The 62903-nt window shown below is 39.1% G+C and overlaps 1 non-coding gene and 1 pseudogene across 1 annotated transcript; both read left to right on the top strand.

Annotated features, from left to right (window-relative positions):
• The first annotated feature begins 6442 nt into the window (after nt 1-6442).
• On the top strand, nt 6443-20947 carry LOC144245805 (mesoderm-specific transcript homolog protein-like; annotated as a pseudogene).
• Nucleotides 20948-41462: 20515 nt separating this feature from the next.
• Nucleotides 41463-41597, top strand: LOC144245832 (small nucleolar RNA SNORA48). The gene has a single exon (XR_013339435.1). It is a non-coding gene; the product is annotated as a small nucleolar RNA SNORA48 (small nucleolar RNA).
• The last annotated feature ends 21306 nt before the right edge of the window (nt 41598-62903 follow it).

The following is a 62903-nucleotide window of genomic DNA, read 5'->3' as shown; positions in this document are numbered from 1 at the left end:
CCCAGTCCGCGCGCCCCGCTGAAGTTGCCTTAGACACAGCTTCCCAGGCAACCCCCTCGGGCAATTCCAGGCTCCCTGCCGAGCTCTGGGGGCGGAGTCAGAATCGCTGCTTCCTTCTCTGGGTCAGGCTGGCGCGCATGCGCGGTGGCTTGCCTGCCAGGTGCTCTGAGCCCGCGTCCGCTGGAGTGAGGAAAACCGGGTCCTTCTATGGCTCATCACCTGAAACACGAACTCACAGGCTAATATCCCAGTTTTTAGTTCTCTGCCTTCCCTCTGGAGTTCTAGCCCACCAGGAGCGCAGACGCCCGGTGTCCGCGTGGCTCTTTCAGGGGCCCCAGCCGCCCAGGAGCTACAATGGCGGCAGGCGCGCCACCACTCTGAAGTCCTGCCTCAAGGAACCAGCACAAAGAAGCAGTTTGTGTGCTCAGCCCCCCCCAGGACCAGTTGGCGTGAGGGGACCTGGTGTGCAGGTATTTGGCAAGTACGGTCTTTCTATGCACCGAGGGGAGGTTTTTCTCCCCCGAGCGGAGGTTTTTCTGTTTCGGACTCTCTCCTTTTCCCCTCTCACTCCCCGTAGAGGGTAGAGGGGGATCGTCTCCCACCCTGGAGTCTCCGATCCCGGCCCGATTTTATCTTCCCCGGTTCGCACTCACGTTAGAAGGCTCTCTCAGTGGATTCTGCGTCCTTTGTCTCCCAATCTCTCAGGTTTTGTAAGGTTTCCAATGGCTTCAGATCTTTTCTGTGTGATGTATGGGCGCGAGTGCAAGTACGGAGCTCCTTACTTCTCCGCCATCTTGCCCCCTTCCCAATTCTTTAAAATTTGTATGGAACCACAATAGTCCCCAAATAACCAAAGGAATCTTGGAAAAAACAAAGCTGAAGGGATCGTATTTCATGATTTTTAACTACAATACAAGCTATAGTATTCAAAATAGTAGGATACTGGCATAAAAACATTCATATGGACCAATGGACCAGAATCAAGAACCCATAAATAAGCCCAAGCCTATATAGTCAATTAATATTTGGCAAGAGAGCCAAGAATACTCACTGGGAATGGATAGTCTCTTTGATAAATGCTGCTTGGGAAACTAGATATTTACGTGGAAAATAATGAAATTGAACCCATATCTTATGCCACTTCCAAAAGTTACCTCAAAAAGAATTACAGGCTTAAATGTAAAACCTTAAACTGTAAAGCTCCTAGAAGAAAACATAGGGAAAATTCTTGATATTAATCTTGACAATGATATTTCTGGACATGACACCAAAAGCACAAACAAGAAAAGCAAAAATAAAGAAGTGGGACTAAGGGGCACTTGGGTGGCTCAGTCAGTTAAGCGTCCAACTTTGGCTCAGGTCATGATCTCAACAGTCCGTGGGTTCGAGCCCCACACTGGGCTCTGTGCTGACAGATCAGAGCCTGGAGCCTGTTTCGGATTCTGTGTCTCCCTCTCTCTGTGGCCCTCCCCCATCATGCTCTGTCTCTGTCTCTGTTAAGAATAAATAAAAAACATTTAAAATAACTAAACATTAAAAATTTAAAATAAAAATTTAAAAATTAAAAAAAAAAGAAGTGGGACTTTACATCAAACTGAAAAGCTTCTGAATAGCAAAATAAATGACCAACAAAATTGAAAAAGCAAACTATGGAATGGGAGAAAATATTTGCAAACCATATATGTGATATGGGGTTGATATCCAAAACATAAGTGACTGATGTGACTCACTGGGGGAATAAATCATCCATTTTAAAAAATGGACAAAGGACCTGAATAGGTTTTTTTTCCCCAAGAAAATGTACAGATCACACCACCAAGTATAGGAGGAGATGCTAAATATCAGTATTCATCAGGGAAACACAAAACAAAACCAGATTGTGATATCATCTCAACTTGTCAGCATAGCTATTACCAAGACGACAAGGGATAAAGAGTATTGGTGAAGATGTAGAGGGAAGGGATCCCATGTGCACTCTTTGGGGGAATGTAAAATGATACAGTCACTATGGAAAACTTGGTGGAGATTCATTAAAGAACTGAAAATAGGGGTGCCTGGGTGGCACAGTCATTTAAGCGTCCAATCCTTTATTTGAACTCAAGTCTTGATCTCAGTGTCATAGGATCAACCCCTACATCAGGATCTGCACTGACAGGGCCTGCTTAGGATTCTCTGTCTCCTTCTCTCTCTGCCCTTTCCCTGCTAATAGGTACCCGCACGCATGCTTTCTCTCTCTCTCCCCCTGCCCCACACACAGAAAATAGAACTACCGTGTGATCCAGCAGTTCCTCATATAGGTATATATTGGAAAAAAATGAAATCAGTATCTCAAAAAGATATCGTTATCCCCACTTTGCAGCATTATTCACATTTTCCAAGACACAGTAATGCGTTAAGTGTCTGTGGGCAGATGAATGCATAGAGCAAATATGGTATATATGTACAATGGAATATTATCTGTCCTTAGAAAAAGGAAATCCTGCCATTTGAGACAGCATAGATGAAACTTGCGGACATTATGCTAAGTGAAATAAATCAGACAGAGAAATACTATACGATCTCATTTATATGTGGAATCTAAAAAAAAATCAAAATCAAAGAAACAGAGTAGATTGGTTTTTGCCAGGTGCTGAAGGTCAGTGGAAATGGGGAGATGCTGGCCAGAGGGTAAAAATTCAGTTGTATTATGAATTTCTTGGGATCTAACATATAGTGTGGTTAACACAGCCAATAATACTCTATTGTATACTTGAAATTTGGTATGAAAGTAAATCTCGAATGTTTGTTCTCTGTCTCACACTCTAACTAACCTTATGTGACAATCATTTCAGAATATATATGTATATGAAATTATTGTGTTGTGCACCTTAAACCTACACAATGTTATTTGCTCATTTATATCTCAATAGAATGGGGAAGGAAAATAACGTTATAATAAGATTACTAGCTTATCTACAAAAGCAGTAAATATCCCTACACAGCAATGACACAATGCTATGAGGGTTGTCTTTTCAACTGGACAAAAGCACTACATACCTGGTGTCTGGGCTCTAATAAAAGAGTAAATAACAAAGCTAAACATAGGCGAATTCCCCTGGAAAGCAGAACAACTAGTGTGATTATATAAATAAGTCTCCATGACTAACATGACTGAGTAACTTTCTTTGGGTTTTCAAGTAATGGAAAACTTTTAGTAACAGGTATCTCAGACATGCTTAGATAAAAATTTCCATGTGGCATCATTTCCCTTCAGCCTGAAGAAGGTCCTTTATAAGTTTCCTGAAGCTTGGATCCACTGGGAACCGATTATCTTTTCTTTGTTTCCTTCTGAAGCAGGTTCTACGATGTATAGAATTCTGGATCTTTTTTAAGTTGTCCTCGTTCTTCTTCTCTTTCTTCTCGTTCTCCTTCTTCCATTTCCTCTTCTCCTCCTCCTCCTTCTCCTCTTCTTCTTTCTCGTCTGTTTATTTATTTACTTATTGAAATTTAAATTCAGGGTAGTTAATATACAGTGTATTCTTGGTTTCAGGGGTAGAACCCAGTGATTCATCTCTTACATATAACACCCAGTGTTCATCCCGAAAAGTGTCCTCCGTGATGCCCATCCCCCATTTAGACCATCCCCCCACCATCTCCTTTCCAAGAACCTTCAGTTGGTTCTCTGTATTTAAGAGTCTCATGGTTTGCCCTCTGCCATGTTTTTATTGTTTTTTCTTCGCTTCCCCTATGTTCATCTGTTGTGTTTCTTAATTTCCACATATGAATAAAAATTCTTCTTTTTAAATTTTAAGTTTTTCTTTTAAGTTTAAGGCTGTTCTTGGATACACATGGCGACATTGTACATGGCAGACCAAAAACTGCAGACATAAGTTCTTTTAAGTGGTCATAACGTCTAAAACTTAGGGAAATATCTCATCTTTGCATTTGAATTTAGGTATTTATGTATATTTACAGTTTTAATTTACTAGGAAAATGAAGACATTGGTTATCATATAAATCATCTAATGAAAAATTAGAAAATAATGCATACAATATGCCATGTGTATTTTTACCTTTCTGAAAATCTGAGAACTCGCATTTTAATTATTACCTCCTACTCTTTTATGGGAATTGAAGACTATATATACAAATTTCAAAGCAATCTTTTTATTCTGGGAATAATCTACAACAGGTGTCACGATAAGAGTTAAACAAACAAATGTCAGTTTTGGTTCTAAAGAGACTTGATGGAAAATCTCAGGTGTCTCTGTGCCTCTACTTAAAAAGATTTATCAGATGGCAATTGCTCATAAAATTTAGTATGAGGATGTTTCATTTCAAGGGATTGAAATTTGTCAGAATATAGTATATCATACAACAAAATGCTAGTTATATTATATGAGCCAGTGGTAGACATAATTTAATGAAGCATAATTTGAATAGCAGAATCTTATCAACTCTTACTTGAGCTGATTATTTAAAATAAATTTAGAGGGGTGCCTGGGTAGCTCAGTCGGTTAGGCATACGACTTCGGCTCAGGTCATGATCTCACAGTTCATGGGTTTGAGCACTGCATCGGGTCGGGTTCTGTGCTGGCAGCTCAGAGCCTAGAGCCTGTTTCGGATTCTGTGTCTCCCTCTCTCTTTGTCCCTCCCCTGCTCATGCTCTGTCTCTCTCTGTCTCAAAAATAAATAAACCATAAAAAATAAAAAATAAATTTAGAAATACTTAGAAAGATAGCTATGTGGGATAAAATATTTCTCCTGCATATTTACCAGTAATATATGAGAGCAAATAACTTTAAATACTTCAGACAGAGAAGTTAGTGTCTGTTTGAGAAATAAGCTTATGCCTCATTGCCAGGTCAAGGATAGATAGATAATAATTATAAAGAGAAATGTATCCACACTATCTAGGTGTTTGAGATTGAATGTTTGTCATCAAAAACACATATATTCTTGGAGTTATTTACAGAGCACTGCCATGCCCAAAGAACTAGATACATATATTTTCTTTGCCTTAAAACAGCTCACAGTTTAATTAGGGAGATTGACAAGGAAAGCAGAAATCACAGCACAATGTGACAAGTTCTGTCAGCTGGACAACTGGGAAGCCATGCAAGTTAATGCAACTACTAGAGAGAAGTCACTCTGACTGGCAACCACGTGCAGCTGAAGGAAGAAAAACATTCTCAATCAGGCAGATATTTCTGCTACACATTTACAGCCATGGAGGTGAAGGGTCGTCAGTTAATTTCATTCGTGGGGACTTTCTACTTCCATCAAAACATTTCCACCATAGACACCTAATGCACAGCACATCCCTCCCAAATTCACAGAAAAATGTGGTTATGTGGTCAGGAGGCACACCTCAATTGGGTATCTCTTCAGACCCACCTACCTCAAATCCCTCATTTCTCCTTAATAAACAAATAAGAATTTGGTAGTTGTAATAAGGTCCTAGTTTGTCAAGTAAATGAAGTTCAAGTATTGGCCTATGAGCTCATGTCCTTGGGCAAACAGTTCACTGACCATGTTCTCACGTCAAACCAATATTATTCACTACTGCATGGACTGGAAGGTGTGTGTGTAGGTGCGTGTGGATGCATGTTTGTGTGTATGTGGGTGTGTGTTTGAGGGGTAGATTTTGATAATGTTCCTGGGACTCTATTTTGTAAAAGGTAAATTTTATATTAACTTGAGTTTCCTCCAGAAGATCACTGTGGACTGAATTTGAAGAAGTCTAAACACAAATTTTCTTCTTCTTCTTTTTTTAATAGTTTATTGTCAAGTTGGTTTCCATGTAACACCCAGTGTTCATCCTGACAAGTACCCTCCTCCATGCCCATCACCCCCCTTCCCCTCTCCCCGACCCCCATCAGCCCTCAGTTTGTTCCCAGCATTCAGGAGTCTCTCATGGTTTGCCTCCCTCCCTCTCCCCCACTATTTCCCTTTCTTCTCCCCCGCCATGGTCCTCTGCCAAGTTCCTCCTAATCTTCCTATACATAAACACAAATTTTCTAATTTCAAGTGTTTCTCCCCACCAGAATGTCGACAAAGGCTGAAATTTTGTGTACAGTCTGTCTATATCCCTTTTCCTAAAACAATCAAGATTCTCTAGGATATTCTGGGGCGCCTAGGTGGCTCAGTCTGCTAAGCATCCGGCTTCAGCTCAGGTCATGATCTCGCAGTTTGTGAGTTCGAGCCTCGCATCGGGCTCTGTGCTGACAGCTCAGAGCCTGGAGCTGCTTCCGATTCTGTGTCTCCCTCTCTCTCTGCTCCTCACCAACTCACGCTCTGCCTCTCTCTCTCTCTCTCTCTCATAAATAATCACTTAGAAAAAGTGTTTTCTATTAATAAAAAAATGATTCTCTAGGATATTCTGATCCTTGATAATTGCTGTTGCAGAATTGCCTGATTCAAGCTGTGTTCATCTGTTACTTACACTGTCATACATATTGTAATGCCTCCTCCAGAGGAGGAGGCCCTCCAGAGGTAATGATGAGATTAGTGTCCTTAAGAGAAGGTGAAGTGCCCAAGCTTGCTCTCTCTCTCTGTGTGTGCTATGTGAGGACACAGCAAGTAAAAATCTGTCCACAAACCAGAAAGAACACTCTCACTGGAATATGACCATGCAGACTTCCTGATCTAGGACTTCCCAGCTTTCATAACTGTTTTTGCTATTTAAGCTACATGGTATATAGTGTTTTGTTAACTCAGTCCAAACTGACCAACACCTGGGCCCCTTTAAAAACTTCGTTAGGCGCTCCTGGATGGCTCAGTCAGCTGAACATCTGGCTCTTGATTTTGGATCAGGTCATGATTTTACGGTTCCTAGGATCAAGCCCCGTGTTGGGCTCTGTGCTGAGAGCATGCAGTAGGCTGCGATTTTCTTTCTCTATCTCTCCACCCCTTCCTAACTTGCATGCATGCATGCACTCATGCTTTCTCTCTCTGTGTCTCTTAAAATAAATAAATAAACATTAAAAAAAAAACCCAACAACTTCTCTCTTCTGCACAGAAAATGACACTCCTCTACTCGAAGCCTTCAGATGACTCGTCGTGGGTTATTAATCCCTCTATCTGCATTTATTTCTACGGCTGGCCCTGGAAAAACACAGATTTGAGCTACATGCATCCACTTAAATATGATTTGTCTTGAAAAGGTACAAAACTGTAAACACTCTTACTTACTATTTTCTAAATTACATATTCTCTTCTCTAGCTTATTTTGTTGGAAGTACACAATAGTAATACATATCACATACAAAATTCTTATTCATCACCTGTGTTATCAGTAAGGCTTCTGGTCAACAGTATAGGCTCTTCGTATTTAAATTTGAGTTATATGGGCAGTTTTCACTGTGCAGGGGGTCAGTGCCCCTAACCCCTGTGTTGTTCAAGGTCAATGGTACAAACCTGCCTCAGTTCCATTCTGTTTCTGCTACACGAATTTGCATGCAGATTCCCAAATACATTTGGCTTTCACAATGCAATTGAAATTTGCTCTTTTCTCCCCTGGAACACTGTCTCTATCAATATCCAAATGGTTCTTTCTTGCTTCATCACAATTGAACTCTTAGCAAAGAATCTATCCTTAATCACCCTTTATAAAAAGGCGTTTCTAATTAGTTTCTTATCCGGCTCTATTCATCTGACATGTCATGAAAATGTGTTTATTTTCTGTTTCTCCTTAGTAGTTTACTATAAGTTTATTCTTTAGGGTCAGAGACCTTGTCTTGCGTTCACTGCTGCAGCATTATCTAGAACAAATTGTCGTGAATAAATGAATGGTTAAATTTACACCCATAGTTATTATTTGAAGGTCATTCTCTCTGTGACTCTTGTGATACCTGATGTGATGATAGGATTGTGAGGTCCAGGAGTGAGATTTTAAGCTCAATCATTACATTACATTAAATAGAGCACAGGGCTTGAGTCACGGACTCTTTAATCTGACTTTGCTCTTTGCTAACAAAGAAAGGTATCTGTTTTTTCAGCATCACACTTCTCATATGTAAAATGGAGCCTTGACCTACCTCACCGATGGTCAGGCAGATTACATCAACATAGATTAAAATAAGCAAGTGACTGTACGCAGTGTGTAGCACATAATAAAAGCTCAGTGAAAGGCCATTAGTATTTAGCATGGGTAGGGACATGTGTCATCTTTCCGTTAGAGAGCTCAGGGATGCCCTGCTCCTTCTAAATCCAACATGGAAGTAATCTGAATGACTTGGAATGTTTTGACTAATTTAAGGCGACTTTACATATTATTACATCATTCTCAAGTGCAACACAATGGAAGCTCCATTTCTGTCATTAAATTAATTCCCAAACATGCCACCATCCCACCCACACTTCTTCTGGACTCGACCACCTGATTCTAAACTTCACCACATCATTTCCCTTTGCATCAGGGTTATGCTAATTCTTCCTCCTACCTGACTTCCATCTGCAGGTTGTGACCTCTGGAGCCATTGTAACTGCAAATCTTGTGTTTCCTCACTCTTGAGCTCTGGTGATGGACAGGCTAGGGGCAGATCTATGTTTTCCACACCTGTTCCCTTCCTTCAGAAACAACTGAGAGTATTACAAGTTTGCCTTGATCCTTTTGAATTAGACAGAGAGGAGATGATACAATACCTGGGCCATCAAGTGGAAGCCCGAGGTCTTGGGTAAGTGCTAGAAGCTAGCAGCTTTCCACTCTCCTGAAAGCAAAATCATTGTCTTCAACCAATTGTTCTGTTTTAGGTGAGACACACAAAGCCCTGAGAGAGAAGGGCTGCAACCAACAGATAAATCAACAAAGACAGTGTTGTGAGTAACAGGGAGTGAGTTGTACAATCAGACCATATTTTATGTTTCGCATGGATTGTTGCGGCCCAGAGACTAAGGCCTGCATGTGGAAGCAGCTGTGGCACTAGAATGGGGCATATTTGATGTATCCAAGAAGTATCATGGGATCCAATAGTTTTATATATTTTGCTGTCTGTCATACAATTGGGAAAATATAAATAGATATAGAGCTTACATCAAGTATTCCATGAAATTCGATAGAGCTGGTTATGCTGTTTCTGAGCAGTAGGGAGCAAGTGCTTTTGAACATATTCAAAAAAAGACTCATACAGGGGCACCTGGGTGGCTTAGTCAGTTGAGTGTCGTCTCTTCATTTAGGCTCAAGTCATGATCTCATGGTTCCTGAGATTGAGGCCTGCTTGGGATTCTCTCTCCCACCCTCTCTCTGCCCCTCCCCCAATCACATTCTGTCTCTCTTTCAAAATAAATAAACATTAAACAAATAGACTCATACAGGAGCATCTGTGTGGCTCAGTCGGTTAAGCGTCTTTTTTTGTTTGTTTGTTTGTTTGTTTTTTAAATATTTTTATTTATTTATAGGAGAGAGAGAGAGAGAGAGAGACAGCGTGAGCGAGAGAGGGTCAGAGAGAGAGGGAGACACAGACTCCGAAATAGGCTTCAGGCTCTGAGCTGGCAGTCAGCACAGAGCCCGAGGCGGGGCTCGAACCCACGAACGCAAGATCATGAACTAAGCGAAAGTCGGACGCTTAACCGACTGAGCCACCCAGGCGCCCCTAAGCATCTGACTTTGACTCAGGTCCTGATCCCACAGTTCTTGGGTTTGAGCCCCGCGTTGGGCTCTGTGCTGACAGCTCAGAGCCTGGAGGCTGCTTCAGATGCTGTCTTTCCCTCTCTTTCTGCCTCTCCCCCACTTGCAGTCTGTTTCTATCTCTCTCTCAAAATTAAATAAATATTAAAAAAAAAGTTTAGAAAGACTCGTATACAACTACATTTGAAAAAGATTTTCTTTTTTTAAATTCAAGATGGAGTGAGCAATGGTAATCCAAATGAGAAGAAACTTCTAGTTAGTAATAAGGGTCTTATAAGAAAAACCATAGCCTTTTCATTGATGTATGGGGAGTTTTGGATAATATACTTGACCGAAGATAGGAATGAAAAATAGAGGTTTTTATTGGTCTCAATGTTGTTGATTTTGCCAACAATAGGGCCTTGTTTCACTGAGGTGTGGCTGTGTTAGAAGTTAATACCAGAGTCTTACTACATGCTACGTGGTGTTGTGTTTGGTAGTTGTGTTTCCTGATAGATTTCTGAGGTGTTTTGTGTTTAATACAATTATGTGAATTGTATATGGTTCCATTAATTCCCTAAGTCCAGTTATTCCCTAATTTTCCATTTGTTTTCTATGCAAAATCCAAAACTACTGAAATATTGTGGGACTTTTCACAGAGAAACACTGGGTCAGTCACTTAGTTACCATTTAGAAGCTGCACTGAGATCAGATTTTTTTTCTCCAAGAAGAATGACTGACCAAATGCAAAAACATTTTCTAAAATTATGTGTTCATTTAGTGTGAGCTTCCTATCCGTTTTCCTAATAAGTTTTTCTGTACATGATAAGTATACAGGTATTATCGTTCAACTTACAGTCTAAAAGAAGGTCTGTGAGAAAAGAAAGAAGTATTTTTCTCTTTCCTTTCTTATAGAACCTCTACATGAGTCTCATGAACTGGAAAAAAAATTATACTGGATTGCTGTTTGAGTTCAACCAAATTCATTTTATAACTAAGGCTTATAAAATAAGAATAAAGGTTCATTTAAATAATTTTATCTAGCAATTACTTTTTATGCTATATCAATTGCAATATTTCATTTTAAGGATGTTTGGTTTGGCCCGTCTTTGGAATTTGAAATCCAAATTATATACTCCTATAATTATATATGACTGAATAAAATTCTGAGTACAAGTTTACTTTTATAGAAAATTAAAATAATACATTTATTTAGTTAAGACTCTAGTTTCTTTCTAATGTACTATTTTTCTAGTTATTCATATCTTTGTCCAGCCAAGATAAACTTAAAGCAATAACATATATGAAAGCATATGACAATTTTCAAGTCAAGAGTATCAAGTATTTTCTACCACATAACAAAGGAATTGAAATAATTTCATCAGAAATAGTGACTCCTTATAGTAATAACTTTCATTTGCCCAGATTCATTTCAGAATAGGAAGGGTCCACATAGTTGGAAAAACATAAACCCTTCAAAGTCACCTAATTACGGAAAAAAATGTAAAATATAATTTTGTTTTATTATTTTTATTATTATCACTTGCAAATTCAGACCCAACTTTCTTTATATCTACATTAGGGAATAAATTCCTTTTTACTTTTGAGTTTTCTATTGTGATACTTCCATCATTTCATAGTAAAAATAAACATACTTTAAGACTTTATTAAGATACTGTTTCTCAACTTAAAACTTGTGTTTGATCCAGCAGTCATAAAACGATATTGACAGATTTTCATCATATACCCAGTTTGTCTGGAGATGTGACAAGTCACCTCAAAAGTTATCAGTTGTCTCTATGTAAAACAAATATGATTTAGTTTTAAAAGTTTAAAAACCAACAAACTCACACGGAGAAAGTTATAGTTTATTGCATTTTTCCCAGTAAAGGGAAGATTGATTTTACCCTACTAGGATGTAAAAGCATGATTTCAGGGAATTTAAGTCTTATCTGCCAGATGTTGATTCCACTAAGCTATCTTTTTAGCTTATGTTAGGGGCTTTTGATCACAGTTGGCTTGAAGTAAACAAATGGCAAGCTTACCCGGTGCCTCTAATACCAACAGACGAGCCCCAGTCTCAGGAAAGCCAGGAAGCAGTGGGAGATCTTAGGAAAGACACACTCAGAGGTCTTCAGCAGAATCATGGCACATCAACTCAACCACAATTAAAGGACTGTGGTTGTGGGTTTCTTCCATGCTGGAAGACCAGGGCAAATCTTCCAACATTTGCTTTTAGCCACAAGGAGAGACTTTAATGATCTTCACGAGTTTGTCGATCTAGCACTAGGGTGAGTTATTTAGTAATCTAAAAGCTGTTCTGGAAATAGACACATTGTGTCCAGGTAGGAGCTATGAAACTCCATGCCATCCCTTGACTTTCTGTTATAAACTCAATCCCAACTGGATTTGACACTGCGTCGTCATATCAGAAAGGATAAGATTGAACAGAAGAGTTAAGTTTAAGCAAAGATGGAAAATGGAAATGTATGTCATCAGAGAATTTTATAAATAACTTTAAAATATAATTGGGTGAGGAGTGCCGGGTGGCTGAGTCCGTTGGGTGTCCAACTTTGGCTCAGGTCATGACCTTGTAGTTCATGGGTTCAAGCCCCTCTTCGGGCTCTGTGCTGACAGCTCAGAGCCTGGAGCCTGCTTTGGATTCTGTGTCTCCCTCTCTGTCTGCCTCTCCCCCTCTCACACTCTGTCTCTCTCTCTCACAAATAAGTAAGCATTAAAAAATAGTAAGATATGTATACACAATTGGATGAATTTATTACTCATTCTACACAGATCCTCACCTCAAGTATTGGGCAACAGCCTAGCAGAGCGATTGAGCACATTACATCTAGATCGTCTGGATTTTCATTCCAGCTCTTACTTCTTTGAATTTAGGCAAATTACATACACACTTTATTTCTTTTGTCTTCTGTAATATGGAGATAATAGTCCCTATTTTATGCCCTCATTATGTGGATTAAATGAGTTAATATTTTTAAAGCTCTTGACAGATGCCTGGTGAAAATTAAGCTTTGCTAATTATTACCTAATTATCAATAAGGGGTCGGGACTGCAGAGATGTAGGGAATTGTTGCCAATCATTACCCATTTGGTGGGTTGAAGAGGCACAGAAGTAGATGCTCTGAGGTTGAGAACACAGGGTGATAAAGCTATTGATGGATCCCTATCTACCTGTTGGAGAAGTCTGCACTGGAAATCACTATCGACAGACTTTCCAAGGGGAGAGCCTATTTCACACATGATAGAATTCATTTCTTATGTTGCCCTTAGCAACAATACTAGTCCTTCCTTTGTTAGATCTCAAGTAGATGAGTTCAAAAGAAACTGTGAAAAATAAGTCTGAATAGAAGATAATCAGGTTTCATCACATTATTAAAAAAATAAAAATAAAAAAGAGAGAGGCACCTAGAGACTCCAGCAATTACAACCACTGGAAAAGCAGAACAAATAGAATGTGCTTGGAAAGAATTGTGTATAGCTTTTGCATATGAAAATGGCATCGTTGATCTTTGCTGGCCAATTCCATACTTATGTGTTGTTTCTACAACACAGGGAATAGATTTCAAAACATACGTAGATGGTTTAGCTCCTGGTTTGCTGTCTTAACACATTGCTCCCATGGATGACCCCATTCAGAAAATGAGTGTTCACACGCATTGAAATTCATTTGCCACACCCGCTCTGAGCACAGTACCAGTGGATACCCCTGTGTGTATTTGCCCATTCTTTTTGATTAGACACTTTAGTTAACATGTTGTCTCTGAGAGGTAGATTAAGGTTACCTTTACAGAAAGGGAAATGGAGGGGTGTTGATTTACACACAAGACATCTGGAACCAGAATTCATACCTGTTGCTACCCAAGGCAGTGCTGTTTCCACAAGACATATGCGTATATACTAAAGACAAGTGTCTCCCTCCTCTTATCTTGGCCTCACATCATGCTTCTGAAACCTTCAGGATTCTGAGGCATTGCTTTAGAACGGTGCTCCTTGTGTCTGCCTGTGATCTAGATGACATAATTGAGACACCATCTCTTCCTGATTCCTAATAAACACTAGGGGATTCTTTGTTCCCAGGCTTTCCCAACTCCAGGACGCTAGTACATTTCCCACCTAAGCTATACATCCCTAAGCTATATAATATCCTATCTCCTCACTTCTCTGTCTTGCTATTTCTTCCCAGGTCTCATTCCAGCCATAGGGTTGTAATTAATATGAAATGTGAGCTCTCCCCCAAACGTGGAATCTTGTAGCCCAGAACTTACCTGAACCAGGTTCAGGAGGGGCTATGGGCTATGCCCCTGCTTGTGGCCTATCTGCATATCCCACGCCTCTCTACCCTCATTGTTTTCCCCCTCTTCACTCAAGGCGGTTGTCATGCAAACTTTTTACCCACAGGGGACTAAGCATCTTCCACCACGACTCTGTGGGTGTTGTTTGAAGTCCTGAGATAGTTGCGCTTTTACAGGGCTTCTCAGCATCCAGCTACGATTGGTACAAGATTCGGGATGGTTTGACTCTGAGGTTTCATCGAGTGATTGCCCTTGATGTCCTGGGCTTTGGCTTCAGTGACAAACCAAGGCCACATCACTGTTCCGTATTTGAACAGGCTGGTATTATGGAGGCGCTTCTGCAGTATCTGGGGCTCCAAACCCACGAGGTCCACCTTTTGTTTCATGATTATGAGATATCGTTCCTGAGGGGCTGCTCTATAGGTTTAAGCAGAATTGATCTGGTCGGCTTGCCATAAAAACTCTCTGTCGAATGGAGGTATACTTCCCAAGACTTGACATCCTCACCTTCTCTAAAAGTTTCTCAAAGATGAAGGCATACTGTCCTCTATCTTTACATGATTGATGAACCTTCTCCTGAGGTCTCACCCCAGTCTTTGGGCCATGCCCCTGACTCTCTGAGAGTGAGATGTGGGGCATGCAGGCAGGAATACAGAACAATGATGGGAATTCAGTTACTGACAGTCTCTTACAGGACTTCAACCAGAGAAAGAAGTTTAGAAGATGCTGGGTGGAAGCTCTTGCTTCTGTAACTATTCCCATTCCTTTTTCTTTCTTTCTTTTTTTTTAAATTTTTATGTTTTATTTATTTCTGAGAGAGAGAAAGAGAAAGAGAGAGAGAGAGAGAGAGAGAGAGAGAGGGAGAGAGAATGAACAGAGGAGGGTCAGAGAGAGAGGGAGATACAGAATCTGAAACAGGCTCCAGGCTCTGAGCTGTCAGCACAGAGCCTGACACAGGGCTCAAACCCATGAACCATGAATCACAAGATCATGACCTGAGCTGAAGTCGGATGCTTAATCGACTGAGCCACCCAGGCGCCCCTCCATTCCTTTTTCTCTACTGACCATTGGATCCTGTGAATCGATATCAACGCTGATTATGGATTACCACATTAACCACTCTCCACAGCTGGGGGTCCCATGGGCTTCTTGAATGCATCCCTGGCTTTCATAAATTCCTTTTGAACTGAAAAGAGTGTCTTCCCTGTGTTATCTCTCCTACTCCCTGATCTGCTGTGTATTCCACTTAGGAAGCAACACCCAAGAGATCCTGGCCACCAAACACTACCTTCTCACAGGAGTCGTCTTGACTCACACTGGTGATCCACATTTGGGAAAAAGCCCACAGAGGAACATGCTAAGGATGTCCCACCAATGCATCTTCCGTTCTAACATTTGAGTAAGCATACGAACTTACCTTGGTCTTTGCACAACTAGGAAATTCTGAGGACCACCACCACTCACAGAAACAGAAAGACAGAGAGACATTGGTTTTTTTTTAAATGTTTACTTATTTTTGAGAGAAAGAGACACAACACTGCGAAGGGGGCAGGAGGGGCAGAGAGAGGGGGACACAGAATCTGAAGCAGTCTCCAGGCTCAGAGCTGACAGCACAGAGCCTGAGGTGGGGCTCAAACTCAAAAACTCAAAAACTGTGAGATCATGACCTGAGCTGAAGCCGGCCTTTTAACTCACAGAGCCGCCCAGATGCCCTGACTGAGTGACATTTGTAAAGTTTTTAACACTTCTATGGGCTTCTCTGAAATATTTAGAAATGCTAACTTCTGACCCATTCTCAACTGGAATCCTATGGCAGAGAATGAGGAGAGGGTGTCTCCTTATCAGTCCTCAAATGGCTTTAAGGACAGATGCTTTCTTTAAGTTCTCTAAACAACACAGTTTAGTGAGAGTGAGCCTCCCTTGTCATAACTTGGATTTAGCTTCGTCAGCTGCTTTTAATTACAGACATTTTGTTAAAAATCGGTTTGGGTTTGAATAGTGCAGTAGTCCAAGTATTCTTTAAGACTGTGATTTACCTACACATATTATACATGAATATTTAAACCAGCTGATATTCTAGCATGGTAGTGAACCTTTCTAAACAGGTTTAATTTCTGAATAAATTGAATTAAATCCAAACTATTTACAGAACTTCCTAAAAATCACAGGATATTAAGGCCCAGTAGCAACCATGCCAGAGACGTACTGTTAAATCAACAATCTGACTCTTCATCCCTTAGCTTAAGTCCCTCCTGAACTGGAGAGGAGGGGATTGTTGTGTCGTCCAGATTCCTCTGCTGAATGTACGTGGGTCCCTTTCATGACAATTGCTTCACTTCTCATTGGTTGCCTCCTGAGGCGCTTCCTAGTGTATCTCAGTGATTCCTGTACTTTACAGCTAGGAAATTTCCAGAAACTTTAAGAACAAATTCTGAAAACCCTCTGTGCAAATGGTGTTGAATACATTTTGTTAAGCCAGAGTTTCATTGTCTTAGTCAAAACAGGATGATGGATAATTTAAAATTTTTATTAGCGATTTCAAGTATAACAACTTTATATTTTCAAAATAAAAATGAATATTGCCCAAGACATAAAGAAAAAGAAAGGAAAATGTGAGCCTTGTTAAAATCATTTCATTGCCATGCTTTTATTTTATACAGTAGTCCCCCTTAACTGTGGGTCTGGAAGTAGATGGTCCTCCTGATGCAGTTGTCAGAAGGTCAAAGGCGGCCTAATGCTACATCACAATGTCTATACCATTTGCCTCTCTGAATCTCATCACGTAGGCATTTCATCATTCACATCATTATAAGAAGAAGGAGTGTACAGAATAATAAAATATTTTGAGAAAGAGAGAGATGACTTTTACATAACTTATATTACAATGTATTGTTATAATTATCCTATTAGTTATTGTTGCTTATCTCTTACTGTGTCTACTTTATAAATTGAACTTTATTACATGCATATATGTGTAGGGAAAAAACAGTATATATAGTGTTTGGAACATACTCCTTACAGATATGGGAGGCCCATTGAATTGGATTACTTATTTTGTTTCATGATACACTATGCATATATTGAATATATGTTACCCTCATATACGCATAAGTCTAGAATGTCTTGCTTCTTGCTTATCAATAAAGCTGTCACTTCTTGGCTTAGATATAGACATTTGACACATACTAGAAATTTAACAAATATTTGTTGAGTAAATAGATATCCAAATAGCTGGATGTCTGATATGTTCAAAATATAATATCCAGGTATGGAATTGCTTTTTGGAGCAGAATTTGGTGTTCCAGTTGAGTCTTTGTGGCCTAAAAAATAATTCTTCCCTTAACCACTCCTGTTCTACAGAGACATCAACTTGTATTCATGGGAAAATTAGAAAAATCGAGACAATGTAGTGAAATTTTCATAAGGCTAGATTATACATGGTAATATCAGTGTGGATGCAGTATGATGATTGGTGGATCATGGGTGCATGTGGGTGTATATGTATTTTTGTGTTCTTACTAGGAAATAAAATAGTAACAATTTCATATTACTCCTCAGATATTTTATTGATATTTTATTGGTTGTAAATCCCTAACTCTGGAAACCATTGTGCTACAGAAAATTAGGATCCCAACTACCCCAATGGGGCTGGGCAGCTGGTGTTTAGCCATTGTCTCTGTTCACCTATTCTCTAATGCACTTGGATTCTTTCTAATCAAGAAAAAAGTCTACTTTCCTCTAAGTTTGTACCTTGCACAGCCTGGAGGAATGATTTTTTTTTTCAATTAAGCTGCAAGTGGTTTGCTGAAGAGCATCTGAAAATCAATCACAGTACAAGGCACACAGTATGAGCCTGTTATCTTCCATGATTGCAATTCAGGTACTGAGAATTCCATTTGGTGTCAGCCAGAAAGTTTGGATGAACTAAGTATCTTTTAAACTTTATAGGTACAAATGAAATTGGCACTTTGAAAACGACCCCAGAACATAAAGAATGATGTAGCAGCCCTTTCTGCCTTCAGCTTCTGTAACTATTTTGACAAAGTGAATCTCCCCCACTTTTAAAGAGAGTGGCTTTGGAGGAGTTCGATAACTTTAAAAAAAAGGAATTGATGAAAAATTTTGATAAATCTCTAAGGTAAACAACACCTATATTTGATAGGAGAAAACAAAGCAGCAGGTAGCATAAACCTGGGATTCTATGACTTGCTGCTAACAATAGTTGAGCCAAGACCCAAGAAGTATAGAGGGATATAAACAGATCAAAAATGATGTTTCAGCTGTAAGCATGTAATATTCTGTTTCTTCGGGGAAAGAGCATCTGACTATAAAGAGTAAAATAAAGAGATTGTTTTCTAGAAATCAAAACCTGGGGAGGGGGTGTTCCTGGGTGGCTCAGTCACTTAAGTGTCTGACTTCAGCTCAGGTCATGATATCATAGTTTGTGAGTTTGAGCCCCATGTCGGGCTCTGTGCTGACAGCTCAGAGTCTGGAGCCTGCTTCATATTCTGTTTCTCTCTCTCTCTCTCAAAAATAAACATTAAAATAAATTAAAAAGAAAGACAATGTATCCGATTTTTAACTACGTACCCACAAGCCACGCTGTGGATTTCAATCTGGTCCTTATTTTACTACCTCCTTGATGCTAAGCAAGTTTTATTTAACATTTTACACCTGATTTCTCCTTCTCTATGAAATAGGAAAAGTATAAAACATAGCATTGTTAGGATTAAGGAAATTTATATTGGAAAGGTGGCTAAAAGAATGCACCCCATGTAAGTGCACAAGTACTAACTCCATTATTGCCGCCATGTTAAAGGCTTAGTTTCACTTTCCCACCATCACAATGCAGTGGTTTCAAAGCACTATGGTTTAGAAAAAGAAAGAAAAAAGAGAAAGGAAGGAAGGAAGTCTCAGTACAATGTTTGTTTCACCAGAACCACCAAACAGGTTGGGGAGTATTTTATAAAAAGACACCCCAAAGTTTATAGCAGCACTATCAACAATAGCCAAATTATGGAGAGAGCCCAAATGTCCATCAATTGATGAATGGATTAAGAAGATGTGGTATACAGTATATATACAATGGAACTACTCAATGATGACAAAGAATGAAATCTTGCCATTTGCAACAATATGGATGGAACTGGAGGGTATTATGTGAATCACAATAAGTCAGTCAAAGAAAGACAGATATCATATGATTTCACTCATATGTGAAATTTGAGAACCATAATAGAAGACCATAGCATAAGGGAAGGAAAAATAAGATAAAAAACAGAGAGGGAGGCAAACAATAAGAAGCTCTTAAATACAGAGAACAAACTGAGAGTTGACAGGGGTAGGGGATGGAGAGGTGGGTTAAATGGGTGATGGGCACTGAGGAGGGCATTTTTCAGGATGAACACGGTGTGTCATATGTAAGAAGTGAATCACTGTTTTGTACTCCGAAAGCTAAGACTACACTGTGTATTAGCTAACTTGAGAATGAAAAAAAAGTTGAAAAAAAGGCACACTATGCCCATAAACTTGAGGTCAGCAGTTGAACAAAATCCTAGACACATTTTGTTCAATATTAAAATTATAATGGCCATCAGTAAAGTAAGTTAGAAGAAAACTCATAATGAATTTCTGCAAGCAGGGTTGATGAGAACACATATCCCAACTGCATTCCAATAGTACAAGAAAATACATTTAGTGCCAGAACTTTGTCTTCTAAATATATGTGAGAAGATTCTCCTCTGCTTCCCATCCTGTGATCTTTCTCTCCACTGGATACGTTGAACAAATAATTAAGGACTTTCAATTTGAAGAGGCATGCCTCGGACACGTATGTTTTGTTCCCTTCATAATCAAGAATGGTGTATATTAAAATGAAGAAATAGAGATGGAGTTAGGAATTAAGGGTCTATTTGGCAATAGTAAGTGCCAGATGTGTTAGACAATGTGAGGTTAAAAACCTTTCGTTCTTGTTGCTGAAGCCCGTGAATTAAGAGAAGAACAAAAAAAGAAGTAGAGCATGAGCTGGGGGATGGGAAAACAAAGATCTGGCACTAAGAATTACATATCATTGGAAGAAAAGAAGAATGTCACACAGCACAGTGGTTTCTCAAGCAGATGGTGCTTTAAGTCTACAAGAGGAGAGAGTCTCAATGAACCTTCTGAGGGAGACCCAGAACAGCGGGGTGTGGAATGGCCTCAGAGCTTAGCAAGATGTATGATTTCAAAGTTTTCTGAGTAAGTTGCCAAGTTTTCAATGTATGAGGTAACTCATCCTGACCCTTAGAGGAAGAAATGACTCCTATCTATGTTCTTCTCTCCAGTCCAGTCCATATTTTTTCATATAAGGGTTTCATGTTAGAAATGTTCTTGCCATGGTTTAGAAAATGCCCGTGGCTTATAATAGGAAGGATCATTCTAATCCCAGTGATCCTTGCTCGTGCTCGGATTTACTTTCTTGTATTTTACTGTGGATTCGAGGTATTTGAGATCTCAATATCAGAAATCATAAAAGTCCAATTAACCTACATGAGCTCCACTCTTACATAGTATTTCATACAGTGATTAATAATGTAAATATATGGCTTCATAAAAATTCACATTAAATACATTGTGTTAAAACAGTTATCGTTTAGATTTTTTAAAAATATATATTTATTATTTTNTATTTATTTCTGAGAGAGAGAAAGAGAAAGAGAGAGAGAGAGAGAGAGAGAGAGAGAGGGAGAGAGAATGAACAGAGGAGGGTCAGAGAGAGAGGGAGATACAGAATCTGAAACAGGCTCCAGGCTCTGAGCTGTCAGCACAGAGCCTGACACAGGGCTCAAACCCATGAACCATGAATCACAAGATCATGACCTGAGCTGAAGTCGGATGCTTAATCGACTGAGCCACCCAGGCGCCCCTCCATTCCTTTTTCTCTACTGACCATTGGATCCTGTGAATCGATATCAACGCTGATTATGGATTACCACATTAACCACTCTCCACAGCTGGGGGTCCCATGGGCTTCTTGAATGCATCCCTGGCTTTCATAAATTCCTTTTGAACTGAAAAGAGTGTCTTCCCTGTGTTATCTCTCCTACTCCCTGATCTGCTGTGTATTCCACTTAGGAAGCAACACCCAAGAGATCCTGGCCACCAAACACTACCTTCTCACAGGAGTCGTCTTGACTCACACTGGTGATCCACATTTGGGAAAAAGCCCACAGAGGAACATGCTAAGGATGTCCCACCAATGCATCTTCCGTTCTAACATTTGAGTAAGCATACGAACTTACCTTGGTCTTTGCACAACTAGGAAATTCTGAGGACCACCACCACTCACAGAAACAGAAAGACAGAGAGACATTGGTTTTTTTTTAAATGTTTACTTATTTTTGAGAGAAAGAGACACAACACTGCGAAGGGGGCAGGAGGGGCAGAGAGAGGGGGACACAGAATCTGAAGCAGTCTCCAGGCTCAGAGCTGACAGCACAGAGCCTGAGGTGGGGCTCAAACTCAAAAACTCAAAAACTGTGAGATCATGACCTGAGCTGAAGCCGGCCTTTTAACTCACAGAGCCGCCCAGATGCCCTGACTGAGTGACATTTGTAAAGTTTTTAACACTTCTATGGGCTTCTCTGAAATATTTAGAAATGCTAACTTCTGACCCATTCTCAACTGGAATCCTATGGCAGAGAATGAGGAGAGGGTGTCTCCTTATCAGTCCTCAAATGGCTTTAAGGACAGATGCTTTCTTTAAGTTCTCTAAACAACACAGTTTAGTGAGAGTGAGCCTCCCTTGTCATAACTTGGATTTAGCTTCGTCAGCTGCTTTTAATTACAGACATTTTGTTAAAAATCGGTTTGGGTTTGAATAGTGCAGTAGTCCAAGTATTCTTTAAGACTGTGATTTACCTACACATATTATACATGAATATTTAAACCAGCTGATATTCTAGCATGGTAGTGAACCTTTCTAAACAGGTTTAATTTCTGAATAAATTGAATTAAATCCAAACTATTTACAGAACTTCCTAAAAATCACAGGATATTAAGGCCCAGTAGCAACCATGCCAGAGACGTACTGTTAAATCAACAATCTGACTCTTCATCCCTTAGCTTAAGTCCCTCCTGAACTGGAGAGGAGGGGATTGTTGTGTCGTCCAGATTCCTCTGCTGAATGTACGTGGGTCCCTTTCATGACAATTGCTTCACTTCTCATTGGTTGCCTCCTGAGGCGCTTCCTAGTGTATCTCAGTGATTCCTGTACTTTACAGCTAGGAAATTTCCAGAAACTTTAAGAACAAATTCTGAAAACCCTCTGTGCAAATGGTGTTGAATACATTTTGTTAAGCCAGAGTTTCATTGTCTTAGTCAAAACAGGATGATGGATAATTTAAAATTTTTATTAGCGATTTCAAGTATAACAACTTTATATTTTCAAAATAAAAATGAATATTGCCCAAGACATAAAGAAAAAGAAAGGAAAATGTCAGCCTTGTTAAAATCATTTCATTGCCATGCTTTTATTTTATACAGTAGTCCCCCTTAACTGTGGGTCTGGAAGTAGATGGTCCTCCTGATGCAGTTGTCAGAAGGTCAAAGGCGGCCTAATGCTACATCACAATGTCTATACCATTTGCCTCTCTGAATCTCATCACGTAGGCATTTCATCATTCACATCATTATAAGAAGAAGGAGTGTACAGAATAATAAAATATTTTGAGAAAGAGAGAGATGACTTTTACATAACTTATATTACAATGTATTGTTGTAATTATCCTATTAGTTATTGTTGCTTATCTCTTACTGTGTCTACTTTATAAATTGAACTTTATTACATGCATATATGTGTAGGGAAAAAACAGTATATATAGTGTTTGGAACATACTCCTTACAGATATGGGAGGCCCATTGAATTGGATTACTTATTTTGTTTCATGATACACTATGCATATATTGAATATATGTTACCCTCATATATGCATAAGTCTAGAATGTCTTGCTTCTTGCTTATCAATAAAGCTGTCACTTCTTGGCTTAGATATAGACATTTGACACATACTAGAAATTTAACAAATATTTGTTGAGTAAATAGATATCCAAATAGCTGGATGTCTGATATGTTCAAAATATAATATCCAGGTATGGAATTGCTTTTTGGAGCAGAATTTGGAGTTCCAGTTGAGTCTTTGTGGCCTAAAAAATAATTCTTCCCTTAACCACTCCTGTTCTACAGAGACATCAACTTGTATTCATGGGAAAATTAGAAAAATCGAGACAATGTAGTGAAATTTTCATAAGGCTAGATTATACATGGTAATATCAGTGTGGATGCAGTATGATGATTGGTGGATCATGGGTGCATGTGGGTGTATATGTATTTTTGTGTTCTTACTAGGAAATAAAATAGTAACAATTTCATATTACTCCTCAGATATTTTATTGATATTTTATTGGTTGTAAATCCCTAACTCTGGAAACCATTGTGCTACAGAAAATTAGGATCCCAACTACCCCAATGGGGCTGGGCAGCTGGTGTTTAGCCATTGTCTCTGTTCACCTATTCTCTAATGCACTTGGATTCTTTCTAATCAAGAAAAAAGTCTACTTTCCTCTAAGTTTGTACCTTGCACAGCCTGGAGGAATGATTTTTTTTTTCAATTAAGCTGCAAGTGGTTTGCTGAAGAGCATCTGAAAATCAATCACAGTACAAGGCACACAGTATGAGCCTGTTATCTTCCATGATTGCAATTCAGGTACTGAGAATTCCATTTGGTGTCAGCCAGAAAGTTTGGATGAACTAAGTATCTTTTAAACTTTATAGGTACAAATGAAATTGGCACTTTGAAAACGACCCCAGAACATAAAGAATGATGTAGCAGCCCTTTCTGCCTTCAGCTTCTGTAACTATTTTGACAAAGTGAATCTCCCCCACTTTTAAAGAGAGTGGCTTTGGAGGAGTTCGATAACTTTAAAAAAAAAGGAATTGATGAGAAATTTTGATAAATCTCTAAGGTAAACAACACCTATATTTGATAGGAGAAAACAAAGCAGCAGGTAGCATAAACCTGGGATTCTATGACTTGCTGCTAACAATAGTTGAGCCAAGACCCAAGAAGTATAGAGGGATATAAACAGATCAAAAATGATGTTTCAGCTGTAAGCATGTAATGTTCTGTTTCTTCGGGGAAAGAGCATCTGACTATAAAGAGTAAAATAAAGAGATTGTTTTCTAGAAATCAAAACCTGGGGAGGGGGTGTTCCTGGGTGGCTCAGTCACTTAAGTGTCTGACTTCAGCTCAGGTCATGATATCATAGTTTGTGAGTTTGAGCCCCATGTCGGGCTCTGTGCTGACAGCTTAGAGTCTGGAGCCTGCTTCATATTCTGTTTCTCTCTCTCTCTCTCAAAAATAAACATTAAAATAAATTAAAAAGAAAGACAATGTATCCGATTTTTAACTACGTACCCACAAGCCACGCTGTGGATTTCAATCTGGTCCTTATTTTACTACCTCCTTGATGCTAAGCAAGTTTTATTTAACATTTTACACCTGATTTCTCCTTCTCTATGAAATAGGAAAAGTAGAAAACATAGCATTGTTAGGATTAAGGAAATTTATATTGGAAAGGTGGCTAAAAGAATGCACCCCATGTAAGTGCACAAGTACTAACTCCATTATTGCCGCCATGTTAAAGGCTTAGTTTCACTTTCCCACCATCACAATGCAGTGGTTTCAAAGCACTATGGTTTAGAAAAAGAAAGAAAAAAGAGAAAGGAAGGAAGGAAGTCTCAGTACAATGTTTGTTTCACCAGAACCACCAAACAGGTTGGGGAGTATTTTATAAAAAGACACCCCAAAGTTTATAGCAGCACTATCAACAATAGCCAAATTATGGAGAGAGCCCAAATGTCCATCAATTGATGAATGGATTAAGAAGATGTGGTATACAGTATATATACAATGGAACTACTCAATGATGACAAAGAATGAAATCTTGCCATTTGCAACAATATGGATGGAACTGGAGGGTATTATGTGAATCACAATAAGTCAGTCAAAGAAAGACAGATATCATATGATTTCACTCATATGTGAAATTTGAGAACCATAATAGAAGACCATAGCATAAGGGAAGGAAAAATAAGATAAAAAACAGAGAGGGAGGCAAACAATAAGAAGCTCTTAAATACAGAGAACAAACTGAGAGTTGACAGGGGTAGGGGATGGAGAGGTGGGTTAAATGGGTGATGGGCACTGAGGAGGGCATTTTTCAGGATGAACACGGTGTGTCATATGTAAGAAGTGAATCACTGTTTTGTACTCCGAAAGCTAAGACTACACTGTGTATTAGCTAACTTGAGAATGAAAAAAAAGTTGAAAAAAAGGCACACTATGCCCATAAACTTGAGGTCAGCAGTTGAACAAAATCCTAGACACATTTTGTTCAATATTAAAATTATAATGGCCATCAGTAAAGTAAGTTAGAAGAAAACTCATAATGAATTTCTGCAAGCAGGGTTGATGAGAACACATATCCCAACTGCATTCCAATAGTACAAGAAAATACATTTAGTGCCAGAACTTTGTCTTCTAAATATATGTGAGAAGATTCTCCTCTGCTTCCCATCCTGTGATCTTTCTCTCCACTGGATACGTTGAACAAATAATTAAGGACTTTCAATTTGAAGAGGCATGCCTCGGACACGTATGTTTTGTTCCCTTCATAATCAAGAATGGTGTATATTAAAATGAAGAAATAGAGATGGAGTTAGGAATTAAGGGTCTATTTGGCAATAGTAAGTGCCAGATGTGTTAGACAATGTGAGGTTAAAAACCTTTCGTTCTTGTTGCTGAAGCCCGTGAATTAAGAGAAGAACAAAAAAAGAAGTAGAGCATGAGCTGGGGGATGGGAAAACAAAGATCTGGCACTAAGAATTACATATCATTGGAAGAAAAGAAGAATGTCACACAGCACAGTGGTTTCTCAAGCAGATGGTGCTTTAAGTCTACAAGAGGAGAGAGTCTCAATGAACCTTCTGAGGGAGACCCAGAACAGCGGGGTGTGGAATGGCCTCAGAGCTTAGCAAGATGTATGATTTCAAAGTTTTCTGAGTAAGTTGCCAAGTTTTCAATGTATGAGGTAACTCATCCTGACCCTTAGAGGAAGAAATGACTCCTATCTATGTTCTTCTCTCCAGTCCAGTCCATATTTTTTCATATAAGGGTTTCATGTTAGAAATGTTCTTGCCATGGTTTAGAAAATGCCCGTGGCTTATAATAGGAAGGATCATTCTAATCCCAGTGATCCTTGCTCGTGCTCGGATTTACTTTCTTGTATTTTACTGTGGATTCGAGGTATTTGAGATCTCAATATCAGAAATCATAAAAGTCCAATTAACCTACATGAACTCCACTCTTACATAGTATTTCATACAGTGATTAATAATGTAAATATATGGCTTCATAAAAATTCACATTAAATACATTGTGTTAAAACAGTTATCGTTTAGATTTTTTAAAAATATATATTTATTATTTTTGAGACAGAGAGAGAGCATAAGCACAGGAGTAGCAGACAGAGAGAGGGAGACAGAGGATCCAAAGTGGGCTCCAAGCTCACAGAAGCAGCCCAATGTGTGGCTCGAACTCACAAACCACAAAGTCATGACCTGAGCTGATGCTGGATGCTTAACTAACTGAGCCACCCAGGGGCCCCTAGTATTTTTGATTCTTGAAAGGCACATATGTCAGGAGTATGTCAATATGCTCTCATGCTATAGAAGCCATTTGTTAGTAGTACAGAATTTGACAATAATAGTCTCTGAAAGTTTAGCTAGTTTGCCATTTCTTAGCGATAGGTACCCTAAATTAAAGGTTTATGCATGGTGTAGCTTATGCATCTAAATTCAGCCCCAACTCTCAACTTAAGGCAGTGCTTATCTCCCCGGATAGATAGACAGCACACTTCCTGAAGGTATCCAATGTCCTATGATTAATGTGGTGCACTTCCTGGAATGTCCATGAATGTAAAGTCATTAAAATATTTTAGTGATAAATAGATATAACACAAAATGTACATTTTTGTTTTTTTAGGCAAAAATGGATCTTAAAAGAAAATCTAACTTTGACCAGTTAATTTCATCTGAACTCTGAAACTATACATTCTCTTGCTTCTGCCCTCAAAGTAATTTACAGGAACACTCTGAGAGTCATGACTTCCATCATGGTTTTTACATCGTGTATTCTTTTATTTTTCATTCTTATTATTATTGTTTTTTTATTTTGAGAGAGAGAATATGAGTTGGGGAGAGGAGCAGAGGGAAAGAGAGGAACAATCTTAAGCAGGATCCACAGTCAGTCCAGAGCCTGACATGAGGTTCAATCCCACAGGCTGTGAGATCATGACTTGAGCCAAAATCAAGAGTCAGACGCTCAACTGACTGAGCCAGCCAGGTGCCTCTACATTGTCTATTCTAAATTTAATTCATTTTGATGACTTTTATGCAGCCAATTGGTCATTTCCCTCTCACCATCTTTTCATTTAATGCACACACAAACATGCAACAACCCCACTATCACCACCATTAGCTTAGGGATTCTGAAAACAAATTGTGCATGAGCTTAAGACAAGAAAATTGTCTGTGGCTCCCAGAAACAGTTGGATACCCAGTCCTTTTTCCCACCTTGAACTTAGAGGTAACTTTCTAAGGAGGGCAAGATGAGGTTTTTCATTGTCACAAAGTCACAAAGGGGCTGATCACAAAGTCACCTGTGAGAGGTGTGGGTGGGACAATCCAAAAGAGAAGAAATGAATGCAAATACACACTGAATGATTAATCTTCTAATCCATTTTCCCAAAAGTCTGAGAAAACCAAAAGTCTAGTCCATACACTCAGTACCCTCTGCAGGAGACTGAAAAAGTATTCTCCAGAGGCAATAGATAGAAATACAACAACGTTCAGTAAGGGATACAATCAGGGTTGTGGCTGGCCTTTTTAAAAAATGATAGCTGAGGGGCACCTGGGTAGCTCAGTCAGTTAAGCTTCCGACTTCGGCTCAGGTCATGATCTCATCATTCATGGCTTCAAGTCCCGCGTTGGGCTCTGTGCTGACAGCTAGCTCAGAGCCTAGAGTCTGTCTTCAGATTCTATATCTCCCTCTCTCTCTGACCCTCCCATGATCACGCTGTCTCTCTCGCTCTCTCAAAAGTAAATAAAACATTAAAAATTTTTTTAAATGATAGCTGATAAAAACCTAAAGCCAATAAGAAAATGAACTCTGAGGATAAGACTATGAGCATTTATATATCATAACATTATAGATTGTATATCATAATCTACATATCATTATTGAAAGATGGAAGAAAATTGGACCAGTGCCTTTAACATTCTGAAAGACAATTATCCTTTAGAATTTCATATCAAAGCAAATTCTACACAAAATTTAAGTCTAACAAAGGGTTTTTTTCAGTTAAAATATTTTATAATATGTAGGCCATACACCCTTCCTTAGGAGGTCCATAAGGGCTCTGCTTCAGAAAGCTTTGGACTAAATAAAGAAAGATAAGGATGAGGAATCCTCAAAAGAAGGGTTCCCATACATTTGAAGATTGTAATTAATAACCTGGTACCCACATCTGTTTAACAATCAACAAGCATAATCTTCGTGGAGATTATGAAGGCTGAAGAGAGGTCTCCAGGGAGGAATATTTTCAGTCTTTATGATTAGCTTCCATTCTTGGACCTATTTTTCAAAGGACAAAGCCTTCATTCTCTTGGGTGAGAAAGCCAGGGCCAGGTGGGAGATACTAGGTTATAGAAGCCTCACCATTATCACTTTGTAGCCAGGTAGAGGGAGGAGCTTAGAATTTCAACATTCACTCTCTAGATTGATTATCACTTAATCTTTCTCTTCTCACCATTATCCACCTATCCCTCCACTCAACCAGGCCTGGAATCTAATCAAAGCCAAGAAAGGAAAGGAAAACCCAAGGGGTCAGGACAATAATTACAGTGGGAAGTCTCTAGTTCTGTATAATTTCTAGGTCAGCTTACAAGAAGGAAGTTGAAAAGGTGAGAGTCAGTATATAAATGATGGGATGCTCGAAACAGAAATGTTGAATGAGTGCTTTTGACGTAATGAGTTTCTTTCCTCAACCATCATAACTAATTAGTCCTTCGATTCTATCTGCTGTTATCTGTCATTGCCAGATTACCCACCTCACCCCTCCTCTACCCCTCTTCTAATGTGGAATGCTGTATTGTCTTCCTGAATTACTGGACTGATTATTTAATTAGGCCGCAGTTCCATCCTTAAAGTCGTTAATTCAGTTTTCCATTTTTGATCAATTATTTTTTTCTATAATAACTGAATCCCCAGCCTATCGACTCGTTGATTGTCTACCTCTCCATCGCCTTTGTTTTTACTTTCCTATTTCTCCAACTTTTATTTTATAGTTCATTTCTTTAAAAACACTTTTATTAATATTCTAAACTGCTTTGTTCAGCTTTCTAAAAATCTGGGGTAAAAAGCATATAGTATCAACTTTATCCCCAACCATTTTCAGTGCCTGGATCAATAGTGTTAACTTTATTGGCATTGTGGTGTAGCAGATCTCCAGAACTTTTTCATCTTGCAAAACTGAAACTATACCCATCGAACAGCAGCTCCCTATCTTCTCTCCTCCCCAGACCTTCGCAAATTCTATTCTACGTTCTGATTCCATGATTTTGACTATACTAGACAGCTCACATAAGTGGTGTCATATAGAAATTGTCCCCTTGACTGGCCAACTTCACTCAGCATGGTATCCTCAAACTTCGGGCAAATGTCAGAATTTCCTTCCTTTTGAAGGCTCAATAATATTCCATTGTATGTGTATACTGCATTTTCTTGGTTCATCTATTGATGGACGTTTGGACTGCTCCCAATTCTTGGGTGTTGTGAATAATGCTGCAATGAACATGAGTGCGCACATACATCTTCAAAATCCTGCTTTCAGTTCTTTTGAATGTATCACCAGAACTGGGAGACCTGCATCAAATGATAATTTTATTTTTTAACATTTTGAGGAAACTCTATATTGTTTCCAATCGTGGCCGCACCATTTACATTCCCACCAACAGTGCATGGGGGCTTTGACATCCACACATCCCTGTCAGCACTCGCTGTTCACTGTTGTTTTCGATAATGGGCGTCCTAATGTGTGTGAGGTGACCCCCTCATTCTGGTGTTAATTTACATTTCCCTAATGATTAGTGATGTTGAGGATCTTTTCATATTCTTAGTGGCCACTTGCATATCTTTGAAAAACTATAATTGGATACTTTGCCCGCTTATTAATTGGATTGCTTTTTTTTGGTGATTGCTGTTGAGTTGTAGGAGTTCTTTATGTATAGTGGATATTAATCCCATATCAAATGTATGCTATGCCATTATTCTGTGGTGTGGTAGGTACCCAAGCAACTGAAGTTACTACCTTTCCCTAAATGCTCAGAGCCAGGTGAGACAGAAAGGAGTCTTTGGGCAGCTCTCCCCATAGGCCAGAACATTGAACCCACATTCCATGGGCCTCTTTTCCTCCCTCATGTGCTGTGATGTGCTGGGAGAGGGAGGCACTCAAGTAGGGAAGCACTACAAAGTTTCCCATCTGGTTCAATGAGACTCTTCTTGGCGCTGTGCCTGCGTGAGGTGCTATAAGTTCTCCACTGGCCTGGAGTTCTACCAAAGGAAATCTGGCTCATGTAAGTCAGCATCTCCATGGAAGGAGGAGGGCTTCGTACTGAACCATCCTGTTGAAATTACTTCTTTTATGTTGCCTTTGCCACTACCATCTGTTTAAACAGAAAGTCACCATACACATTTTCATGAGTTTTTTTTTTTCCCCTCATAGTAGTTTCTTGGTATGAATGGTACTGTTGGAACAAAACAAAAGGAAACCCTTGGGTTTTACTAGATGAGCAATAATAGATATTTCCACACAGAAGTGTGAGCGTTTTGCTGACTTCGTTTTTTGTTTGTTTGTTTTGTCTTGGTTTAATTTAACCAGAGCTATATTCACTTACATGAAGTATAACATGTATACAGCAAGTATAACAAAAAAAAAACACAACATTTTGCATAGATAGACTCTTCTGGAAGGAATGTGTTTGCTTCTGCTTTTGTGACCATTGTTGTACCTACCTGGATTTTTATTTGGTCAATATTAAATTACATTAATATTATTTTTATTAAAGCACAAATTGTTCCTACTTAGCCAGTTCTGTCCTTCATTTGATTCTGTCGCCATGCTGTCATTGTCACTTCTAAACAAATCTGTGGCCAGTTTCTTAGTATTTTGCTCAATAAGATATCCCAGACTCCCCCTTTTTTCCCTCTGCCACAAACCTAGAATTAGCCATTGTTCCAAAGGACTTCACATCTTTTTGATTAGGAGTGATTTCAAAAACTGTAAGGTGGACTTGGGTTTGCTCACTGGTACTAAGATTTCTTTGTTCTAGGTCATCTAATTGCTAGATTTAGCAACATAGTTTTAAAAGCATGAGTTCATTGCATATTTTATGTAATTTGTAACTTGTGAAGGTTACCACCGTGTTATTTGATAGTACATTTTCCATAACTGTTGTATCTTCATTGTGTAGCATGGCCTTTAGCACTAAAGGTTATCCTTTTTGACTGGCCAATGCTTTTTATTCTGAATTTCACTTTGTTAGCTAGCATTATTACAAGCACTGTGTATTTTTGTTTGACTCTGCCTGGTATAGGGCTCCTCATTTCTTTATTTTTAGGATTTCTGAATCCCACTTTGTAAGCATGGTTCTCTCACATAACAACGAGTTGGATTCTATGTTAGATTACAATCTCAATTCCTTTCTTTTTAATAACTCTTTTGAATGCATTTACATATATTTACCTGGCACGGATCAAACATTTATTTCCACTGTATTTAATTTGATGCTATTAATAGAGTATCAACAATAATAATAGAAATTAGTTGAAAAGAAAAAATAAAAATGAGGACATAAAAACAACCATCACTGTTTTTCTAAATTCTGTGGGAGATATTTATTCACATGTTTTTCTCATTTCTGATGCCTCAGTATTTTTTCATCCGGTATTATATATAATTTCTTTAAGGACCAAGAGCTTATACTTGAGTATTATCAAAGGTTTGCTGGGGAATGTTTAGCCACCAGTTCTGGGCAGGAAAATCAGATTCTGATTGGATTTGTAGCATTTACTGATTTCCCTGATAATGTTACTACCACCACAATGTTATACATACTCTCATGAGGTCGCTGAAGGTAGAATTGGGAAGTGCACACCACACGTTATTATGAGAGCTTTGCCTGACACGTGGCTCATAATAAATGCTTACAGACTCTTTTAGGAATACAAAATTAATAAAAATATACAATATTCAATTCATTGATGTCCTTCTATCAGAAACATTAGTGGGGAGTTCTTAACGGTGTTTAGAGAGATTGTATTAAATTACTTCTTCTAACCTATAGTTCTACAGGGTAGATAATTTGGTTCTCAAGTGTTATTCTACATCAGCATCCCCTCCTGGTCTTTAGAAAAGCACAGATTTAGGGCTTTACTCGGATTCAGTAGTTGGGGGATGTTGCTCAGAATTTCACATTTTTATCAAGTTTCCAATGGCATTGATGCTGCTCTTCAGGAATTGTAATTTGAGAACCATAAGTACAGAGAAGAGTAAAATAAATAAAACTTCTATCTTTAGTATTTGTCACAAGAATATGTAAGTGAAAGGGTCCCTGGGTGTCTTAGTCGGTGAAGCACCTGACCCTTGATGTTGTTCAGGTCATGATCTCACAGTTATGAGTGGACCCCTGCATCAGGCTATACGCTGATGGCAGAGTCTGCCTGGGGTTCTCTCTCTTCCTCTCTCTCTGACCCTCCCCCACTCTTGGACATGAATGTGCTCTCTCTCAATCTCTCAAAAAATAAAATTAAAAAAAAAAAGTGAAAATATGCTTTCAATTCTATGTATTGGAATATACAGCAGGCAGACCAATGGCCAGGATAGAATGCCCACGCCTAATCCCCAGACCTAGAGGGAATCTTACCTCTGGTTATATGACAAAAGAGACTTTGCAGATGTGATTCAGGTTAACGATCTTGAGGTGGGAAAGTTTTGAATTATCTGGGCGAGTCTAATTTAATCAAACAAGTCACTAAAAGCAGAGAAACTAAAACAGCTAGCTCAGAGAGATGTGAAATGAAGAGGATTCAAACCACGGTTACTGGCTTTGAATGTGAAAGAAGGGGCCAAAAGCCAAGGAATGCCGTCGGCATCTGGGACCTAGAAAAATGGATGCTTCCTTAGAAACTCCCGAAAGTAATGCAACCTTGCTGACACCTTAATTTTAGCCTTTTGAGATCTATTTTAGACATGTGACCTCTAATACTATAATACATTTCTGCTGTTTTAAGCCACGAAACATGTGGCGATTTGCTGTGTTAACAGAAATCTAATACAAAAGTTGCCATGACCTCTTTCTGCGATCCAAATTCTACAACCCTTCAGTGTACTTAGTCTGGGAATATAAGTCCAAAAGGAAAGAAAATAATGATGATCAAACATAGCCTGTAGTCGTCTTTCCAACCCCTCCAGCCACCATGTTACAGAAAGACTTATTTCAGAGACTTACATCTAATGATGTATTTTTACAGTCAAATGACAGCTTAGCAGGATGAAAATAACAGTGAGATACGTCTCCATGTCAAATGTCAAATATGCATTCACGGGTTTTACACATTCTGTGGTAGCATGAACTGCTTTTGGAGGAAAACAATTATTTTAGAAACTTTTACATAAAGATAATTTGTGCTTCAACTCTGGTACCTTCCAGACCTCTTGAATATGGTTGTATGGTGATGGCCCATTATATTTTGCTGGTCGGTGTTGGTTTCTCTATGTGTTTTACTTTTGCAGTTACCTTCAAAAGTATACGAATAGTCTTTAGGGGGAAAGATAAACTCTTGTATCTCACCCTTCCCACCATATCTGTGGAACGCCCCCTTGTCTGCCATTACAGTGGGTGGGGTGGGGTCATTGGGACAGAAGGGTGACATTTCATCTTCAGCAGATTAAAGCAATACTTATCCATGAACTGAACCTGGAGGTTTGTTTTCTTCTGAAAGTAGTTCTTAACAACTTATTTGTTTGTTTATGTCTATTTTACACTAAATGCAGGGGGCAGAATGAAGCTGTACACCATTTAAAGGAATTGTTTCCCTGGAGAACCTAATTCTCTGACCAGGTGTTAATTTAAAGATAGGAAATGATTTTTCATAGCCAAACAAAGGGGCTAACTTACTTAGTACATAGATACATACATAGACACATACCATACATACATACCATACATACATACATGCATGCCATACATACATACCATACATAGATAGATACATACCATACATACATGCATGCATGTCACACACACACCATACATACATACATGCATGCCATACATACATACCATACATAGATACATACCATACATACATGCATGTCACACACACACCATACATACATACATGTCATACATACATATATATGCCATATATGCATACATATATACATACCATACATACATACATAGATACATGTCATACATACATACACACATACACAGATACATACCATACATACAGACATAGATACATGTCATACATACATGCATACATACACAGATATATACCATACATACATACATACCATACATACATACCATACGCATACATACATACATACCACACACACATGCATACATATATACATACATACACACACACACAGACATACATATATACATACTGAGTAATGAACTTACTTGGCAACTGTTGTAAACCGTTGAGTCAATTAATGTGAATTGATTTCTGTGGCTTCTGGTTATTTACCTATTAGGGAGAAATACAGCAAAAATGTGTTCAAAAAATACAGCAACGGGTTCTTTATCTTCAAACACTGGTCTCTCAGTCCAAAGATTATTTTTAGCTTCTCACAATTTGAAAAATTTGTCCTGGATATTTGGGCACTTATCTGTTGCAAGTAACAAATATTTTGAGTCCATGTATGCTAGACCTTTTTAAAGCATTCCTGGTGGCAAATTTGCTACAAAATACATCCTTAGAATGGTGAGGAGCTCTCTGTGTTTTGGAGCTCCCCACGCTTTTAGATGAGGCATTGCAGACATTTGAGAGGGCCCTTAAATGATTAAAAAAGGCACTAATATTGCAGTCTCAAAACTATAGCTGTGAATTACTACTAGTGGGAAAAAAAATGCATCACAGGGAAGAGAAGAGAAGGATGATCTACATATGAATCACTTTTGCTTTTAATGCTCCCTAAACATATTAAACCATATTTTATTTGTCTCTGTTTCCACCATAAATAGAGGTTGTAGCACTTACTGAAGTTATACTCTCCTCCAAAACTTCTCTGCTGAGTGAAAAGGAATTCCTCAACCTGATCTGGCTTATACTCTAGAATGGGGTCAAATGAAAGAGATAGAGCTGTCTAATGCTTTCAAGTTTTACTGTAAGACTTCTACGAGGCATTGTATTTTCCCCTTACCTTTCCACTGTTGTGGTGGGATGAGCATAATTTATGTTTTCAAATCCTGCTGACACTAAATTAGGGACTTAATTTTTTAAATTTTGTTAATGTTTATTTATTTTCAAGAGAGAGAAAGACAGAGTGTGAGCAGGGGAGGGGCAGAGAGAGAGGGAGACGCAGAATCGGAAACAGGCTCCAGGCTCCGAGCTGTCAGCACAGAGCCCGATGCGAGGCTTGAATCCACGAACCCTGAGACCATGACCTGAGCTGAAGTTAGACGCTTAACCAACTGAGCCACCCAGGCACCCCAGTAGTGTTTATTTTTCAATTATAATTCCTGTCAAGTGATAAATAGTACGATTAATTTTTTAAAACCTCTTTCAGGCTTATCACAAAGAAAGCAGTATTATATCTCCTCCCAGCCCTCATTCATTTGTGTTCTACGGAGGTCATTCTCAACTATGTCGGACATTTTTTCTCGTATTTAAGCCTATAATTTAATTAGCCTGCTTCTAATAACATATCTGGATTGAATTTGTGGTTTTGCATTTATCGTCATCTTGTTACTTTGGGAAGGGAGGAACTTCACTCATGCAAACGCTTCCCACGGCTACAGCTCTAATGCCTCCATTATAGGAATCAAAGAATCTGGGGCTGTCATAGCCCATGGTCTCATCTTCATGCCAGTATAATCGAAGTTCATGGTCCGGCATCAAGTGAGGTTTTTGGTTGTTTTCTAATACACATTGGCTCCCTTTGGAATTAATAATGTCTTATTTTTGTTGTTCATTTAGTTTTTTTCTATGCATTTATCATTAATACATCTCTAAATATTTTAATAAAAGTATAGCTCTTTTCAATATACAGAAATATACCTGGGATTCTGTTTTTTTTTTTTTTCTTTTTACTTTTTCTTTTCCTTTTTGGCAACTAGGCAAAGACTGGCTGCACTACTTCTAGGGCATATGAAAATTCAAGCACCCTTGCTCAAAAGTCTCATTAAAGATACTAAAAGATAAAGTCTACTTCTTAAAAGATGTTATATTACTTATAAAACATAGTAGGGGAAGAATACTATATGAATTATGGCACAAACTTATAAATTATGAAAAAAATTGTGGGATCATAATTTTAAACAGTACAATAAGTAATATTACTTTATTAATATAGCTTGATTGATTATAAGATTATACTGGCTCTCTTTTCTATAAATTCATTTATTACTTCAACAAAATGTATTCTTTTACTAACTTCGTTTTCAATCAATATAATTAAAAATGACTTTGGCGGTTCTTGGCAAATACAAGATCACAGTAACTTGGGGTAATTTTTAATTTTGAGAAAGATCTTTCTGCTGATACAATTGGTACTGGTTCTAAGAGGTTTTTTTTATTGGCAATGACAATATTGGAATACACTCTGATGAATTATTTCAGAATATAATTTTTAATATACGTAGAGCTGATGCTTCTCACATCAGACAATTTTCCTAGAAAGATTTAACTCTTCGTACACATCAGTTTCATGTAAGTCTGAATTTAATTTTAAACGTAAATTTTTCACTGCCAGTGTAATGCGTACTCTGTTACCTGCTATAACTTCTGGTAGTTGCACTAGAAGTGAAAAGAGCTTCATGATTTTTATATACAGTAAAACCTTGGGTTGCGAGTAACTTGTTCTGGGAGTGTTCCACAAGATGAGTAGATGTTTCTAATACGTTTTAAATTGATAAACAAGTGATGTCTTGCAATACGAGTCGTACGTGGCTCCGAATGTCACATGATCATAACTGAGCCAATGGTTCTTGAAATTCACTTTGATATACAAGTGCTTTGGATGACAGGCATGTTTCCAGAACAAATTATGTTGGGGAACCAAAGTTTCACTATAATTCAAAATTCATGTTTGTGCGTCTATTGCTGCATCTTTCAGGACAAGAACATTTCACTGTGAAAATAGTGCTATTTTCTATCATATGTGATGACTTTTCAACTTAATTTTTACTTCTAGGATTGTGGACATTGGTTTTGACACGTTGCAGCAGTTTTAAAAACCAGAGAAAACTGTCCCAAAGAGGCGCGCTTCCTCTCCCAAGGCAAGCTGGCTATCTCTGCTTCTGCTACCACCGCTAGGACTAAGCTTCGCTTTTGCACCGGGGACTGACCGTAATGTGCAGGCTGAACCTTCAGCCCGACCCCTCTGGGTGCACTCTGTCCAAGCCTGCTGTCTGTCCTGCCCGAGGCCTGAGCCCATGTGCATATATTGTCGCCTGGTGGATCTCCCCTGATCTCACACATGCTCCACTGGCCCATCAGACTTCACGCAAAACACAAGTCCAGGGATAAACTTAAGAATTTAATGACCGAAAACCAGAGCATGAACCCACAAGAATTGTGCATACTGCAAAAATTGTGTGCCCATGAAGCCGGCCCCAAGTAAGGCTAATATCTAGTCAGTGAAACACAAGCTATTTATCGTGTTTGCAGCTTGCATCCATTATGATTGGGCTGGCATTGCTTCTAATTTCTCAATGCTGATGGCATATGACTCATTAAATAGTTTGAATTCCACCCCAAATGCCTTTTTATTCCCCAGCTACAATCTGGCTCTTGCTCTAAAAACCAGCTGCCACATTCTTTTCCAAAGCTTATCTTCAGCATCATGATAGAAATTCCTGCTACTTGATCCCACCACATGTTTACTGTTTTTGATGGACCCTTTATTCCAGTAGTCCTTGAGGAAGGGGACATTGGCAAACCTGAAAACATCCATTAAAAAAAAAAACTATGACACTTGATTCTTAATTTGATGAATACAGATTTCTGTTTGAAAAGTACATTCTGTAATTTTGAGTGCATTTTTTTTGGAGGGGGGTTAAATTTTCTATGAAGAAGTCTGATGACATTTTTCTGATCCAGCTCATTCTACAACTCATAGGAGTAAATAAGATTTGATGTAGTTGTCTGTTGCTGAAAACCCCCCAATACTAGTGCCTTCAATAGGATATAAATGTGTTTCTCTTTCACATAACAAAAGTATGGAGGTGGTCATCCTCCATGTATTAATTCAGTAGGGCTACCAGGAAAAAGTACCACAGACTGGGTGGCTTAACCAACAGAAATGTATTTCCTCAGAATTCTGGAAGCTAGAAATTCATGATCAAAGTGTTAATAGGTTTGGTTTTTTCTGAGGCCTATTTTCTTGGCTTGTAGATACCTATCTTCTTTCTATATCTTCACAGGTCTTCCTTCTTGAGTCTGTGTCCTAAACCCTTCTTGTAAGAATACCAGTCATGTCAGATTATGACCCACCTTAATGACCTCACTTTGCCTGCATTACCCCTGTATAGTCTCTGTCTCCAAATAGTCACATTCAGAGGTACTGGGGGTTAGTATAAGTGTATGAATTTGGGAGGGAAAGAACTCCACACATAACATTCCTCTGTCTGACCTTCCAAATTCATGTCTTCCTCACAGGGAACATATATTTACTGCCTCACAATCACCACCAAGTCTTATCTAATTCCAGGACCAGCTCTAAATTCAGAATCTCATCTAAATATCACCTAAATCAAGTAAGGGAGAGACTTGAGTTATGATCTATCCTGAAGCAAATCTCCTCTCCAGCTCTGAAACGGTGAAACCAGACAAAAAAATTATCCACTTCCAAAATACGATGTATAGACAGTCACAAAATGGTTATTTCCATTCCAGAAGAAAGGAGAAGAGAGGAAGAAAGAAAGGAGTCATGGATCCTAAGCAAGTTTGAAAACTAACATGATCTGAAAGCAAAATAATTTCTCAAAAACTTTGATGTTGATGTTTCATGCAATTCACAGGCGCCAAGGCATCAGATAAGAGGGTCCCCCACAGATCTCCATATGCCTCCCCTCTCTATCCCCAACTTCTGGTGAGATAGCTTATTGTATCTGTAAATAGGTGTCCACTTACAGCCTTGATGTTTGCTCCAGAACATTCTTTTTCTTTCTTTCTTTCATTTTTTTGCAATAAGAAGAGAGTAAAGATTTTCCAAATCTTGACTTTCTGGTTCTTTTTTGCTTAACAGTTCCTTCTTCAACTTATCTCTCTCCTCTTATATTTTATTGTAAGTAGCCAGGAGACACTGGGATGAACCTTCAACATTTTGCTGAGAAAACTCCTCAAGAAACTCTCCATCACTTATAAGTTATACCTTCCACAACACACTGGAAAACATTTCAGCCAAGTTCTTTGCCACTTTATAACCAGTGTCTCCTTTCTTCCAGATTCTAGTAACTTTTTCTTCATTTCCAATTGAGACATAACAAGAAGTGACTTGACTGTTTATAGTCTGTGGACATTTTATTCCTAATGATACATGTGTACCACTAAAATGTGGATGATTTCTCTATAGCTCTCTCTATTATTCTTGAGCTCTATCTCACCAGAATCCCCTTGAAGGTCCATTTTTCTACCAGAAACTTCTTCAAGGCATTGTACGCATTTTCTAACATGCACTTAAAATTCTTCCATCTTTTACCAGTGACAGAGCAGTGGGGCTACGTTTGCATTATAGGTATTTGTTATAGCAACATCTCAGTTTTCTGTACCAAGACCTCTTTTAGTTTTCTAGGACTGCTTTAACAAAGTGCTATCGTCTAGGTGGATTAAACGACAGAAATCTATTTCCTCACAGTTCTAGAAGCTAGAAGCCAAGTCCAAGGTATCAGCAGGGTCAGTTACTTTTGAAGCTCTCCTTGACTTGTAGATTGTCGCCTTCTCTCGGTGTTTGGAGGGTTTTCCTTCTGTGTGTGTCGATGTCTTCATTACCTCTTTTCACAAAAAAAAGTCATGCTGCATTTGGGGCCCAACCTAATGAGCTCACTTTATCTTAATTACCTCTATAGTACCCTGTCTCAAGTACAGTCACATTAAGGTACTTGTGGTTCTGATTTAAACATAAGACTTTTAGGGGGATCCAATTCAGCCCATATCACTGATCCAGTATAATGGCCCCACTAGGCCATCCACAAAGCCATTCAACACCATTTGAATTCTTTTCTCCCCTCTTCCTTGCATAGGGCCCTTTTCCGCATGGTACAAGATGACGGCTGGATTTCCAGTTATTGCATATGACACATTGATACAAATTTAAGCCAGGCCCTTGGAGGAAGGCATAAGGAATGATACACCCCTTCTTGTTTAAGAAGATTTTCTGAAAGTCCAGAGAAAAGTTGCATCACATGTTACTGACCAGTACTTAATCGCATGACAATAGCTAAGCTCTAGTGGATCTGAGAAATGTAGGTATTTAACTCAGTGGAAATAATTTCCTGTGTGAAGTGAAGCTCTGGACAAAAATCCCTAGAAGGAGCTTATCTAGCCTTCAGATTAATTCACAAATATTTACTGAAGCATTTACTCTATACTGGGTATCAGGCCAAAGAGACAAGATGTGACATTAAAAAAGATGTCATTCTCCTTCTTTCCAAAGTGCAGTCTAATCAGGGGAGGAGACATGCACAGAAAACACTTTGATGCCATAAAATGAAACAGGGGTGTCATGGTGAGGTATGTTGGTAGGTTAGCAGAGAGTATGATCAAATATTCTCCATGTAAAGGCTGGAAAAATGCAGTCAGGTAAAGGGTCTTGGAGGAAGGGGTGTTTAAGCAGTGTTCATATCAGAGGATCGATAGGATGCTATCAGGTAGACAAGCCAGAAAGCTATTTATTTATTATTTTAAATTTATATACTTATTGATTTGTCCTACACAAGGTTAAGGAGTGAGTCCTCAAATGCCAAAGTGGAATCTTTTGATCCCGAAGACTTCCATTTTCAAGACTACATGTGATTATCATTAGAAATGACTGGTCTTATCCAGGATCTTAGTGAGGTCCCAGGGATAGAGTTCAGAATGGAGCTCAGAAAGGTAAAGCTAGGTGAGTCAGAAATCTCAATTAACAAGGGACATGCTTCAAAAGATAAGTTTAGGAAGGAATACATCAGTCCCTGATCTGGGTAGAGTGGCAACTGGTCGGTGGTGCCAGCCTCATATCAGTCTGGGGCAAAGCAATTCCTTGTTTATCCCAGCTTGGCTTTCAGTCTGTGCTGGCGCCTGGTTCATGCCCTGGACACACAGGTAAAAAAAAAAAAAAAAAAGGAAGGCATACATCAGAACTTTAAAAGTACCATAATGTATTCGCTAATCAGAACTGACTGCTCATGTCATCTCACTCTTTCCTTTAGAATCCCATTAATGGATGAAACATCCTCCCTTCAGACCTGGTTTTCTGACTCTTACTGTTTTCTTCTAAGGTTATCATTTTTCAATGCAAAGATACTCTAAAATATTAACTGGTGTCTGACTGGAGTAACTTTTCTTTTATTTACATCTACATGTTTTATACTGTTCAGACCTAAGACATTTCTTGAGTCTTAACAGCCATTTTCATGGGTTGTCTTTGAGTATACATAAAATAAGAGTGTTCCTGAATTTTGCTATTAAGATGCTTGGGACATTTTATGTGTTTTAGGTGTTACCAAATTATTTTTTTTGTTACCAAATTATTTAAGAACCAGCCAAATTTAAAAGTTCCAGAAAGCTATAAATACATATGTTCATTTATTTTTCCATGAGAAATATTGCATTGTAATCAGATTTATTTCTATGAAATGGTGGCACTTGAATATATGTTTGGAGTTAACTAAGTAATGCTATATACACATTAAAATGTTTCTAATTAATCATGAGAAGATGAACTTAAATACTCAATAGAATTTGACATTACTTTTCAGTTTTTGATGTATACATAAGAGTTGTATGTTTACTGATGTTTGAACAATTCAAGTAAATCAAATTTCCAATATTTTACAGAGGCCTGTTAACAGGGTCATTAAAGAAAGGTTACTCTTATTAGAACACGGACTGTATCTTTTCCCTTTATTAAAAAAGGATTTAGTGCATTCTAGCTTTTTATTTTGAAATGATATCATTGTACAATTTAAAGTTGGCTACTTTGAAATCAATGGCAAAACATATTCAAATTTGTATCCTAAGCCCACTTCAGAGTGCTTTCGTTTGTTTATTTTGTTTGGAGAACTGTACCATCTATCATTCATGCCCCTTAGTAATGCAATGAAATGAAAGTTGATATGCTATCACTTCGATTTGGGCACCATCATTTCTATAACTCAGGGAGAGGTGGAAATATACCATGTGTGATAATGACATGATAAAGAATAAAGAGGAAAGTAAAACTACAATAAGGTCAATAATTAGTTATAAATGAGGCCCTAGAAGTGTTCTTAGAATACACTAGTGGTCAACATTCACTTCATTTGTTATAAAAAATAATGCATGTGACAGCCAGAATCATAACCCCTGAACACACATGCATGCACTTTATTGATTTAAACTATAAAAATATATGCATCATAATATGCATATCTACATGAATTTTAGGTTAAAAATAAATTACATATAAATAAATGATCTCAAGGGATTTAAAAGACATAAATTCCAGGAACTTCTATTTCTGTTATTACTCTAGATGTGGTTTATAATCATAAACTGTTTCTTGAACCTTCTCAGTAAAGAGAACTGAATGCGAACATAATGCATTATGTGTATGTAGTCAAGATTAAAATGTTTACTTTGGGGAGAATAATACTCTCTAATAACAACATTTTTGGAAAAACATGAACAACATTAGTTTTCATGTGATTTGTTTGTAAATGCAAAAGAGCCGTGAGAGTCTCACTGACATCTTGAATGCATTCCATTTTGCACATAAGCCGGATCTGAAATTCGGTTTTCACATTGTTGGCACAAAATCACTTACACAATAAAGTTATATTGTCCCAATCATACTATGATGAGTAGCCAAATATTGCATCTCGAAATAAAAATTCAGCTGTTGCCTCAGAAGTGAAATCACATGCATTTTTAGTACCTTAATTCATAATTAGTCTGTTTGAATTGCCATTAAATGTCTCAATCAAAATATTCTTTTGCTGTGCCTTGCTTCACAGCTCTCTCCGGGCAGAGTTGTATTGGCATTTCTACCCCATTCTCTTTGATTTCAGTATGGAGTATTGAAGTATAAATTATTTTGGCTGCTTTCCAACAAAGTAGTGAATGTTTTATCATATCAGCCCATGGTTTTTTTTTCCCCTTTTGGTTTTATTTCTGTATTCTTTCTTCTCTCTCTCTTTTTTTTTTTTTGTTTTTGTTTTTGGTTTTGGTTCCATTATACGCTGTCGTGGGGTCCCCCCCCCCGTTGCAAGGAGTCATATAAGAGGTACAATAAGATGGAGGTCTTCAAAGTTCATCTACAGTTTGCTAATGTTTTATTTATTTGACACATGTACCGTTGAGTTATTTGTGTTTGTCAGAGTCACCCTCATAACCTATTTTTCAAGGCTCTGAATAACAAAGTAATCTGAATCATTTCAACATACCTTGTCTGAAAGCGTGGATTTAAGATCTCTTGTTTGAGGACTCCTTGATCAATAGTTGATCTTCCTCCAGAACGTGAGAAGGTAGGAGAATATCAATGAATGTTATTTTTCTCGGTAATGAGAATGTGTGTGTGCATAATAGAAGGAGTTCTGCCAAATGTAGCTCAGAGTCATAACATAAAGACTTCACATAGCCTGGGAGCAAAATAATTGTATAACTAACTGGCTCTTTTTATATAAACATCTTGAGCGTTCTCTGCATACATTGCTGTCAACTGGATTCCTTACTTAACAGCAGTCAACAGAAGGCAAATAAGGACTCTTTTTGATACTTTGGCTTTATCTGTAGGCGTTGAGATGTTTTTTTACTTGTCTTAGGGGAGCATTTTTCTCTGAAACAAGAATTTCAAGGCTTACTCACAGCTCATGTCAGCTTTGATCATGTCATGATAATATTAACAATAACAGCAAGGCTAATAATTATTAATGTTTGTTTCATGTTTCAACAGTATCAGAATGGTGCCAATCATGTGCTTCCTTCTTCATTTGGGAAGATGTTATGCTCATTTTATCTACATGAGACCTGAGATACAGGGTGATGAGGTTACTCTCACTGTCTCTCTGGGTGGAGCTGTTTGACTTTATTCTTACACTGTTGGTGCACTTTATTATAAACATGCAATAAAGTTAAATAGATAGCAACCTTTGGAAGCCAAACAACATAGCATAAAAACATAAATCAACATGTATCAGGGGCGCATGGGGGCACTCAGTGGGTTGAGGATCTGACTTTGGCTCAGGTCAGGATCTCGTGCGTGGTCCATGGGTTTGAGCCCCGCGTCGGGCTTTGTGCTGACAGCTCAGAGCCTGGAGCCTGCTTCGGATTCTGTGTCTTCCTCTTTCTCTGTCTCTCCCCTGTTCGCGCTCTGTTTCTCACTCTCAAAAATAAATAAAAACCATTAAAAAATGTATCAGAAAAATATGTAGAATTATAAGAACTATTTCATCGAGATGTTAATGTATTGTTTCTAAGGCTGACATTTAGCATGCAAGAAAACAGTGATCCCAAATTGGCTAAGGATGGGTTACCCCAGTCGAATCAGGCAACAGCATAACATCAAAGTGTCTATGTTCATTTCTAGCCGAGCTGAGATTGTGTCCCTCTATTAATGATAGTTCTTGTCAATTTTTTTTTCCACTATGGCCTCTTTTCTGATATCCACATCATTAAATCCACTCGGTGGAAGCATTTTGCAATGACAGAGAGAATCTTATTTTTGACCAAACACATTCCAAATCTGCACACTCCGAAGCACAAAACGATGCAGCAGCCCCCTTGATCCTCATTGAACTGTGTGTGGTGCAGTGTTTCCAGAGAAATGGGAGACCCCCTCCATGCCCAACATTCCTTTCTGCTGACAGGAGTTGCTGAATCTACACTACTTGAGTCCTGGCCCTTTAATTTAGTATCACTCTTGCTGTCTTTGGTAAAAGCAGTGCTTAGTACCAGGCAAGGAATTGACATGGTCATGCTTTTCATTTTTCTGTTGTTTCTCCTCTTTTATGTGCTTCAATGTCAACTCAACTAATGAAATGGGGGTCCTAAAAAGGTGAAGTCTAACAAAAAAAGCAGACTGAAAAAATTTGATTTGAGGGCATTTAGAGCAGTTGGATAGAGAAAAACAAACTCTTTCATTTCAGTACACACATAACACAAACCCAAAGAGAGGTATTTACAAACTTGATCTTTTGTGGCATGATTATTGATCATTTTTACTCCCAATCTGTTGATGAAAAAAAAACATTTCAATGTAAAAATTCATCTTGTTACATTTAATAAGTTTTGTAGAGCTTGTACTTTGTGTTACATGTATTCAACAAAATTATCGGGTGAGGGATTTGTTTACTAAATAAACAGTACTTTCAAGCATTGCTAAAAAATATTTCCTTAGTGCATAAATTAGTTCTAATGAATTAAAATTCTTTTAATATTTATTTATTTTTTTGAGAGAGAGAAAGACAGAGCACGAGTGGGGGAGGGCAGAGAGAGAGAGGGAGACACAGAATAGGAAGCAGGCTTCAGGCTCTGAGCTGGCAGTCAGCACAGAGTCCAACGTGGGGCTTGAACCCACAAACCATGAGATCATGACCTGAGCCAAAGTTGGATGCTCAAAGGACTGAGCCACCGAGTTGTCCCTCAACTGAATGTTTGATAGTTTACTGCTTACCATGAATAAGGGTAGGTGATGAGCGTGATAATTTTTAGGTCCTTTGAACTTATTGAAAAGGTACATTCTTTTAACTGTGACAACTTTGCCTCTCCCTGACACACCCTTCTCTTTGCAATCAGTTGATAAATATCAACTGGCATCTGGCCCTGAGCAAAAGGGTGACTCTCTGTGCATTCTAATAACATCGGTAGCTATGTCATCTAATTCACCTGGATCTGGGAAAAAAAAAACCCAAATAACACACATTCTAGAAGATGCTAACAATTAACTAACCAAAACAGTTCAATGCAACAGAAAGGGGACATAATGATCATGAAATGAATTATTTTAGAGTAAAAAAAATAAGATTTATTAGCTTGATGCAAATATTTTTGGGTGATCACATAATCTCAATTTACTTTTTATTTCTCATTCCACTGACACGGTGGCTAAACAGTCTTAAAAGTCCTGCTAAATGTTTTTCTATGATCTTTCACACCCAGGGATGCTCATAGGGTCCATCTCCAGCCAGTGAGGGGAACAGAAAGGGTTCCTCACGGTGAAAAATACACAATGAGAAAGTCCATCTTACCCTCAATTGTCCCTTGTTATGTTGGAAACATTCATTTTAGAAATTGATCCTTGGGACTCTGGACACTTCTCTGATACTTAAAGATAGAAAGCCTAGAGCTAGCCCAATGCACAGAATGGAGATTGAAGGATAGAAATGGTCAGAGTCAGGACACATCTCGGTGTTTGCAGCAACTTTAGCCTTCTTTTCCCTGGACTACTCATTACATGAACAAAAATGGTTCTTCCAATGTAAACAGAAAACCTCGTCAACTGGGACAGACATAGACTGCTAATAAAAAAAATAGCTGATATGTTTTGTGAGTTCATTGAATGCACATAACTTTGCTAAGAACTTTACTACCCTGTGAGTATCCCTCACAAAAATATGTGAAATAAATGTTTTGTCCTGGGGACACTGAGGCTCAGACGTGCCACATAACAGCTAAGTTCGCTCACCCAGGAATATGGCATTTTGAGCTTTCAGAAGTAGGTGGTCTCACACATGCTATGGAGAAGAGAAACTTCTGAGAAGAGAATGTGTATAAATATCTGATTACTTACTTCTTTGAAATGAGAAAAAAATATTTTAAAGTATCAGCAATGCTCTACACAGTTGACATCTTCAGTTAAGGACCTTGTTCTCTTAGACAAACACTAAAGAGCCTTTGATGTTTCTTTCTCTCTAATTGGTCTATGGCATTCCAACCTGGCTTTCCTAAATATGGCGGGCTGGTTGACTAATGGCTTGCCATACTGAGTTGCTCTTTGGGTAGCCCTGCCTTCCGGGGGATTAACCAGGCTCCAAATCTGGGAGTGGGACATGGGATCTATCTAATTTTATTTGAATGTTAATGGCACTATTTAAACTTTTCAAAGCATGTTAAAGAAGGTTGTTGATATTTTAAATATTCCCATGTTTCAAAAAGTGCCATGGCTTAAATAAATTAAAAAATTCCTGGAATTGTAATTTATGATAAGCTCATTATCATACAACTAGTCAGTTATGCAGAGAAATGACAGAGCAAAGCTATACTAAGGGCTCTGAATATACATTTTGACATTTAGAAGTTTACAAAGAAAATCTGTCACAAATATTGTGTCAAAGCCCATTGATAAGCAATTATTTTTAGAATACTGTTTTCTGTTCTTTCCCTGTTTCCTATATTTCATGCTAGTTTTATTAGATCCCTTTAAATAGATAAAGAAAGAGACGGTGACTGCAAAACCACATGAGTAATTGTACCTAATTTCCATGAGAAAGGTAGAAAACCAAGAGAAATTTTAATTTAGTAGCTAATTTTAGATTTTGATTGAACACCAGATTGATGCTGTAGTATATATAGAGTGAAATGATTAATCTCTCTCTCTATGGTACTGAGGGAGAAGATTATTAACAGAGGCTTGACAGTTCTAAAAAGGGTGAAACATAAAATACATTTGGTTAAAATATTTGTTCCTCAGAGAAATTTGAGCGGATTGGGCTAGTGGTGGGAGGGCTTTCTGACTTCTCCTTCTGGATCCTGGCTAGGAAGCAGCCTGATCCGCCTTGTATCCTCACTGGGTTTGTCTTTCCTAACACCCAGCTCCACGAAAGGAAGAATGATGGAGATTTTGTTTCTTTCAGAAACTAACACCTCTGAAATTGATGTGTAATTCCTTAGCCCTGTTGCTTCATCCGCACAAGTAACCACTTGACCGACCAAGGCTCTCTCTGTATCTTTGTATTGTTTTTTGTGTTGTGTTATTTTGTTTTGTTTTCACAAAGACCAGTATTTTGGGCAAATCCCAGGAAAAGGAAATAATTGTACTTTGAATCTTTTTTTCCCCTCTCTCCTTTCTCTTTTTCTACTGTAAAGGTACAACACTCTGGAACTACACCCTGCACCTTATAGGGTCAATCCAGCCACTCTCCACAGCACCTCCTCAGCTCTGAAATATGGCCATGGGATCAGATGGTCTCCTGGACCAAAATCTCCACCAAAGTGGAAAGAAGGAGAAGCCTAAAACAGGTGGGACCACAAAATTAGGACAGATTTGGAGGGATTCCATTCGAGTCATGGAGATATGCGCCTCAGTTCTGACTGGTGTTCCTCATTAGGAGTTCCCGGGAGTCTATGCAGTTTCTCTCTGTGCCCCAAAGCCTTCCAGGACAGGCTCCTGTCTTGCTTGCTTCCTTACACCCCAAAGCAGTGTGGCTCCACACATGAGCACCATGTTCCCCACCCTAGCCTTTACTCAGCTGCTGCTAGATGGCTACTGCTCCCAGGTACCTCTATCCTTGAAGAACCCAGTTCTCACTAGTGAAATATCACTTCTTGTGTAGTCTCTCTGGACTCTTGCATGAGTCCTGTGTTTGCCTTTTACACCTATGGCATAAAGCTTTCTTATCAGCCTATCAGATATGTATGTATCTATATGTCTTTCAGATTATCTTTTTTAAAAGTTTGTTTATTTTGAGAGAGAGACAGTGTGAGTGGGAACAGGATGCAGAGAGAGAGAGAGAGAGAGAGAGAGAATCCCAAGCAGGCTTCATGCTGTCAGCACGGAGCCTCATTCAGGGTTCAACCTCATGAACCCCTGAGATCATGACCTGAGAAAAAAATCGAAAGTCAACTGCTTCACTGACTGAGCCACCCGGACACCCCTCTCAGAGTATCTTATACAGAGGAAAACCTTGGCTTGCAAGCATAATTCTTTCCAGAAATATGCTTGTAGTCCAAAGCACTTATATATCGGGGCATCTGGGTGGCACTGTCAGTTGAGTGTCTGACTTCTGCTCAGGTCATGGTCTTGCGGTTCATGTGTTCGAGGCCTGTGTCAGGCTCTGCTGACAGCTCAGAGCCTGGAGCCTGTTTCAGATTCTGTGTCTCCCTCTCTCTCTGCCCCTTCCCTGCTCGTGCTCTGTCTCTCTGTCTCCCTCTCAAAAATAAATCAACATTTAAAAATAATTAAAGCACTCGTATATCAAAGTGAATTTCAAGAACCATTGACTCTGTTGTGATCATGTGACATTGAGCATCAGATACAATCTGTATTGCTAGACATTGCTCACTTATTGAGTCAAAGTTTATTAGAAATCTGCTCATCTTGGTAAACCCTCATAGAAGAAGCTACTTGCAATCCAAGGTTTTACTGTATATTGAAATGTACAGTATGTGAGGCATGTACAGTACATTTATATACATGTATATAAAATGTATCGGACAACATCCAAACATACACAGGTTCAAATGTTCAAATGGACACTATGTTTTATATATTCTTGCAAAATATAAATAAACACACTTAAGTACCTATGTAAGTTAAAACTAAACAAAACATACTGTCCATTTGAACATTCCCTCTCAAACTTTCTGAATTCCTACCTTAGACTTATTATACTTCCAATGTGCACCTAAACCAGAACATTTTTAATGGTCTGTTCATCCTCTTCCAAAAGTTAGGATGCATTTACGTGTAAAAAAAATTGCAAAGCCAAAGCAAAGCAAAGCATGTCACAAATGAGTTGAGGAACAAGTAATAGACTTGAGGAAGTATTTGATGATAAAATGTGTTATGTTGACAAGAAGAAATGACAACTTAGTGGAAAAAGTGGGCAAAGTGTGAAGAACGAATTCAGAAAACAGAAAATCCACTAAAAACCCAGTGTTGGGCTTCGTACCTGTGAGATGTAATGGTTAGGAGAGTTTCTTAGGCCGGATAGCTTTATTCCTGGAACTCTAAAGTTGGGGTGAGGAAAATAATTGTTCCCACATTGTTTTAAGAGAATTCGACCTGCATTCATCAACTTATTTAAGGATAAAGGAAAAAGAGAAAACACAATTCCAAGATTTTTCTGACTGTAAAGTGACTGAATATGTACCTTCTCACATTACAAATATATATTTGAAGAGTATTCTTTGTAGCTAATAATCATAAAAGAACTTTAGAAATTAAAAAGTAGAGGCTGCAGAGGTATCAAACATCTTTTTTTTTTTTTTGTCTTCTTATTTGGTTTTCACAGGTGATATTTAAGAAATATTTTTACTGGTTATTAAGCTCATATCATGTGCTTGTTCTTAAGATTTTTGCCATCTGATTTATTTTTAAAAACCCAATTTTTCTCAATCCCTACATTGCCCAGACTTTTGTTTCTTATTCACCTCTATTAGCACCTATTTTCTCTCTTACATCTGTTCAGAGATTCCTTTAGAAGCTAGTAACTTGGAGACTGCATAGTCGTAAAGTGATCCAGAAGGTTCTTCTATGCTAAGAAAATGGAGGCCTGAGGTAACTTAAAGCCTACAAGTGAAAGGACAAAGCTTACATTTTGATGAAAGTAATACAGGGCATACAACAGAGTGCTTATGAAATGCTGGTATGTGTTTGAAGAAAAATCACCGGCTTTGGTGTTATTACCAAGGACGTATTCCCAGGAGATCTCCTCCCAAATGATAATAGCATAATAATTGGAGGAAAAGTAAAAGCAGAAGTAGGTTTAGTCCCAATAATACAATGTACTTGAATCCCAGCAAAGGAGAGTTACTGCAAAAAGCCCAGAGTTGCGTAGGAAGAGTGGACACGTTGTTTCATGTTTATACCAACTGTCATTACCAGAAAGTTCCATGGACCCGGACAGTACATCCTTCCTCTTTCCAGCGCCCCTGCAAACTGAGCTGGGGTGGGTGCAATCAACTGGGCCCGAAGCTGAGTCCCTCCTACCCTAACCCCCAAACAGAAACAAAAGGAAGGCCCCACCCTCCCACAAATAGGAAAAGAAGTCAATAAATGCAGTTTACATCAGGGGCGCCTGAGTGGCTTAGTCAGTTAAGCCTCCAACTCTTGATTTCAGCTCAGGTCATGATCTCAGGGTCATGGGATCCAGCACCCTGACAAGCTCCGAGCTGACAGTGCAGAGCCTGCTTACGATTCTCTCTCCTTCTTTCTCTGCCTCTCCCCTGCTCATGCTCTCTCTTCCCCCCACCCCAATATTAATAAATAAACTAAAAAAAAGATTAAAAACAAAAAAGAACATCAGTTCAAAATGTTATGTGGTTTCATGTAACTCATAGAATTTTTATTTTTCAGCCATTATTTTGACAACAGACCAACATAGATAATATTTAACTGGGCAGAGAATCCAACATCCCGCCTTTTCATGAAGATTTGGAGGAATACCTTGAATGCAATGCTTCTCACATCTTCTAGTAATTCCATCCTTCTCACTGTCTTGCTCAATGGCCATTAAATTTATATTTTGGGGCCAAATTGGTTTCTTTTGGCTGTCTTAAACAATCCCTACCCAATCAATCAAAGAAACTGCACAGTTGATCCAATTTGGCTGTTAAGATGGCAAAGATACCATTCCACCACTGTGCATTCTCACGTTTTCCTATCAAAAGTATCCACGTGTCAAGTTTTTACAAACAAAAAAAAAAATGATCAATTTACAATTCTCAAAATTGGCACTACCAGCTGCACATCAGTTTAGCTTTATTTAACCTGAAGCCTCTAGGAGATTCTAACTGAACTGAGAAGGAGGCAGACAATTATTTCTGATGTGTGGGCAACAGAATGATTTCATTTCAAGAGCTAGGCCTTTCAGGGATTTCTGATCCCAAAGCGCAAGGATTCAAAGTCCCCTGCAATAAATCTGGTGAAGCTCTCAGGAGCATTGAATTGATTACTCATTTCGTTACTGGAATACACTCAATCAGACCATTTGCCTCTTTGATTTTTTTTTTTTTTTAGTTACTTAGAAATTACTAATGATCATAGTGTTACTTAATTTCAAAAATAAAATTAAGAAGAAATTTAATGCTCAAGAAAAGCAACTGGGCTACAAGAAAGAGAGCTATTTGGAGGTTTAAAAACGTGAGTTTGTGGAGCGCCTGGGTAGCTCAATCAGTTAGGCTTCCAACTTCGGCTCGGGTCATGATCTCACGGTTCGTGGATTCGAGCCCTGCGTCGGGCTCTGCGTTGACACATCTGAGCCTGGAGCTTGTTTCAGATTTTGTGTCTTCTTCTCTTTCTGCCCCTCTACTGCTCATGCTCTGTGTCTTTCTCTCAAAAATAAATAAACGTTAAAAAAATTAAAATATGAGTTTGTGCCTCGACTACTATACTAATGAATTATGTGACCCTGAATCCCTTAAATCTCTAAGAATTTCCTCATCTGTAAAAGTGATAAGAACAATAATGTCAGTATTTAGTTCATTCGGCCTCATGTGCTCAGGGATTTGGGGGGCAGAACTGAGCCTTACATTTTTGTAAACGTGCCGTATTATAGCATTCATTGGAGGTTCCTTGTTTGTTTATTTTTTAAATAAAATTTTTTGTTTATTTTTTATGGACAAAGAAAGACAGAGCATGAGTGGGGAAGGGGCAGAGAGAGAGGGAGACACAGAATCTGAAACAGGCTCCAGCCTCTGAGGGGTCAGCACAGAACCAGATGTGGGGCTAGAACCCACGAACCCTGAGATAATGACCTGAGTGGAATTTGGACGCTTAACTGAGTGAGCCAGCTGGGTGCCCCTTGTTTATTTATTTATTTTTTAATAAACACTTATTGCATTGCAAAGTTACAAAAAAAAAATCCTAGCGTATCTCCAGTTTTAAGTACTTTTACTTTGCTACTGATGGTTGGCAATTGGATTTGATTTATAGTTTATCATTTTATTTGATAGCAGTTAACCTGCTTAATCGCATTGATAATCAATTTCTTTATTTATATCCCTCAGCCCCCTTTCTCTTTCAGGAAAATAAAGACATATTTAATATTACCTTAAAACAAAATGAAGGGCTTTTTGAACACTTATAATGAATCAGCATTTCTTAGAAGAGTTAATCAAAAACAAATAAAGAACTAGAGGGAAATAAGAGGAAATGATGGATATCTGTCCAGTCTCATTCTGGTATTAGTTTCTAAAAATAAAAGCAAAGGAAAAACCTAATATAGATTTTATGTCACTGAAAACATTTTGAAGAAAATCAGATTGTTACAGGCACCGCATTTTAAAATTGGATAAATTAAACGTAGTCTGGAGGTTGATGGATAGTCCAGAGAAGTAGCAGACTGAGATGAAGGCCACAGCATGAATTTTATACTTCTGTCTGTTTCTCGCCTGATACCAGGGTATTTGTGAAATATTTCCTTTCTTTCCAGTATTTAAAATTAATAGATAGTTGAGATTGCATTGCTGGAGCATATAGGGCAATTTTGAGAAAATATACCTCTGCAGGTCCCTCTGGGGTGCCTGGGTGGCTCAATTGGTTGAGCATCCAACTCTTGATCCTGGCTCAGGTCATGATCACATGGTTCATGAGTTTGATCCCTGCATGCTAGGGCCTGCACTGACAGCACGGAGCCTGCTTGGGATTCTCTCTCTTCCTTTCCTTCTGCCTCTCCCCTGCTCCCTCTCCCTCTCAATCTCCCTCAAAATTAAAAAAAAAAAAAGCAAAAAAACAAAAACCAAAACACCTTCAAAAATGTTACAAAAATTATTCTTCAGCAAGTTCCTCTGGAAGACTGAGGTATCATGTGATTCTTTGTGTGTGTGTGTGTGTGTGTGATGTTCATTTATTTATTTTTGAGAGAGGGAGAGAGAGAGAGAGAGAGAGAGAGAGAGCATGAGCAGGGGAGGGGCAGAAAGAGAGGGAGAGAGAATCCCAAGAAAGCTCCACACTGTCAGCACAGAGCCCACTGCCAGGCTGGAACTCACAAACTGTAAGATCATGACCTGAGTCAAAATCAAGAGTCAGAGGCTTAATGGGCTGAGCCACCAGGTGCCCCAATATCAAGCGATTCATTAGATGTCTGAGGGCTTTGCCATTTTAGACTATTATACTCTGAGTTTGCTCACATTCTTGCCAGCAAAGAACCTGAGGCATAATTTCATCTCTTCCCCTACTTTCTTGCCCCAGATATAGATGGTCTCATTTAATTAGTCTTAATACCCTGCGGACCCCCAGTTACAGAATTAATTCTGTAAGAAAACAGTAAAAATACACAAACCAAATCAAAAGCAAATAGAATAAAATCTTCAGTGCATAAAGAGACAAGAACAAAACCTAAAGCAAATGAAAACTTGAATAATATGCATGTTTTTAACATCTTTAATGAGATAATTATAATTTGTTCAATAATACGAAGAATTATTTAAAGAGGAAGAGTACACCTGAGAAGGCAGTACACGACTTTAAAGACAGAGATGTATTTAATGAAATGGTGATCAAAGATGTGAAATTTAGAGCTACAAAAATTGTAAGTTATCTGTTACATTAAGAAAACAATGAGAGGCACCTGGGTGGCTCAGTCGGTTAAGCCTCCGACTTCGGCTCAGGTCATGATCTCACGGTTCGTGGGTTCGAGCCCTGCGTCAGGCTCTGTGCTGATTGCCAGCTCGGAGCCTAGAGCCTGTTTCAGATTCTGTATCTCCCTCTCTCTGACCCTTCCCTGCTCTCTCTCTCTCTCTCTCTCTTTCTCAGAAATAAATAAAACATTAAAAAATTTTTAAAAAAGAAAACAGTGAAAAAATATGAACCAGTGATGGAAAGAATTTCAGAGAAACAGATGTGAATATTTGATAAGGTGTATAACTTAGTGCAAACATTTGCGAGCTCGCCTTGGCAGTATGTTTGGTGTCTTTAAAGATATTTATATCTTTGACAAATTGTTTTACTCCTACAATTATCAGATATATGCAGAAAGATTTGACAATAATATTCATTGTAGTGTTATGTTCATGATGAGAAATCCCTAAATGACTTAAATATTACAAGATAAGGAATTGTTGGTATCAATTATGTCAGTAAAATAAAATACTTTGCAGCCATTACTACCCAATCCCTGCATAAATATATGTGATAGTGAGTGTACTAAGGCATGTTAATCCAGGGATTACATAACAGAGTACTTTCAAAATAACATACAAACTTGTGTGTGTATTTACAAACATTTAGGAAGCTGGTGTTTGACACAATTGAAAGAAGGCTTGCTTTTTCATGATCACACCACACTTTAACAGTTTATTTTCGAGACAATGGCTGAACATTTGAAACGGCAAGGAGGTCATCGGTGGGAAACAATTTTCTATCCAAGGAATCTAAAGTTATCTGTAGTCCTGTCTCAGTGCTTGAATCTACTACCTGCCCCCCACCATGCCTTCCATGTCTTCTTGGGTATGGCCTAGCCAATGCTTCTCACCTCTGAGGTGACCTATCTGCCTATGCGAAAGGTAAGATGATAAATATGATCTCCTGGGGCACCTGGGTGGATCAGTTGGTTAAGCATCTGACTTAGGCTCAGTTCATGATCTCATGGTTCATGGGTTTGAGCCCTGCATCATTGGGCTCTGTGCTGACAGCTTGGAGCCTGGAGCCTGCTTTGGATTCTGTGTCTCCATCTCTCTATGCCACCCCCCTTAAAAATAAGTAAATATTTTTAAAAAATAGTGATCTTTCCAATCCCACTTTTCCTTTCCCATGTGAAATATTAAAAAGTGAACTTTCTCACNGGGGGGAAGGGGGGATGGGCATGGAGGAGGGCACTTGTGGGGATGAACACTGGGTGTTATGTGGAAACTAATTTGACAATAAACTGTTTGTAAAAAAATAAAAAAAGTGAACTTTCTCTATGCTGGAGATATTATAAATAATAAACATGGAACTTATAACAATTAACTTTTGTAAAGGGAACAGCTATGTCTTACTGCTCACCCCATGCTCTCCCGAGCCCACACGTTTGCAGGTAGATCACCTCCATGTGCAAAATGGTCATGACTTTGGCCTGCTGAGACAGAGCTATTCTAGGAATCTCTTGGCTCAGTGTATACATAGGAAAAAAAATATTGGAGGAAAATATAGATCAATAGCAGTTATGTCTGGGCAGTGAGTTATAGATGTCATAGACACCTTACTTTATTTGTCTATTCATTAACTGAATACAGATTATGTAACAATTACTGGCCCAGTGATTGTGATATAATGTTGAGTAAAAGCAGATGCAACCTTTATAGAGCGAAAGGTCTTTTGACAGGCCTATTATTAGTATTATTTATTTATTTATTTATTTTTATTTTTTTAATGTTTTACTTATTTCTGAGAGAGAGAGACAGCATGAGCAGGGGAGGGTCATAGAGAGAGGGAGACACAGAATCTGAAGCAGGCTCCAGGTTCTGAGCTGTCAGCACAGAGCCCAACGAGGTGGGGGTGAGGGGTTGAACCCACGAACTGGGAGATCATGACCTGAGCCAAAGTTGGACACTTAACCAACTGAGCCACCCAGGCACCCCAGTATCATTTTTTAAAATCACAATTATTCTGGCCAGGTGTTTATATCTAAACTGAATCATAAGGCAATATTAGACAACACGTAATAAGGAATGTTCATGATTAAAAATGAGAAAATGCCAATATTGTTAATGAAAAAAAGGAAAAGAGGAAAGGAAAAGAGGAAGAAGAAGGAAGGAAGGAAGGAAGGAAGGAAGGAAGGGAAAGAAAAGAAAGAAAAAAGAGAAAGAGAAAGAAGAAAGAAAAAAAGAAGAAGGAAAGAAAGAAGGAAAGAAAGAAAGAGAGGAAGGAAGGAAGGAAGGAAGGAAGGAAGGAAGGAAGGAAGGAAGAAGGAAGAAAGGGGAAGAAAGAAAGGAGAAAGAGAAGAAAGAAAGAAGAAAGAGAAAGAATGGAAGGAGGGAAGGAGGGAAGGAGGGAGAGAGGGAAGGGGAAATTTTTTAGAAAAGAAAAAGAGAAAAGGCAGGGCAGGAAGGTAGGGGAAATGTTCTGAATTAAAGAACATTAGGGGCGCCTGGGTAGCTCAGTCGGTTGGATGTCCTACTTCAGCTCAGGTCATAATCCGTCAGTCGGTGAGTTCAAGCCCGGCGTCAGGCTCTGCACCGAGAGCTGGGAGCCCAGAGCCTGCTTCGGATTCTGTGTCTCCCTCTCTCTCTGCTCCTCCCCTCTTTGCCCTCTGTCTCTCTCACAAAAAAATTAAAAAAAAAAAGAAAGAAAGAAAGAAAAAAAGAATTAAAAAAAAAGAACATTAAAAAGACATGACAACCAAATGCAATGCTTGATCTTACACTGATCCTATAGCAGAGGGAAAAAAAAGAAATTATAGAGTAACTGAGAAAAGGGCTTAAGTTAGATAACATAACCAACCCAATGACCCAAGTCCGTCAACCCAATGTGCAGCAAAGCCAGTCACGGAGACCTTGAGTATGGTGCAAAGAGAGGGTTTATTTGAGAAGCAGCCAAATGAAGAGACAGGGAGGCAAGCCTCAGATCCACCTACCGCCCATGGGAGAGAACGAGAGTTTTCTAATCACAGGGATCGGGGACAAATACACACCGAGGAGAGGATGGGGAGGCCGACTCAGGAGGAGAGACAGAGCATGCACACTGAACAGGCATGTGACAGTCATCAGTGTTCACTTTGGGGCGGAGACTTGACAGCAGAAAGGGGCCAAATCCAGCCCTGCTTCGGGGGGAGGGTATCCTTAGGACAAGAAGGTGGGCAGAACACTGGCTCAGGAGCCCATGTAAACTGGACGGCGTGCTGGGAACTCATCTCGGGCAAGGAATGCAGAGCCTTGTGTGTTCATGGGTTGGAACCGTGTCATTGATTTTCAGCCCAGACCTCTGCACAGACAGCTAGTGGATCTGTTAGTGGGGTCTGACAGGACCCGACAGCTGATGAGGGAGAAACAGTTTAAATTTCCTGTTTCCACCTCATTAACCCTAGGGGACACTGTTTAGATAATAGTATCACAAAATATCAAATTTAGTGCCATGAGTAATGGCTCCGTGGTTTCAAAAGAGAATATCCTACTCATAAGAAATACACTCTGGGGGCACCTGGGTGGCTCAGTCAGTTAAGCACCCACCTTCGGCCGGTCATGATCTCACAGTTCATGGGTTCGAGCCCCTCATGAGCTCTGCTGTCAGCACAGAGCCCCCTTCAGATCCTCTATCTCCCTCTCCCTCTGCCTCTCCCCTGTTCTCTCTCTCTCTCACTCAAAAAGAAATAAACAAAAAAAGAAGATATGCACTCTGAACTTTGCAACTGACTCTCAAATGGTTCATTAAAAACGTGCATACACAGGAGGTAAAATGTATTGGGTAAAGCACCTACGGATGATTTTTCTATTACTATTATTTTGCACCGTTTCTGTAACTGAAATTATTTCCAGAGGAAAGCCTTAGCAAATCCCCTTTCATGTTAAAAATCGCACATGGAATATGTACAATGAATAAGAGGTCCGTGGCATTTTGAAACATTGTTTTATATGGGGATTTGCCCATCACATAACATAGAAGGGACTTCCCTAATTAAGGAAGACCTAAAGCATCCCCAGAGCTGAGGTGCTGGAGGGGAGGGAAAAGTACTGTGGGCAGAGGAAGCATCAAATGGGCAGGGCTCCTCAAGTGACAACGGATGTGCAAAGGACAAGGGATGAAAAACCTGAGTGCCTGAGCAAGTGGCCTGGACACCTACCTGATGGCAAGGGGGCTGGAGGCTTAGGGTGGTGGGTTTCTGCACCATGTTAAAGATGGTGCTTCTCTCTGCATTCAAACAGCAGCAACTCATTTTCTTTCTTTTTAAAAATATTTATTTCTTTTTAGAGAGAGAAGGAAAGAGAGCACAAGCGAGTGTAGAGGAGGGGCAGAGATAGAGGAAGAGAGAGAGAATTCCAGAGAAGAGCCGGACTCAGGGCTCAATCTCACCAACGGTGAGATCCAGAACCTGAGCCGAAATCAAAAGTCGGGCACTTAACTGACTGAGCCCCCCAGGTGCCCCGCAGCTACTCATTCTTTTTTATTTTTTTAAGGTTTATGTATTTATTTTGAGAGAGGGAGAGAAAAACATAGAGAGTGAGAGCATGAGTCGGAAAGAGGCAGAGAGAGAGGGAGAGAGAGAATCCCAAGCAGGCTCTTTGCTGATGTGGGACTCGATCCCACAACTGTGAGATCATGGCCTGAGCAGAAGTTGGACACTCAACTGACTGAGCCCCCCAGGCACCCCTCCTTTGCATCGTTTAAAACAACCCTGTACCTGCTCTGTTATGCTTGGGTAAATTATTTCACCTTCTGGGCTTCCGGCCTTTACCTGTTCAGGTCCCCCCTACAAAAACTTTTAAATTATGTATAATGAGGTACAACCTTGATTTCCATAGGTGACAACTTACTACTTTGTTTCCTTTTATGATTATAAAATAATAATACCTATTATTATCATTATTATTCTTATATTCATAGGTATATGACTAAGTAGAATTTTGAAAGTGCTCAGGAACCAGAGTACTTTATTTCATTGTTATGGTCTGAATGGAGCCTTGTCTGGTGAACTCCGGAGAGGGGTCTATTCAACCAGAAGAGCCTAAATCCTGAGCTCCGCTGTGTAGAGATACAGCAGTGACCCTGACTCGGCTCAGAACAACCCCATAGACCTGGGAATTAGCTGAGCCAACTGGAGGCTCTAAGTGGCTTCAGCACTAAGAGAAGGAACAGTCAGTCAGCCTGGGTGGGATTCGAACCTTCCGATGCCTGAAGACATCAGAACTAGCTGGCTCAATCCACTCCCAGTACTTAAGAAGGACATTACTGAATGGGAGGAAAGCCACAGCTAAAAACTAGGGTGCGGGGGCACCTGGGTGGTTCAGTCAGTTAAGTGTCTGACTTCAGCTTAGGTCATGATCTTATGGTTCCTGAGTTCGAGCCTGGCATGAGGCTCTGTGTTGACAGCACAGAGTCTGTTTTGGATCCTCTGTCCCCCTCTCTCTGCTCCTCCCTCCGCTCATGCTCTCTCTCCGTCTTTCTCAAAAATAATTAACGTTAACTAAAACCAGGGTGCGGAGGTCTTCAGCATGACCTCGGTTTGAATTACAGGCCTTACTTGGGGGACAGCAGATCTACCCTCTTCACACAGAAGTGCTTTCTAGGGGAAGAAGGTAGGAATGATCCCATGTGACCCTGGAGCTCAGAATTAGGACCAGTAAAGAATTTTGTTCAAGTACGAGAACAATCTAAAACTAGAAGGCACCAAATTGCAGGGACCTCAAGTCCCTGTCACAGTAGGAGCAGAGGCTGAGGGCTGGCCTGGCAGAGAAGGGAGACATTATGCAGAAGCACAGTGAGGATAAAGTTTCAGTTCTGCTAGGCGAATAAATTCTAGAGATCGGCTGTACGACACAGTGCCTGAAGTGAACAACACAGTACTGCTCCCTACACAGTTTGATGAGGGTAGATCTCATGCTTTTTTTTTTTAATCACACGCACACACACACACACACACACACACACGAAAGAAGTGGAAAGGGAAGGAAAGGAAAAAGGAGACACAAACTTTGGAAAGCATTGGACTGTCCATTACTTTGTACTGATAGTATGTGGGTCTTTGCATATGTCTGAATTCATCAAACTGTACGCATTCAATATGTTTGATTCTTTGTATATCAACTAGCAATAAAATTGCAAGAAGAAGAGGAGGAGAAGGAGGAAGAGAAGGGGGGAAAGAAGAAGGAAAGAAGGAGAAGGAGAAGGAAAGAAGGAGAAGGAGAAGAAGAAGGAGGAGGAGGAAAAGAAGAAAGAACTTCTTAGGCTAGTGGCCAGGCAATGGCTCCCTTCACTTCTGAGATCTTGCATGTACAAGGCCACAGGCCACAAGCAAGCTGATGTCACACAGGAAGGTAGATCTAGGTTCTGAAAATCTATAGTCAGGAGAAAAAATTCACATTCTCTGCAGCAGGCAGTTAGAAGTACTGACAAGCACATTGATCTGTTTGCTCCTGTTGCCATTATGAAGTGAAATCAATATAATACACTGTGTGGGCGATCCGTCCATAGTTAGAGAGCGCACACCCCAAGGGTGGACAAATCAGCCTCATTTGAATATGAGGTGGGTGGCTTAGTGTGAGGAGGAATGTCCTGCCGACTAACCTCACAGACCAGAGCCTCAGGACCTACCCCCGCAGGGTCCTGCTGTTGCCATTATCAAAAGCCAGCCCTACATGCTGTGAATTTCCAGGAAGTGAAGGTCAAAAGCACCCCAGTTCATTTAAATCTCCTCCACTGGTCATAGGCATTCTGTCAGCGGCACCACACTTGAGAGGGCCGACCCACTCCTGTTTAGAGAACACAGTGAAAACAAGTGATCGGAAAGTCAACCACAAGGAAGCATTATTATAAGCATTTTCATCTTCAAATATCTACACTTGTAATCTCCCCTCTTTCAAAGTCGGTCTTGAGTGAATTTTCTACTAGGTTTCTACATGGTAAGTGTAGTCAAGCATGGAATGTAATTTTCCTTATTATTTTCTGCCTCTGCTTTTCTTGTCTTCTCTTTTTTGATCTGTGCTCATGCTTTGGAATGAAATGAAGCAAGATGATAGGCAAGCTTACTTTGAAAAAAAAACTCCATGTTTTTCTGAGCTTGTCTACTCACAGAAGTAGTTCTTTTTCCTGTTGTATTTTTAAATTTTTTCAGTCTTTTTATATTCACTTTTTGCAAAATGCTGTCCAGCCCAGATAACTGTACATGTTTCTCAACTGACCACCTATTTCTTGTTCTGGCATTGTAGCTAGAATCATCCTTTGATAGAGCAATCAGATGGGGCACCTCCTGTCAAATCCCTGACTTGGCTCCTTCCTTCATGGAAGGCAGAAGAACTCGCCATGAACTACGTGTCCAGCAGGATCTGGCTCCTGTCATCTCCTAACCAAACCACCTACTTCTCCCTTCCTCACACTTTCACATAAGCTACACTGATCACATTAGCCTTTGATCTTTCTGGAACATTCCATCATCCTCACATGTTGGGGCCTGGGTGTAGCTGTCTCCATTTCTGAGCCATCCTTGTCTGCATCTGAGCCATACCTCAAACAGCCCCTTGGCAATGAGGCACAACCACCTTGCCCAGTCTCTTTGCTTCAAGGTTTCTCTCTGCCAAAGCACTCATAATTGTTTTATTATTGTATAGCACTTATGTATTTGTGTGTTTATTGAGTATTCATGGGAAGATAAATTTTTGTTTTGGTTATGAATGTTTCCCAAGTTCCTAGAACAGTGCTTGAACATAGTAGGTACTCAATATACATTTGTGAAATTAACATATTTGTGAATAGATTTAAAGAAAAACTTGCTTGAGATTCTACCATGTTTTCATCACAGGGGAGGGTACTCTGTATATAGTAAAAAAATATGAATACAATTTAGTCCATCTGTATAAAAC

This window comes from Crocuta crocuta, unplaced genomic scaffold, assembly GCF_008692635.1.
Source record: "Crocuta crocuta isolate KB4526 unplaced genomic scaffold, BGI_CrCroc_1.0 scaffold108, whole genome shotgun sequence".
Taxonomy (NCBI): Eukaryota; Metazoa; Chordata; class Mammalia; order Carnivora; family Hyaenidae; genus Crocuta; species Crocuta crocuta.
This window is presented reverse-complemented; position numbering and strand designations above follow the sequence as displayed.